Genomic DNA, 72,089 nt, shown 5'->3' with positions numbered 1-72,089 from the left:
TAATCACAGGATATCTTCTTGTATACCTACAATGAATCCTAACAAAAAAATGCTTCTGCATCACTACCAACCTCAAATTCTTTGCTTTTTTTTGTCAGTAGTATTTTTTAAATAGCACATGTTTTTAATCCCTCTGTTACAGATTGTGTGATCTGTTCCCCCTTGTCCTGCAGCACTAGGCATTTTGAGGACTGACCATTTATTGGAGAGACACCTTGTTTCAGTCAGTGATTTACCCTTCTATGATTTCGATTATGATATCTATGTTTAATTACGTAGAGTTTCTTTCTTCCTCTACTTGCATTTGTGAAGCATGGTTTTTGCTAGCCTTGGAGGTATTTGTCAAAATTTTGCAGAGCAAGCCTCTTTCTTCACACTAACTTGGTATGTGGCCTTTCATGTCATACTACATGTGATCAGTGACTGACTTCTGACTGGGATATTCAAATATGTATGACTTAGCTATATTGCAGGTTTATAGAAAGACAGGTCTGGAGTTTCACAGAGCATCTTGCATTTCCCTCCCAAAATAACATCTTATGCATGGGTTAAAGAATTATTTAAATTTTGAATGACTTAGTCTAGCATTTTTTCCCATTCCTGACGAACACTTCATTTGTTCCTGAGTCTTTAAATGTGTAGAATTTCACACATATGATTTCTTTACATTGTGATTTGCTTTAAGAAGAAGAAAAAAGCTTTACAGAGGCTCAGACATACAGAGGTGGGAGGGACTGTGAAGGCTTTATTTCACTTTTGCTAAGTGTTTGTTTTGTTTCTCAAACCATGTAATGGAAATGTGGCATAGTGATAGCAAGAGGAAAAATTATAATTTTCTGGGCTTGGTCAAATGTCTCATGGCATAGGGTGTTACCTTTGTTGCTGAAAACTGCTGAAGTAAACATCTACTTCTACAGATCTCTTTAGTTACATCATCCAGAAGCTTGGTGAGAAAATCATCCAAGAGGATGCATTGTTTTAACACTGAAGGAAATCACTAGGAATTGAAGCATATTTAAAAGAGCAACAGAGCTGAATTTTCTTTTCTACCTTTCATTTCTTTCTAGAAGAAGGAAGAAAAAGCCCAGATATTCACTTTAGCTGCTGCTGAGAGTCCTGCCCTCCTGCTTCAACCTCATTTAAACAGTTTAGAAGATCGAACACAAGAAGAACTGCTTCAATCGGAGTCTGTTTTTAAATCGCTTCACTTCTCAGATACAGAAAGTCTAAGAAAGGATATCATCAACACACAAGACAAGTCACACACACACAAGTGACTGTCAGTGTCACTCTTACATGAGAAAGGGCAGAGAAGACTTGGACTGCCTGCCCACAGAAGAGCATTCCCACAGGACACATAGAAATGCAGTGGCTAGAAGAAGAGGACAGGTAAGAGCTCCAGCAGACCTAAAATGTGGTAATTGTAAGGTGCTGACTGAAGTAGTGGCTTCAGTTAATATTCACTTGAGACCTGAGACAGAAATCGAAGGTCTGCTTTACTTAAAATGAAAGGGGAAAATACTGAAGTAATAGTTTTTAATTGAAAAGTAAAACTAAATGACTAAATAGTAAGTCTTACAGTCTTAATTGATTAAAATAATCTTTCTTGAGAGAGATGACAGCAGTTGGAGTATGGAGCAGCCCACTAAACAAAGAGATAGATAAAACCTAATAAAACTCACTGGACCAAGAAGAAACTTGGAGATAAGAATTAACAGTACTTTGATACAACGACTGTGAGTTCAAGTTGGCTTAAACCAAAAAAGTTCTGACCTTGAATTGTAAATATCAAAATCAAGTAAATGAAGATATACAGCCTGTGACAGACCACAAGCCAGGGCATTAGATGGCACATGGAAATAAAGATGCAAGACATATGTCAGAGTTTGCATGGGTTGGTCAGTACCTACGGACAAAGAGGACTGCTGCGGAGTGTGCTGGAATGTAGCATTTTCACTTCTACTTTCATCTCTCTGGTGGAATACAAGAATGAGATATGCTTAAATACAGAACTCTACTGTTAAGGATTATTATTCAGCTTGGTTAGAAAAGTTTCACCTTACAAAATGCTACTTTCACTTGAATGGTAAAGGATCAAATTCATTTTACCAGAGTTCAAATACATTTCCCAGCCTTTAGGAAGTAATCACTAAGCCAAATATAAAGATGATACCGAGCAAATTATACACAATTCAATCAGACAAAAAAACTCCCTATGCTGTATAGCAGACAAGGCAAAACAAAAAAGCAATGCAGTGGTAATTGACTAGATTTGAGGAGTCAGGACAAAGGACAAAACCCATTCTATATACAAACGCCAAGAAGTGCTAGCCTGCCAGAAAAGATGTATCTATCGTGGACAAAAAAAAAGGGAGCATTTGTATGGTATAGGATTGGTCAGTGGAGAAAGAGGTCTGTGAACACACAACAATGTTTCATCTGGAGAAAGTTCATTTCATCAAATCGCTTTTTGGGTTGCCCTATAGAAAGAATTTCACTGTGGAAGAGCACAAAATAGTACAGCTGGGATAAAAGTTAACCTAGCAAAGAATGAGGATTTTTTGCAGCCAGCTTGAGCTCATTCATCACTTACTTGTTTACTTCCTCAGACTGCAAAAATACTAGATTCTCTCCAAATAATCAAGTTTTTCTTGAAAATCATTAGCCTGAATTCTAGAACCATTAAAAATGATGCTTTGCAAGATGCACAGTTCAAATCTTTATAATCTGAGATGCTGACAGAAATGCTTCTGGTGTGAGACATGTCCAGCTTTAACTTGTCCAGCCCAAGATTCAGAGAAAGGTGATGCTAAATACCATTTGTAATGGTAGAGTTAAAACGGGCTAACACATCGGTGCTTATGAAAGTTGAGTGTCAATGCACTTTTACTAAGAGATACTCCCATAATATACTATAAAATCCTAAAACCATTGATTTTGGGGAAAAAAACGGAACTCATCATAAATATTATATTTTTGTTGACAAAAGGGCTTCCTAAGCTCTTCCTTATTCTGAGAGTACAGGATGTTTTAGTGCTCTGTACCAGAGCTTGGGCTGGTTGGACTTACCTCACTACAAAGCAATTTCCAGTTACTGCCAAGGAGGACTGACATATTACACTACATCTCTCTTCTGTCTCCTCTTCCTTCTACTCGGCATTCTTTTATTTTGAGGAAAGGACACGGGCATGAAGTACAGAACTAGATGTGGCAACACCTGTGTTTTGCATTGTGGAAATTCTCCTTTGACAGCACACAACCAGACTACAGCATTCTGCAGCAGCTGAGAAAAATAATTTCAAATTACTTGTTTCTGGGCACAAATCTCGATTAATCATACACCTGTCTCTAGCCTAAGATCAACACAAATTTTCACACTCTCCCGTCAGAAAAAATTGATATGTGAAAATAAGTTCTAAAAATTCTGCCCAGGTAAGTAGCAATTTCCTATTCAAGCATTTCAGACTCAGATTTGTCTCTTCTGCTGTAATTCTGTAATTAGAGAAAATTCACATCTTGTGATTAACAGCACTTCACAGTGTGTGTCTATACATATACAATTTTTTTTCCCTTCACACATGGCTTTATTCGGTCAGGGTAGAAACAATGACTTCAAAAACAAATATTCCTTTAGCTTTAATATTAAAGTTTGCAGTCTGTCATAAGCTTGGTAAATCAAATTTACTATCCATAGCTTTTCTCTGAACTATAAAACCAGTTATGCTATTTGTTTCTATAAAAAATAGCTATTTTTGATTTTGTGACATAATTTCCTTTAAAGAGCACTAAAAAATAAAATTGTCTAAGCAAAAGCAAAAAGTTCTCTGCCTTTTATTTAATGCAAATCATATTTTTAACACTCAAAAGAATAAGTCTCTGAAATTGATACAGTGTTTATATTTCTTCAAATTAAAAAGTCTTAACACTGAAAAGCTTCTAAAGGACTTCTATAACTGTGACGGGTTAAGATTTTGTATGCTTTTCCTGAGTCATCAAATATGGTAAAAAATTATTTCCCTCAATACCATCTTTGAGAAATCACAATTAATAGGATTATATTTTTACTGCAATTTCTACAGGACACATTTTCATTATTTGTAATTTTTTAAACTTTTTAGTCTAAGAGATTTAAAGAAATATACTAAGTAAAATTCAGAAATATCTTTCTTGATATGTCTATTACATTTAAGGTCTGCCTATCTCGAGTATAGGACTGGAAGTTACGTGACCTGAAGCGATAACCCAACCCTGCTAAGTCAATCAAAATTTAACACCACCTTCAGCAGAGTCAGAAACTCAACCTTAGATCTGCTTCATATGTCTGCCCACTGACCTGGGTGACACTTGGGAAATGTAATTTCCTTGTGGGTTTTTCTTCCCCTGGTTGGTGTTTTCTGTGTGGATTGCAGTTTTTGAGGCAGGCTTTCCCATGGTAATTTAAATACCTAGGACCCTGATCATCTGTGACTGGAATCCTACACCACAGTTTTCAGAGAAATAAAAGAAAAAATATATGAACATTACTGCATTTTAGAGATGACTTGTCCTGAAGAGGCTACTACTTACAGGCCTTCTTGGAATGTGGTAGATGGGGGGGCTTCTGTTTTAAGTGCTAGACCATATTGTAAACCACTTTGTCTTACTTATACTGTAAAACTGCCATTGAAAGCAGTCATTAAAAATGAACTTGATCATATCAATGCAGGCTGATAATATGGGTTCACAAATAATTTACCACAAAAGAGGGTATTCTGTGAACTAAGCATCTGTTAGTTGTTAGGTAGTAAGAGTTTGCATGCAAGCTTTTGTCTGCAGCAAATATGAGATTATGTTAAGGTATCTTTGCTGTCAACAAACAGGGCTTGCTTGTTCATCTGCCCATACAAGGTCTGTAAGTTGCTATAAAGACAGCCATAAATCCTTTCTTCAACAGGGATTTGAGTCCAAATCCTTTGTATGCCAGGTGAGTGCAGAACAGGCTAAATTACTGGTAGCTCTGACTTTTCCCAATTACTAGAAATTCAGTTTTGGGCATGGAGAAGATTTCTTTTTGTTGAAACTTATAAAGATACTATAAAAGTGATGTTGAATTATGCTATTCCATTTAGGGGGAAAAAAAAAAAAAAAAAGAGGAAAAAAAATTCTGAACAAGATGTGGCCACACTCAGCAAATACTTCCAAGTGTAACTGTCAAGGAGATATGTCAGACAATACAGCTGAAGGCATATGTGAACCCCCTTTGTAAGACTTTATCAAAAACAAAGCAATAAAAGCCAGGCAATTCTGTAGTGTCTAACTATACAGTTCAACCACCATTAAATTAAGCAAAATTAAAAACAGCAATAATAAAAATGGGAATTAGTTCCCAAAGACTGAGTGGTTCCTGCTGTGGTTTGAATTCAGACAAAAAGCTTCTTTCCCCATCTTCAAATCTATACAGTCTAAGTGGGTATCCTGCTGGAAACTTTTAGTAAAATTATGGTTCTCACTGGGAGGCCATTCACTGTTATTAAAATATAATAAAACCTCACAATCCACCATTTAGCTCCTCAGAAAATCTCCTTCCAGTTCTCAGACATGGAAAATTCATGAAGTAATCTCTAATAATTTCACTACAACGTGTTTAGGAAATACATTTTCTCTGCATGCAGTAATGAGTTACAAAGTGTTATAAATAGATGAAACTAAAACATAGCCTCCAAATAAAAGAAATAGTCATTTAATGTTGTCTCTCCCTTGTTTTTACAACCACAGTTACTCACTTGGAAAAAAAAAAACCAACCAACATGCAAGCTCTACATTAATAGATAAAAAGCAAGTATTATTATGACTTCGAGATACTTCCTTAAACTTAACTTCTGCAGTAACAACTGAAGAGCAGACTGGTAGCAGGTGTGCTGACAACATGTCTTAGCTACAATTAATCACACAGTTCCCTGTTCTGTTTGCCTACTGCCTCTTAACAGAAAGCAGTGCTTAAAATTTCAGGCAGACTCAGCCAACATTGCCTCTGAGTAGGTACTGTGGTGCTGTATTTTGTGCATGAGTCTGGGCTGTGTGGAAACCTAAGTCCCAGGTCTTTAAGCTCTAGAAGCTTGCCTAAAGTAGAGAAGAAAAAAAACAAACCTGGACTTTTTGTGCTATGTTAAATGAATTTGCAAGAATAGAATTATGTGCTTAAGTCTGGTCTCCCTAGCTCAGGAGGGGTATTGAAAACACCATGGCACCAATACAGGGTGCCATGGTTTAAACCCAGGCAGCCACCAAGGCCCACATAGCCGCTCCCTCTTCTGTCGGACATGGGAGAGAATTGGAAGGGTAAAAGCTGGAAAACTCACGGTTTGAGATAAAGACAGTTTAACAAGTAAAGCAAATGCCATGTGCACAAGCAAAGTGAAAGAAGGCATTAATTCACAGCTTCCCAAGGACAGGCAGGTGTTCAGACATCTCCAAGGGAGCAGAGCCTCATCACATGTAACAATTACTTGGGATGACAAACACCATCACTCCAAACATTCCCCCCCCCCCCCTTTCTCTCACTTTATATACTTGGCATGATGTCAGATATGGTCTGTAATATTCCTGTCTGTGTCCCCTTCCATCTTCCCACACACTCCCAACTTCCTTGCCAGTGTGGCAGTATGCAATGCAGAAAACACTTGGCACTGCTTGGCAATAACAAAAACATCTTCTATTATCATCACTGTGTTCAGCACAAATCCTAAACACAGCTCCATATCAGCCACTGTGAAGAAAATTATCTCTACCCCAATCAAAACCAGTATCACGGCTGGGCTTCGCGAACGAAGATTTGGGAAGGGCTCTACCCACGTTTGTTACAAGTGCGTTGGTGGCTGAAAAGGCCAATACGAGATAGACACGTCCGGTTGCAAAAGGCACAGCAGAAAGCCTCCTTAGGTGGTATATTCTGCAAGACATGATTCTTTCTGCGTTGTCTTTTCTCCTCAAGAGTGATTTCTCCTCAAGAGTGATAAACCAGTATACAGGACAAACAATTTGGGGTCTTTCTGATGTCCCATGGAGTAAGGAACTCTACTGGATCACTGATCTGAGGCCACCTGAAAACAACAGATTTGATGCAGCTGAGTTAAACCTCATCTGAAACACAACTCCTACTCCCAACTTCAACCCACAACCCTGAGGCCCTAACACTGAACCCTACCACCATAACTCTAAACTGTAATGGCCATAACCCTAATCCTAATGACCCTAACTTTAACTCTAAACACAGCCCTAACCTCTCACCCCAAACCTAACCCCCAACCTTAAAACCTAAGAGGAGCCACTTTGGACCAAGATTTCACTGCAGGCATGAGCAAGCACGAAAAAATTAGAACTAACCCCACTACCCACTGCCTGTTCAAGTAACATCACAAGAAGGTGTTCACAGTTCTTTAAAACTCTCAGTCATATCCTATGACTCATAAGAAATACCTGGGTGGGGCTGGACAGTAGTGCAGGTTTTCTTGATTCATTCCCAACAGTGTTACCAGGGTACACTTAAACAATGAGGGCTAATTTCAAAGTCTTGTTGCCTAATGAAGGGGAGGTTTGGAGGTTTAGTGTAGGAGGAGGATTGCTTTTTGGGGTTGCAATCATCTATCCATCTATGTTTTAGATGTGTTTACAACTTACAAATCATTAAACTGCAAGGATGGACATAGGGCGAGAAATTGACTGGACTTTCTTTCATTTGACCTAAAAGAAACATCTAAGTAAAAAGCAGTCTCCTAGCTGAGCCATGTTTTATGTTCTAGAAAGATGGGTTATTCATTCAGACTCCAAACCAGAATTGTATCTGAACAATGAAGTGAATTTAGAACTTGAACATAGGTTCAGGTTCATTTACGTAAGGAAGACAAGGACTTCATTCTTGCAGGATGGACAAATCGAGACAAAAAGGAGAGACAGTGGCATGCATTTCTTACCTCAGGCTATTCAGGCATGTTTCTCCATTTAAGTAGTTTCTTATACCTTTTCTGGACTCTCAACTTTTTCTCCCTTTTTTTTAATTGGACTAGGTATAGTTGTTTCCATCTCTCCCAGCTGCCAATCCCTTAATCATTTCACCCTCATCCTTCTTCTATATCTACTTTTTCTTCTTTCTTTTTCTTCTGTTAGTTTTCCAGTGTTTTCTAACCCTTATTTCTGTTCCCTATTTTTTCTGTTCATCCCAATTGCAAAATATATAGGTTGGCTATTTTTCCTAAGGGCAAATTGTCTTGAGACTGAATGAAAAGGGAAACAGTGCAGCTCATCATTACCAAATTTCACACATACTGTCCCTAGGAAGGAAGACAGTAGCCATTTTGATTTAAAGTAGTGAGGTTCTAGCCCTCCTGAAAGGCATAGTAGCTGAGAGCCATCCTGTATTAGCATAATATTAGCATTTTTATAATGAATGTTTGTGGCACTTTTGAAATATCCTATGTCACAAAAGGAAGGAGAAGATCATGACAACTGACAATGTCTTCTTTTAGATTGGCCCCTACTTGCACGATTAGTCTGCTTGAAATGTGGACATAGTTTATATTTTACTAGAATATAAAAGTGTGCATGGATCAGAGAAATTTGCAATGCAATAAACGCAATGGTGTATGTGCCGAAATTAACATTTTTCCTTGCTGTTACACTGCAACTATATCTGGGCACCTGTGCACTGAGTAAATACACTACTGCACAAAAGAATATAAAACAGAGAATTTTATTTCATTGGGATTTAGCTCTAACACTTTCTTTGGAATTGCCATAAAACTTCTTCTGGAGAAAAATATGCTCTCTTCCTGACACAGGCACACAAGAAATTGACGCAGCCCGGGAAATAAGGGTTCTACCACTCTACCACTCTGGAGTTAGAGGCTGAAATGGCCCTTTATTGAAAGGCAGCGCCGGCTTATATAAGGGAAGGATGGAAGGTGCTGGAAGGGTAGGTGGAGCTAGGGAGAAGCATGCTAATAGGATACATATTAGGAAAGTAGGGGTTGGACATAACGATAAATGGAAAGGAATAATCATCAATTACCTAGATAGCCTCATCTCCTCGGATGGTAAGATTGACGGGGAGATAGACAACAGGTTAGCAAATGGAAAAGAATAGCCATTTAAGGAAAGGCTGCAACACAGCACTGAACAGCCAATAAGGAAAAAGGGGAATAACAGGGAATACAGAACAATGGGGATTTTTATGAAAATTGGAAAATAGGGTAAAACGGGGGGGTAGAAATACAATGTGCTTAAAACATAAACTTGGGTATAGAATCACAGCAGTCCAAGCAGTCATTTAAATGTGCTAAAGGCATTGGTTTTGGGAGTCCCGCAGATCTCCTTGCAGACATCTATTTCTTTTTTCCACATTTCATAATTGAACTTCTCTTGGTCTCCCACAAGAAATGGCTGAGAAATTCAGGTAAGCTTATCTTCACTGTCTCTGTACTATTCATCCTGTGGTTGTTCTGCAAGGCAATTGCAAACACGAAGTCATCATTGGATGTTAGTCACAAAAATGAAAGGGGAGGTGAAATCTGAATATGGATTCTGACATGCATTTTGTGTCCCTGAACATCAAGAGAAATTTAATTACCACCAACCTCCACCTATATGGTGGAGTAACTATGTGCAGCTCAGTGCACAATCTTTAATTCTGTTGCCTATAAAGGTGAAGTATTTGAAATGCTGCTATTTGGAATGCCAGTATTGCTAAAAATGTAATATTTGACTTAGATAATATTTCAAAGAGGAATACATTTTAATGAAAGTATGTATAGATTATGATAAACAGAAGCATAGAATATATTCAAATTTGGGCTATAAGAGCAATTCTGCAAAGTTTTAGTGTTCTGTGCACGTTAACACAGTAACAATGGGGATGTCCGGTGCCTTTTCTTGAGCCATCAGTGAAAATACTGGAGGATATTGATCTCTGCATGACAACAGATCTGAGTAGCAGTAGTACTTAAAAATTTGACAAAGTATTATTGATTTTTTTAAGTAGGTTTTTTTAACAAAAAATTCAAATAGTTAATACTATTAAATACAGAATTGAAATTGTTAAGCAAATGCAAGAAGGGGGTATCAACCAAGCCTATTCCTGAAACAAAAGCATGTATAAACTTATGACCATTCCACAATGTTGATTCAGTATTTTGTTAAAAAATACTATATAGGAATCAGCTATATTTGCTGTGATTTGAGCAGATTTGCATTAAAATTATACATTAAGAAAATAGTTGGAAGGGAGATGAAAAATTTATTTCATCCATCCTTCCTCCTTTAGTTAAAAATCCAGAGATCTGTGCAACTTATTCCTAAAGACTACTAGTGATGCAAATGCTACAGCCTCCCCAGCAAACCTCTTCTAGAGTTTCTCTATCCTCAGTGATAAAAAAAGACTGAAGTAATTCAGAAGATATTTCTGGGCACCCATAAACAACATGAAATAATCTTAATGCAAAAAGGACTTTATATGGAAATATGCACTAACAAATGTAAATGTTTCAAGTTTCTAGGTAGTTTCTTCAGCATGAAATGCAGCCTTTCAAGAACTCTTTGCCGTAGGAACTAATTAGCACTCTGAAATTTGAAATGCTTAAATGCATGATTATTTCTATTATTCACATTTTTGCTCCTCCAGTAGTCTTCATGAAAGAAATTTTACTGTCATCACCAGCTGCCATGAAATAGTATTTACTGAACATGTTTCTGGGTTCACAGAGCTAAACCATTCCTCCAATTTATGTGAAATAAGCCATACTATTTGATATAAATGCCATTCATTATTTAAATATCATTAGACCATATGAGAGGAAATAATTTCAAGGCATAATTTAGATAGCCTGTTATAGAGTTATGAAGTGCTGTTGATGATGCATTAAAGAAAGATAATTAAAGGAATTGGTGAAGTACTAGATGAATGTTTGAACTCCCTGTACAGTAAACTCATTTTGTGTAATAATAAATTTAATCATTACAAATGAAATGTACCAAATGAAATGTATACACCTATACACTATATGTGTCTGCCTGTTACTTGAGTACATTACAGACATTATATGTAAAACTATATCAGGAATAATGCCCTAAGAGAGGACAGAGCAGCTAAGCGAGGGATCTTCCTCACTGCAGTAACAGTTGTAAGGTTATTCCTGAATTAAAACTTGGTACTGATTTTGGAGAGCAATGAAGAAATTAGGAACTTGCCCTGGATCCACTTTTAAGCAACTCCTGTGACTCTGGGACCCTGCTATGCAGATAACCTCAGAGCTTAGATTAGCACGCACAGAAGGTGAAGACGCTGAATCACTGCAGTGGATGATCTGGGTTCCCTCCGGATCCCACACCTGCTTTTGACCCAGAAGTCTGTTTTCATGATAGTAGAAGGACAGGCATGGGAACAGCACGAATTTTCAGGAAAATGCCACAGGCTATTGAGTACATTGTGCTTTTGGAGAAGTGCTTTTCTCCATATTTTAATCAAGTGTAGACAGTTTTGCTTTCCAGTAACTGAATAAAAGTTTTAGAGTCTTGATGGTTTGGAGCTTGAAGTCAACTTTTTTGGCCCCTATGGGTGATGATTCAGTCAGACTGGTTGCAACCAGAGTGAGCAGAGAGAGAAAAGTGCACTGCTGGGCAAGGCACCTCTTGACCACCATCGCCATCAGTTCTCAAGTCCCTTGGATGCAGGCAGCGATTCCTTGTGTGGGAAGAGGATTAGCTCCTAGGAAGCAACAGGGGAGCTGGGTTTTAATCTTCAGGGAGGAGGAAGTGCAGCAGAAGGTGGAGAAGAAGGAGGTGAAGGCACACTGCTTTCTGAATGTGCACATGGCCTGGCAAAGGGCTGCTGTAGCTGACAGTGTAAGCTGCCATTGGCAGCTGTGGGTGGAACCCAGCAAAATCACCTCTGAAGGAAGGTGAATTTGGGATCCTCTGTATCCCAAATGATCCTCATTTTCAACACCTACTGATGATGAGTCCATCTAACTAAAAAAATAATCTAATATATAAAAATTATTTAATGTATAAAAAAGAGTATTGCAGATGCTTAACAGGGTTAACAATACTGATGGAATCCTAAGTGTTCAGCTGAACATGTGATGCATTTTTACAGTAGTATTAAACAGAGTTTTGCATTGAATCATTTTTTTTCTAGAAAAGAATGTATGTCAGCAATTATAGTATAATTATATTATAATTTGAATTTCACTCTCACAGAAAAAATGGGCTCTTCTCCTTTTGATGCTAATGCCTTTTAGAGTCACTTTCTGACACTAGGTCATCAGAGCCATAGCAGAGAAAAGCATAGAAAGACCAGCTTGATCTGGTTTGTGTGGAAGGAAATTGCAGTTTCCATTCCATTCCACTGAAGCTCAATTAAACCCTTCCTACTACACAAAACTGATTTTCAGAACATAACAACTATTAGCAGCAACTTCTCTAACCTTTCTTCCCTTCCAATGCCTGTGAGGGAATACTCTCTTGGGATGGAAAAATCTGCACATCACCAAATTTGCTTGCATCTTTCTGTGAAATGTCTGTTACTGAACAGTTCTGGACACAAGATATCAGAGCAAATAGAGCCAGGGAAGGTTGTGTCATCCCATGAGCTCCCGCTCTTAACCTAAGCCAAGAAAAGGAAGTCACACTAGATTTGTCACAAACCCCTCCTGGATGCCCGTGGGAGAAAGTGATGTTGGTCTTGCCTTCTACACAAATGCAAACTTGAGAGCTGTGGGCAGCTCCCTGTCACAGAGCACAAGCATAGTTCCAGGGCAGCCTAGTCACTTTGAAGAGAGCAAAACAATACTGAGAAAAGCGGATATGGCTAATAATTTATTTTTTCAGGTTGCATTATGCTTTTTAAAGATTATTTTGTTTCGTTTCGGTTTGGGGTTCGGGGTTCTTTTTGTGAGTTCCAGAGAAACCGCCCCAGCAGAAGCTGGGAAAATAATGGATATGTTGAGTCCGCGTGGGTGAAACAGGACGCCGGGGAACGGGGCGCGGGCGGCGGATTTGGCTCCGGAACTCCCGACAGGGAGTGTGCGGGGGCCACGTGGCTGCCCTCCCGCATGCCCACCTTCTCCAGTCGCGGCTGGGGCAGCTGCCAAGGCGGGCTCCCTCCAGTGCCCTTTTCAACCTCCAACCGTCCATTGGGGCAGAGAGGGGAAAAAAATTAAAAATTAACAAAAACCGTTCCTTTCCATCGGCACCGCGTTGGCGCTCCTCCGCTCGAACTTTCTGACGCCCAGCAGGCCATCGGCGTACTCCCGCCATGTGCCAGGGTCGGAAGCCGCGCCTCCCCCAAACACCGCTACCCGGTTGTACTCACCATCGCTCCCCGACCGCGCGTTGCCGCCCGTTCGCCGCCCAAGGAACCGCCCCCGCCGGCGCGCATTGGCCGCGCTCCGCCCGCGCCCGCCCGCCGAGCCGGGGGGCACCGGCCGCGCCCCGGGGCGAGCGGCGCGCAGCGGAGCAGGACGCGGAGCGGGTGCCGGGGCTTTCTTCTCGGCTCGGCGGGCCAGCAGCGCGACGGCGCGGGCTCGTCTCCCCGGCTCAAGGCGAGCGAGCCGCCGCCTGCACGCCCGGCTGCTGGACTGGGCGAAAGAGAGACAAACTAAACGCCGAACAGCCCCCCAGGCTCTGCGCCCGCCTGGTTTGGTTTTAATTTTTTTTTCTGCTGTAATTATTTCCAGGGGAAAAAAACCCCCAGGCATCGCCGTGTTTTTGGCAATTCTTGCTGCATGAGGAGTTGTTTCCCCGCACACCCCTGACAAACAAAGGAAAAGGGGGAGGGGGCCCACGTTTCGCAGAAGACATGCGTTCCGTCAGGAAGAGGTGGACTGTGTGCACCATAAGTCTCCTCCTCATCTTCTATAAGACGAAGGAAATAGCGCGGACCGAGGAGCGCCAAGAGGCACCTCTCGCCGGGTAATTGCGGGGCGCCGCGCCGGGAGGGCTCCCCGAGTGGGCAGCGGGGCCGTGTCGCTGCCCGCGGTCCCCTCCGCGTCCCCGCCGGGGTCAGTAGATGCCCCGGCGTCCTCCGGTCCGGAGCGCCTTGTGCCTCGTTTCCTGCCTTGGGAACCTGTCGGGGAGGTGCGAGTTTGCCGGGGTGCAGGTGACTCCTGCCTCCGTCCTTGGAGTTCTGCCTGGGAGCTCGGCATAACTTCAGTGCTCCTCAGGGATGCTTGCGCAGGGAGGGTGTGGGTCATTCCACTTGGCTCCGGAGGTTCCTCCGCTGGAAACTCTGGTCCCTCGCTGAAACCGTCCGTTACATGCTTTCCCCCTCCTGCCTGTCTTCGGCTGAAAACAAAAGGCGAAGAGTCCTTTGCCATTTTTCTCTTTGCACCTCAGGTTTCTCTTTGTCGGTCGTTGTGTTTATGTATGTGAATGCCAGTATTCGTCATTTTTCTCCCAACTTGCAGCTATCCTATGGAGACCTTGGTTTTTCAGCCAAGCTGGGTTTCTCCTTGGAGGAGTATAGGATTTTGTTTTCACTGGAGTGTTGCATAAATGTCTTGATCGCTTAATGAAATCAGCAAAAGCTGAGTAGGGGCTCACGCTTTCTGTTTGCTTTTGCAAGTCGACTAGGGGGGAGAATGCCATTCACAGCAGATTTTCATCTTGTAAACCCTTGCCTTAATTCGAGGAGTAGGCATAAGGAGGTTCTAAGTACCCGTACAGACCTGGAGGAAGCTGCGGCAACTATAGCCTACTTAGTCCCCGCTTGGCCCCAGAGTTAAAGACAGAAAGTGCATCCCTCCTCCCTTTTCAGGCAGTCTAGTGCGACAGCGGGGCACAGGCAGCTGGGCACAGCTGGGCAGCAGTGGCCCCGGATTTCCCGGGAGCAGGGGCTTGCCTCACTTGTGTGTGTGCATTGTTTGCTTCCCACGTTATTCAAGATTTTCACAACTTGCTGGTGTCTTTCCCTGTTGTTCAGCCTGGGTGTAACCCCGGCTTCTGCCACAAAGCTATCTGTAGACTTAGGAGATGTACAGAAGTTTAAAATTTTGGGGTTATAGGTGTGTGAAAACACACGTGAAAATCAGTGTGTGAGGCAGAATTGTCATTAAAGATACCCATGTTTCTTAGTATGTACTCCTTCCTGTTGGACTAGAGGTAGCTGTTAAAATTATTCAGAAATTACCATATATAAGTTTGCAAAGAAAAAACCCCCTCCAGCTTACTGCACGTGATTTGACACAATTGAAAAGGTAATAAAATGAACTGATGTTTTAATATTAAATAAAAGAAAATAAGTGTAATTTGTCATAGTATGTGTGTTCTTAACAAACACTTTAAAATGTAATGTAATGTACTTCTGCCAGATGATTTAGTGATATATTTATTTCTTTGTTATCAGTGAGACTTCTTGTACAGCATGATGCTAGTCACTTTCGCTGTTGAAATATCATTTCTCTTCACAGCCTGTCATCCCATTCGTTACTGTCCGAAGCAGAAAAAACTCCTAAGTGTATTGCTACTATCTGCTGCCAATATTGGTGTTGCACTTGCCTTTCCCCAGAACTAGGGGTTCATGACATTTGGTTATTTTTGACTGGCCGTGTGGGCGAGCAAAGTCACTTTTCTGCGGGATGCTTTACTTTCAGAAGTACCAGTAATACAGAACTATGAATGCTCAGGATGGTGCGTTTTATGGTTATCAGTGAAACCTCAGGTAAACTCCAGATATTCCAAAATGGACTATATGCAATTCCAAATTATATGATAAACCTTAAACCTGTGCTTCCGTAGCAAAGTTTGCTAGGAAAATAATTGCAAAGCACCCCCTGATTCAAATAGACAGTAATGTCCCTTTAAAGGTTAAGCAAGTAATGAAACACGGACGTAGCGTGCAATGCAGTGTTTCTTAAACAGTGTCATCTTCCACTGATATGGAATATGCTTGAAGGAAGTTACTTTATTTAATGAGCTATCTTCAGGAGAAGAGATTGTCTCATGATATTGGTCTGATTGGTCGCCAAGGCAAGGAAGTTCAGAGTGAAGGCTGACACTGTAAGTTGCTGTCACATTATGGCAGCTGTTTCATTTACATGACAGGATTTGCAGTGATTCTAGAAGATACAAAGTAACTTAGCTTTATTTCACAGTTATTTACACAATGAAGAGTTACCTGGAGAAATTTTTTTCTTTTTATGTGTTAGTTTATTTAATATTACTTTAAGTGAAAATTAAATAGAACAATGCCAATAAAAGGGAGAGGAGGATTTAAGTGAGCACATTTGCGTTCGTAGTAGTACTTTAACACAAAGTGCCTGGGACCTTCTTTTAGCTCATAAGAACATACTTTAACACTGTTTTAATGTACAAGCTATATAGCTCACTACTGATGTAAATTGTGAATATGGAAGAAAACGACATTTCAAATGCTATGGCGCTTTAAGTGTTGGCAATGTGTTTTGTTGTTGTCAACTATCTCATGTTCAAGTGTCTGCTAAATAATATTTAACCCAGAATAAACTAAAGATATCTCTGAAGTACCTTTAGACTGAGAACTTTACTTGGATGTATTTTGGTAATCTTCTTTTAGATGCGTGCACTCAATGCATCTAGAAAATATATGCAGGAGTATAGATGTAATAAATATTATTACAACCATTATGGAAAAATTTTAGGGAATAAAAAAATTTAATATAGCAAAAAGTATAAATTGCATTCTCCTTAATAATTTAGGGACTTGCGCAGCATCCTCCCGTGCTCTCAAGTTAGTGGTATTTAGATAATTTGCCGCAGGTCTTGTTCCTAAAGTTGCAGGTTTTCGATAGGTGGCAGCCTTACATCTGCATCGGAGTGATTTCAGGGCTGCGGGGTGTTGGTGGAGGGGATGGTGAGGGAGAAAGAGCCGTGAGTAATGCAGGGCTGGTTTTGGTGAAGTGTATAACACCGGTTTGTTACTTATAGAGGCTTTCGCAATGATGGATCTTTTTAGAAATTACTGCATGTTACCAGTTTTCTGAATTTAGCCTAATTATTGTCCCATTGCAGGTTAGCTTGAGTTTAGCCTGCTATATAGTTTACCAGCTATTACTGCTTTATATATCCTGCAGTAATGTTACTTTAGTTCTTATTGAGGGCTGGGATCCAATTGTTTTAAGAAGTTACAGCCACCGGAAAACAAGAGTCAGCAATTCCCTGAAAACCTTACAGTCTCACATCTTTTCCATTTCATTGTTTGAAGGGCTGTGGTCAGAAGTTCTGTTTGCAAGTTATGGTTATTGGCAGTATTTCAGAGCATGCTGATTTAACAGAGAAGGAGATTTCTGTACGTTACTGTTCTGTATGCTCCTGTGTTACAAGACATTCTACAAGGTAGAATGTTATATTCAACAACTTTGATATATTTATGATTAATAGCTGTGTTTGAACTCAGCTGAACATTGCTCTGGCACCTAAAAGAGAGTGGTATGGAAGACAATGGAAACATATGGAGATAAAAATGGATTTTATTGCTAACACCTTAAGTCGTTCTTGCAGTGTTTTGGATTCTCTATCCCATTTGTGTGGCCCTACTGGCTAATATTTCAACTGATAACATTATGATAGCTCATCAGGTGTTCAGTGGTTCACCGACTACTTATTGTAGTTTTTTATTTTTTAAGGTTACCTTGCCGAAAGTTATGAATATTACAAGACTGATGGACATGATAAGACAATTTGGGTGGTTTGGATGTGTGCATACAAATTTCAGGAAGTGATGGGGAAATTTTGTGGTTTGTTTACCATTAAATTCCAGAATTTTGTCCATAAAAGTCTTTAAGTATCAACAGGAGGCAAAAGAAATCTATTAGGCCAGTATTGCAGATTTGCAGCAATTACTGGGCAAAGGCTTGAAAGTTAGCACTTAATTGTTAGTTTAGTACTAGAAATTTGGAACCTAAAAGTGCAGAATCTGCCTCACAAACATGATAAAGTTTCATCCAGGTTCACAGTTTGTAGCTTATTGTAGTTTTTCTTATGTCTGTTTTATTACATATATAAACATATTTAGGCTCTTAAATTGCATATTCAGCTCTTAGATATAGCTGTCCCATAGATTTTTTCACAGTTACAGTTCATTTGCTTTAGAAAGCAGAGAGAGAATTGCTTATTTTTGTGGTGAATAAAAGGATATATTGCTGGTGCTTGGGATGTAAATTACTTAAAACTGGAGTTAGCCTTGGGTGTAACTGTGTCTTTTATATATTGCATTGCAGAGATGGTGAACTGAGTTTGAGCAGATCAATGATCAATAGCTCTGATAAGATAATTCGAAAGGGTGGCTCCTCAATCTTCCAGCATGCTGTAGAAGGTTGGAAAATCAATTCTTCTTTAGTAATGGAAATCAGGTGAGTGTCTTAAATGAAAAGCAGTTCGTTTCATATTTTCATTCATGTTACTTATAATTTCTGTGGTCTGGAAACAGTAATTTGATTTACAGTTGCAGGTGGATGGTTTATAACTGTATATATTTAGGTTCAGTGTTAAATGCAGTTGCATTGCATTAGACTTGAAATCATGTCATCCTTCGTAAGAATTAATAAAATGTTTTCATCTGGCTGTGGCAGTCAGACCTGTGCAATCAGCATCTACATTATGTATGTCCACATTTAAGCTGCTTGTTTAGAACTCTTCCACAGTCAGTGGTGAGAATCTGGCACTTTTAGGACATGATTTCCTCTTATCCTAAAGGTTTGAAATAGAACAGCTGAAAGTATCCTGAACATAGCAGTTTTCCTCCCTTGGCTACAGAGGGAGCTTAGACAGACAGCTTAGGTGCAGGAGTCAAGAGCCAGGGCATCAAGTACTGTGAATCCAACACTAGCCATGATTGGTCCACATGGCAGGGCAGGCACTGACAGTATCCATGTCCTAGGCAGTTTTCTGTCTTGAAGTCAGAAAGGCCAAAAAGAGCTTTAGGCTGCTGCTGCTGGGGCAACTCAGTAGCAGAGTTAGAGTGAGTGGATAGTTCTGATATGTGTTAGTATTCATAGTGTGTCTGTGCACCCTGAGAGAAGAACAAGCAGATGCCTCTTAATGTTGTTCTGTCATACCTTCCCCATCTTCATCAAGAAGGTGGCCAGTGAAAGAAGCATGTGGAGCGTGACTTGGCAGTGTGGAGGACTAGGAATGTTGCATTCTGTGAAAAATGAGAGAAAATAACTATTTTTAGCAACAATCACACAGCAGACTAGACTTGATTTTCTGAATGTTAAGATTTTGAATAGACATTTGGTCTAATTAAAATGTGGTTTCTGTGTGATTTCCCTTTCTACTTATTTTTAAGTTTTGTAATTGTTTTTTTGTAAATTAAGGGACTTTTTCCAAACTCCTTAAACAGGCATTGTTTCCGTGTACGAAAGCATGGCTTCTCTGAATGAGGAACTTGAGGGTTTTTTTAATGACTGCTATTTTATGTCCCCAATCCTAAAACACACGGAAGATAAAGGTAGCTCAGAAATGTATGGAGTTGTAGTAAAGGACTGATGTTCTGGAAGCCTTGTGGTATGATGGACAATGCAGCCCCATTGCAAAAAGCCAAGGAGCAGCATAAAGGATGGAAAGCATAGCAGGATTTGGGTAGGCAGAAAATTAATGAAATGCAGCTGAGGTGCATTTTAAGAATGGAGTTTGATCCAGAACCATCCTTCAGCCTGTTTGACCAGTGTATGGTTGTTCCATAAAGGCTGATTTCTGCTCCAGGACAGTCTAGGAAAGCAGATTGTCGGCATCAGTGATGGTATTTAAAATTTGTATGCATATAACTGACAATTTATGTTGGAGAAATATTAAGTAACTTTAGAGGAATACTGTTGAAACTTTGTTTCATAGGCTATGGGTCTGACAATTGGAAGAAAACAACTGTTTTTTATTTGTGAAGTGAACTGATTTGGAAGTCGTTGAGTGACTATAAGTAGAAACAGATAACTATTCTCAGTCATTTTGTTGAAAAGTTGAGTATCATATTTCAGAGCCATGTAAATCCAATATGCCTTGCTGGTCAAGCCAAACAACAAAGTAAAAATATGACAATAACTTTTTTTATGAAAATTAAGACATAAAATGGAGCTTGGGTTATGCTAATTTTCCACCTATTTCAGATGCAAAATCCATCCTTCAGACAAAGAGGTAAAATAATAGAGAATGGTTTAGATTTTTTTTCCAGCCTGTTAGTACATGTGTATCATCTCAATGTACTAAAATCACAAGTTACACAATAATTTTTTTCTTTACTGTTGGCTGAAGGGGAACATTCATTTAGTAAATTACTGTTGTGCACTTAAGAAGCATCATGACATGATAATATGTTTTTTTTTAAATATTGTGCAGGAAAGGATTTAATTTTTTGGGAGGGGTCTCATAAATACAGTGAAGAAAAAAGCGTATCTTGTACACTAACTTAAGCAGTAGAGGTTCTACTGTATCTTAACATTTTCTATATAGTAGAGAGCATCAAGCTGAGGTTATGTCCACACTGCCAGTCCTGTTTCAAGATGAAATAGCTACCATCATGAACACTGAGGCGGAGAGCAGGTGTTTTAACTGAACCAGTAAAAGAATTTAAATTATTGTGACATAGGGCCAAAAGTTGACATGAACCATATGAAAGGAACCAGTGCCACCAGCCAGTCACAGTCTTTCCAGAAATCCTCTTTGCTAACATAGCATGGCATATTCAGTTATGAGCATATTCAGCAGTGAGGGAAGGACATTTGGCAAGCTTTTCACTAAGGAAGCCACATGCAGCCCCTTGTGAGATGTGTTTCAATCTGATGCTGACTAAATGATCTGCTTTCTCTCACTTTTACAGGTGGTTTGCTATACACCTTTCTTCCCTGTTAAAGCAGTAAGAAGCATTTTGGCTGTATTTTTACACTTACACACCTACCAGGACTAACTTCAAATGTGTCTAGTGAAGTCCTAGAGTGTTTTTGTGGTTTAACTAACTGTTTAGCCCTCCAAAGTACATTATGTGCACTGTGTAGACCATGAAGATGATTCAAGCTTTATTATTGCAACTATTAACATGAACAGTGGTTGGTGGTCTTGTGGTGTGAGGTTGACCGTAGGAAGTAATGGTAAGAGAGAAACAAAAAACAAGCTAGTGCCTGTTGAATTATACATAAAACATTTTCAGTTCTTAGGAGTGGGGAAATAATTTGTAAAACCATTAGTGTACAGCATAAAGATATTTCATAAAACTTACAATCACCCATAAATGACAGCTACTTTTATGTATTATATCAGCTTTACACCTGCATTAACAATTTTAGAATGAAGAAAATATTTGATAGTGAGCCTTGCTTTGTGCAAGGACTATTGGTCAATAGTATGTTGAACCTAGTTGGCTGGCATCTAGAATATTATACTTTGCTATTTGCTTTGTTGACTGTGGGCATCACCTCCGTCCACTTATTTTTGCTTAGCATGGTGACCAGTCTATCAGCCTCAAAGGTGAATTCTTGGCAAGGCCAGGCTCAGATAGGAGTCAATGAATGAAAATGCTCCTTTATCAGGACCCTATGGAAGGATGGGAAGCTTTCACTTGGTTTCTGGTGCTCTGGGACTTTGCAGCCAGAAAAGGCAGTCTGAGGAGTGTAGCAGCTCTCCTGGGAGGGCAGCAGTCCTTCGGAGATGTTAAGCAGACATAAGAAGAAAGAGCTAGACTTTCTGTGATTGAAGAGGACGTTATTGGTATTATTAATTACTTGAGACTGTGGGAAATTTGATGCCTTGCCAATCATGATTGGTCTGGTGGGGGAGTGATTTTTCCAACTGATGTTACCTTCTGATTGCTTACAACTTCTTTGAAGAATAATAGATAATTCTTGTGTCTAGGGAAGGAAGATTGCTTTCTTGGTTCCCTTTCTGTCTGAATGATTTCAGTCATGAGGAAGAGAATCCATCATGTGCTAAGGTTTTATGTCTTAAGTCCTTTCTACTCTCTGTAGCAATGTGAAGGTTTTCCTTATGGTTGTGGAAATAAGGAAACTTCAGTTGTACTGGAAGCCATAGTTTCAGAAAGGAGGGATGTGTCTAAGATGGTGCAAACCTATCTGGGGAAGAATTCCACACAGGGCTGATGCCAGCACATCTGTGACCTATATGAAATGAACTACAGTCTGATGTCTCAGTGTGTGATTTTCTTACACTTATTTTTGATTAAATATGGGCACTTCTCTTGGAAGGAACAGAAGGTTTTGAATTGCAGGAAGGCAAAATTTAAAAAAAAGTACATTGAGGATGTATTTATCTCTGCAATGTAACAGAAAATTTCCTGTCAGAAAAGTGTGAGAACTTGTAAGATGTTAAAAGCATCTAAAGAAAAAAATAAGGGCAGCTTCCTCCTTAGAAAGGTTCAGATTGTTATCATTGTTTGTCTTTCAAATTTACATGAAGCAGCTACGATAAGTCCCTGAAGTGCAAGCAGTATGTACTGAACTGGCAGTGGAGCACTACAATTGCTCTGAAGCTTTTGGAGCAACATTTTGGGGCCATTTGCACTATTTCCTTCAGATCTTCTGTGTGCCAAAGATTCCATGTGAACTGGGGCTTTCTGGTCTGGTTTGGTCATAGTAAACCTCAGGGGATTTTTGCTTGCCTGTCTGTCTTACTCTACCTTGCTTATCCTCATGAAAAGCTGGCATATGGTAAGCCTAAGTTGAATCATGGTCTGTTTCAAAGTCCTCTTTTCCTTTTGCGTGCCCACTCTCCAGCATTACTGTTTGTGTGGCCTCTGTTGTCTGGGGGCTGCCAGGAATTGTCCCAAGGTTATTTGCAGTTAGGTGTGTTTTTAATGAATCCAAATCGGTGGTTGGACTAGATGACCTTTCAAGTCCCCTTCCATCCCAGACTATTCTATGATTCTAAATCTGCTTTCCTTGAAGAGGTTTTCTTTAAACTTACTTTTAGTCAGACTAAAGCGAAACCCAACAGGTGCAAACACCCACAGTCTCCACTGCGTCCTCAGGAAGCCAACAGGAGCTGGAACTGCAGCCATCTACAGGGGCAAACTGTGACATTTTGTGACCACAGAGTTTGTTCCTTTGTGGTTTTTTTTTTAAACTAATTTAGCTGACAAAAAGTATGCTTTATCTAGGCTGTAGTCCTTGGTGATTTCAAAGGCTGAGACCCACCTTCTGCCTTCCAGCTGGGGAGCATGAAGCAGTGTCAGGACTTGCTAGGGTTAGAAAATTGAGTTGTTTATTAGACTTGTGTGAATTAGTCAGAGAAAGTCTTCAGGAGAGCAAGAAGAGGAATCAGAAATCTACAGTGTGACCTGCACAGCTTAAAAAATAAAAATTTTAAAAAAAATTGGAGTGGCTTCTTATTCTCAAGTAAATAAAGGATTTTGCCAAGAGTGTAGTCTGCCATCCACAGGCAAGTTACTGTGGGAGAAGTGCTAGCATGAGAAGTATTGTGCTTCTGATAAGGCTAGGGAAGCACTGATACAGGCTGCATGGGGAGTTTGCCAAGTCCCCACCACAAGAGGTTATTAGGAACGTATTAGATAAACACAGTCTGGAAGACTTGTAGATAGAGGCACATCTTCAGTGCACACAGAGAGGATTAGGTAAACGCTTAGTTCCGTGATGTGGTTGCTGGTGATCTAGCCCAGCTTCCTGGGCACTGAGGATGCCCTTTAGAATAAAGGGCTTCCCCATAAAGGGCTTCATGGTTACTGTCCAGATGAGCCCAAATGCCCCAGCAGCAAGGGTTTCTGGCACTGCCTTCCTCTAAAGAAATGATTTTCCCTGAAAAAGCATTGGAGGTCATACATCAATCTTCTTGAGAATTTCTAAAAATATAAAATTATTTGTAATCTTAAAAGTCAAATGATTTAGTGGTTTATTTTCTTTCCTTAATCCACACAATTCTGCGGCAGATGAAGAATAGTTTGACATTACAACAATTTCGTAGTAGAAAGGCTACAGTACAAAATAAAACTAAAAAAAAAGGAAGAAAAGGAGAAAAATATCACCATATTGCCCCAGAGCAATACATAGCTATAACATTTGGAAAGCTGTGCAGAGACATTACTATCTGTTACATGAAGTTTATCAGATAACCGGGAGTTTAAATACATACTTAAATATTGTGAAAATTTGTTTCTGGTTGTCGAAATAAAACTTTAGGTCAACCACAGATTATGACACTGTGTTTTTGTATGTCAAGTAAAGATGTTGCAAACAACTGCTTGGCTTAAAATAAGAGCAAGCCACATCTGTCTCACCTGCCCACAAAAGGGTTCAGGCTACACCCATGATAGAGTTTTATTTGTCATAACAAAACTTGGAGACCTCAAATAAAACTGTTTGTTTATACATCGTAGCTTAAGGTTGCAGAACACCTTTGCTGCAAGGTTTGCTAAAAATCATGCTGTTTTTTTCCTTAGTGGAATTGAGGTTACTTTGAATTTTATATGCAGCTTGAAGTGGATTAGCACTTATTTGACATTATTTTGTCATGTCTGTTTAATAAGAATAACCTTGTTGTGCTATTTTTTATTCTGTGAGACAGAACAGACGTTTAAACAAGTTCTTTTTATTAATCAGCATCTAGACTGACTGAAACACTCATGTACGTGTGTTCAGGTTTTGTCACACCCCTTAGACTTTTTTTTCCTCTTAGCACTTATGTGAAAATGGGAAGTACTGCTATCCCCACGGTACAGATGAGTCAGTAGCACAGAGGAACTTAAAACAATAGCATGAACTCTGCATTCTTTATCATATTTCTTTCAGTATTAAAAGATGTCTGGATAGAGTCAGACAAATCAATAAAAATATTTTAATGTTAGCAAATCTCTTACATGAGGATTCTGTTGTGTACTCTAATACCTGTGTGTACTTTTAATTGAATATGCAAATGACAGCTTCAGATAAGAAAACATTTTTAAAAATATGAGAAGATACTAAGATTCAGTGATTTCTGCCCATCTCAAAATTTTTTTGTAAAATAAATTCCTTAGACATTTCAGAAATTTCAGCTGTTTTAAGTAAGTGGTTGATTATCTGATTTTAATTCAGGTCCACGTGAAACTCTTTTTGGAGGACTTCTGTAAGCATATAGATAAACAAGTTTTGAATGTAAATAACCAAATTAATAATGGAAACCAAGGTGCTTTTATTTTTTTGGCACTGTTTGCATAACTTCACTGCCTTCCTCTTTTTTAAATAATACATTGGATACTATATTCATGCACAAACATTGCTACTTGTTTGCTGTCAAGAAACAGTTTTAGGACCATTCATTCTGGGTGTCATGGATGAGTGCTTTAAATTACTAAAGCGAATCTTCTGGTGATCACATGTGACTTCTTATAGTCAGAACTCAAGGTTTCTTACACTTCACGTAATTTTTTTGCTTTTTGAGACTCATTTGTGGTCACCCCTTCTCAAGTCAGAGTGCATGTGAAATGAGTCTCTGGATAGCTTAGGTGATGCTACTCATAGCTTTTGATGCATTTGTCATATCCTTTACAGACCCAGCTATAGTAACTCTGCTCCTAGGTAATGAATACTTTTAGTAGATTTTAATACTTCTAGATTGGGCAGTTGCTTCTTTCTTGCTCTTTTTCATTGTGTAGCAATTCATGTATCTGTTGCAGAGTGCCCACTAAGTAAAGCTATCAAACCCATGGAGATCTTAAGCCCATTCAACTTAAAGGCTGAAGTTGAGTCATCTTCCTTTTACAGAAATACCTTGCCTGGTTTTACCAAAAGCAACACTTAGGATTTGCCTATCCTGCTCTGTTATTCTGAGCCTCAGTACAGACTGTCTTTGCTCTGATACTGTCATTCATACATGACAGCTGTAACTGATAGCCCAAGATATACCAGATATTCTTTCCCCTGTTTTTTTTCTGCCCTAGTTTAAGAAATGTGAAGAATCACTTGAAAAATATTTTTATCGTGTTTCACTTCCCCTGTGGCTTTTAAGATCTGTTGCATGGTGAGTATTTTGTGTCATTGCTTGCAAGATTCAGACATTCTTCCTTCTCGAGGCAGTGACACAAGACCTGGCTCGTGAGCATGGATGTTTCTATAGTTCATCCCTTTTAACTTGTGGGGGATTATTTCCCCTTTATGGCTGTAACTGAGTGTTGCAACTGCTAGAGTGGCATCTCTAGTTATGTTTTCCTGTTTTGATGTTCTCTAAGGAAGTTCTGCTCTAAAAACTTAATATGTAAAAATAACATTCTCTTAACAAAATGTCTGTTCTCTTTCGAATTCCACTTTACTTACTGAAAACAGTGGAAAATATAAAGTTTTTGTTGTTTTGTTGGATTTGCAGAGGCAAAAGTGTCTGTAAGACTTATCACATGCTGAACACCCTGCCCCAGCTCAGCACTGTTCAGTTCCTTGAGAGTATTGTACTTGTGTTCAAATGTGGTCTTATGTCTTTTCACACACATACATGCTTCACAGAGCAAGGATGGACACAAGTGTTTAAGGCTTTGCTTATTATTCCTGAGCTGCCAGTGGCTCTTGCAGCTCTGGCCTGGAGTCCTTCCCAGCTTTTTATGTCGAGTGTATACTGAAAACTGCTCAGTGCTGTCAGTGCAGGTATTAGTCATCTCATACATTAGAAATTCCATTACAGTTATTAAGTACCTGTTTTGAACTTATGTATGAAAAGTGTGCCAGTACCCACCTGTCATTGGCAGAATGGAAGCTTTGAATGGCTGGATTCAGTCTTAGCCCCAGACTTGGTCACCAGTTTATGTCTAAAGGATTGTATAGGTGCAATTGAACCTTTACCTAATTTTGGTCCGCAGGATTAAGGATGAGAACCCAAATATACTTACATTAATAAAATTAATTATTTATTGATGATCATAATGATAATTATTAGATTAAAAGATTTTGATCAGAATTATCTGTGACACAGTATATAGAGAATTATACCTACTAATATAGTGCACTATTTGTTGTTGAAGCCATATTGAAGCAATGATGCTAAAGCTAGCAAAACTATTGAGCAGAAATTGATGGTACTCAACGCATACCGGTGACTGTGGGCAAGTCTCTTTTGCTCAGTCTTGAGAAGTAACCTTGAGAGGGGTCCCCACTTGAAGGAGGAATTTCCACACACTTTCCAAGAAGGGCTGTGTTAGAAATCCCTACCATTAAAAAGAGGTGATGGGCTTTTGTAGTATTAGTGATTAACTGTCAGTCATACGTTTTCAGGCCAGGTGTGTCAACTCAGCAGCTTTAGGTGAGTTATCAGCTTGTTCATTCCTTTGTCAGTGGCTTTGTCTGCTGCATCCTCACCAGTGCCAGTTTCTGTCAGGAAGGATTATTCTTCACATCCCTGAAATGTTTAACTTTAGAATTGAGAAGTCAGAGCAGTCTCAGCATTCTTCAAAACCAAAAGTAGGGTCATCCACCCTTCTCCATCCACTACTGATAACTTTTGCAATTAGAGTCAAGTATGAGCTGTTTTACCCCCACTTAGGCAGAGCGTCCCGATGCACTAGCCCCATAAGCAGGTACAGTTACCATGACTTGACTTCTTCAGCTGACAAAAAAGCAACCATTCTTGACCTGTTACTTACTCTAGGCTGGTAGTATATAACGGTTTAATTGCCATAGTTCACTTGATCCATGGTAGCTTATTAAAACAACATGTTTTGGTCACATGTGTCTGAACCTGTCTAACAGTTGAAACAATTAGTTGCAGAGAAGCACAGTAAATGGTTCAAAGTGATGAAGAGTTTGTAAGTGATTTTGAGTTCATCTAACAGCTTGACTAGACCCTGAGCAGCAGTAGTTTAATTTGCAGTTTAAATTTTAGTTTAATTTTTGTTTAAATTGATACAAAAGACTGTGGGTGTTCTCATTTCAAGTTAATTAGGATAACTTTAACTGAACTTCAGTTAATTAGGAGGAAGTTTATGCTAACTGAGTATGTTCCTCTTATGGTGAAATAAGAATCCATAAGAGACACAACCATTTCTGAAACAAGCTGATTTCTAAGAGATAATATTTTTTAAATCATAAATACTTCATATATTCAACTGTGTTTCTGTGAAGACAAATGCCACAGTCCTTCTTAAAAATGTGTTTATTCCAGAATTTTGTAAAGATAGTCAAAAACCGTATGCCTTCTAATTTCCAAAGTTATCTTCCCTTGGTCTCTCGGTGCCTTTGTCTGTAGAAGTCATTAAGCTCTGTAGTATTTATGTGTTATATTGTAACCATGATCTGAACTCCCTCCTAACAGCTTTTCTCTAACTCCATCCTAGAGCATGGGAAATGACCTTAGTATGACTGACACTGCCTCCCCTCTGCTTTATGTCGTATGCCTTGTACAGTCTGTATTGCTGTTTAGATAAACTCAGTTCGAGCAGGGAGCGTCGGGTTTTATCTGTGCATTTTTCTGTCAACGCAGAAAGAACATTCTTCAGTTCTTGGATGCTGAAAGAGATGTCTCAGTGGTCAAAACCAGCTTCAAACCAGGAGATGTAATTCATTATGTACTGGACAGGCGTCGCACCCTAAACATTTCTCAGGATTTGCACAGCCTTCTCCCTGAAGTTTCCCCGATGAAGAATCGCCGATTTAAAACATGTGCAGTTGTTGGGAATTCTGGTATCCTTCTGAAGAGTGGCTGTGGAAAAGAGATTGATAGCCATGACTTTGTAATAAGGTAAGTTTTCATCTGCTGTTGAAGATGAAATACGTTTCTTGGCTAGTATGTTTCTTGGAGAAAAGCTAGGAGAAATGTTTTAATCACAGGTGTATACTGCAGGCATTATCTGAAATTAATCTGAAACAATACTCATCACTGTGTGATTCCTCGTGTTTAAATACATGCCCGTTTTATTGACAAGGTTTTTTTTACAGTGAAAATAAAACAAGGGCCGAAGAGAGAAGCTTGTGCTGCTTATTTTTGCTTTTTGCTGTTCTTATTCCAAACAAAATAAATATTCTTACAGACGCCTTGGTAGAATAAATGCAAAATGTTTTCTCTCTCAAAAAATACCCTTTCTTAGCTCTTAGTCAATACAGATCGCCTTTTGTAAATTACTTTATTACTTGTGTGCAGCATGGAGTAAAATTTTGATGTGATGTATTGATGCTGAACCAGGCTGCCATTAAGGTAGTTGGAAGTCACCCATCTCTATTCCTTCACATTGCTCTAATAACACATTTCTGCAGTTTGGACAAAAATGTTGATATGTATCACTTTTTATTCATACTTCAAACATGCACAGTAGAATGCCTTTGGATTTCATATATCAAAGGGGAAAACTGACCTCATTTGACAGCTTGGTGTTATATAGAGAATGTTGAGCAGGAGATAGGTCTTCTGCTTTTGAAGTAAAAGTTGCAATTGGTTTGGTTTGAGGAGGGTGAAAGGACAGAAAACAGGAGGGTAGTAACAGAAAACAATATAGAAATAGTTGTCATTGTAAGTTATTTGCTTTTTCTTTTCTCACCTTAAAGAAAGATGGTGGCAAAAAAATATCAAAAGGACATGGAAAAAGAAAAATTACAGGTTTTTAGTACATAAATCAAGCAGGATATACTTGAGACTTGTATTTCATTTGAAAGGTGTACCAGCAAGCTGCAACTGAAGCAGTAACACATTGTTCTTTCATTTTCCTTATTTGTTTTACTTGTACCACTAGGTATTCAAATTAGCATCCTTACTTCAGAAGGAATCCAAAAATAATTACCACATTTTTAAACCACATTTAGCGTATGGCATGCTTTTGTACTCTCTGTAAGATTAAATATGATTAATTTAACAGGACTATAGAAAAATTTAGATACTATATTTTCTAGATGAAAATTTTCTTTCAGAAGGCAGGGTACATACTTTTATATAAATCATGTGCTGAATTTCTTTGAAGTTGTCCCCATGGTCTTCCAGATGTTTTAACTAGCCGTGAAACTAGGTGATGATATCTGATAGGTTTTAACTTATTCAAGCTATGTGCAAGAATGATAATATTCCTAAATATTTGGTGAAGCTTAATAGGAATAGTAGGAGGTTACTGTTGCTAATCAGTTATACTGGAGAAACATATGGGTATTCTGTGAGGCTGGTGAGAAACTGGCATAGGTTGCCCAAAGAAATTGTGGATGCCCCATCCCTGGAAGTGTTAAAGGTCAGGTTGATTGGGGCTTTGAGCAACCTGTCCATGAAACATCTCTTATATGGTATATGACTAGTAAAGTGATTGAAATAACAATTAGTTAGTCTGACAGTATCATGGTTAATAATCTCTAAGGTTCTGGGAATAGCATGCTTGGCCCTGCTCCCTGTAGGGAATTTTAACACAGTTATTTTATTTTTTTTTCATTTGCAAATCAAAGTTAATATGTTTTTGAAATCATATATTTCATAAGTTAAACTGTATGATATTTATTTGTATAAGTCTCCATGCATGCATATGTGCATAACATCTGCTTAAATAGCAATAATTTGTTTGTAGTTCAAGTTAAAGAAAAAAAGCATTCTTCAGAATTACAGTTTTCCACATTCCTCATTCTCCATTTAGAGAAAGTTATATGCAAAGCAATATGTAATCATGTGGTGTAATTATGAAGTTCTGGTGTACTTCACAAGTACTCACCTCTATTACTGTTAGGATTCTGGTATTAAAACGTACCATGACACTTTGTTAATACTTTTGCTTTCAGCTTGTCTCTTTTGAAGTGAAATGCACTTACTCTATTTGCTGCCTGTTGCTGTTCTGAAAAGGAGTTACTGTATACATCCAGCTGTGTAGGCTGGTGAACATTTTTGTAGAATCTTCTGATGCCAAGTGCATTATGCTTATGTGCTGTGACAGTGTGTCATACTGTTTTGGTAAATGTATTATCCAGTCATTTTCATAGTATTCTTGGGGTTTTTTTTGAAATTTGAAGGGAAATTGTGTCTTTGTTTCTTAGAGCAGCAGTTCTAATGTTAGAGCTAAAACGAACAATACCATTGATTTAATGGTCAAACTGATAGTGAAGGTCTGTGAAAGTGAAGAGGACACAACAGATATCCAACAGTATTTGCAGTACAATAAACTCAATAGCCTGCAGAGGTAACATGAAGGTGTTAATAATAACAAACAAATGCACAGAAGTTACACAAGTTTAGTGAAGTCATCCTTATTTTGACAGTAGAAAATGCATTCGATCTAATTAAAATGCAAAACAAGGAGACTCTTTGCTATTAAAAAAATCCTGAACTGTGGCAACTATAAACTACTTCCTGTTTCCCATACTCTTTTCCTTTTTACCTCTCATGCTTTTATATCCTTTTAAGTAACTATTGAACTGTGTGCATATACTACTCTTGCAGTGAGCTAAAGCATCCTGCATTTTGAGACCCAGAGAGGGTCTCAAGCATTCCTAAATCCCTGGAAAGATGAATAAGTACATCTTGTTCCCCCATTGTCCCGAAATTCTCATGCCAGAGCTGAATTAGCTGTTGTATCTTACAGAGCAGATGAACTTGTTATAGAAAGTGGTATGTTTTGAAATGCAGGAGCTACATTGAACTTCCTGGAAAATGTAACTGTGTTTTAAGGTAAGTGTAAAGTAACAATGCTAAACCTTGCCAAGTAATAACTTGGAATTACTTTTAGCAGCTAATCAGTATCAAAAAGAATTTAGTTCAGCTGTGGGTTCAGAATTCAAGCAATGTCAAAGATGAGAGTAAATATTTTTTTTTTTTTTTAATTAATGTAATTCAACATTCCTGATGAGAAGTATTCAAAAGCAGAGGCCAATCTAATTTTGGATTTATTTGGTTAAAACCAACCAGACAAACAAACCAAGACCTAGTAGGTAATATTGTGTATTTTCCTGTGGTGACACCATGTCTGGAAAAGTCCCTTTCATTTTAGTTGGACTATGTGGAGAACAGGCCTGTTGAGTGAAGCTGTTTGAATAGTTTAGGGCTGCTCTGACAAGGAGCAGCCATGAGAGGCTATTAATTGCTTCGTTCTTTGAATTGAAGTGCCTAGTTTATGTGTTACAACTCTTCTTTTTTCACTGGAGTTTTCTCCTGCTAACTTGTATCAGCATTTAGGAATCAAATCGAATATTTTGATATCGCCATCAGTGGTGATAAAATTTTACTGTGCAAATGCAGCTCTTTATTTTTCCCAAGTAGTTTGACTTTCATTTTTTAACTTGACAATTCTTGTGGTTAGTGAAGTTGACATGGAAAAACTTGTAGTCTTTTTTTTTTTCTTTTAGAAAGGAAGAATATGTCCTTTAATAAATGTCTTGTTTTGCACAGAGGAGGATAGTCTGTTTTGACTCTTTCCATAGTGTATTGATTTTTGTGGACAATTGTGATATGCAGAAGTAAGCATGCTATGTGGTATGAGCAGAAGACAGCGTATATATGGTGAGGAAGAAGGACAGACCTAACCATACCATGGAGTTGTGGTTGCTTATTTCAGGAGAGCAATTTAAATTACTAAGAAGAGATTAGTAGTAGCTTCTTTAATCTGTGTTGTTCCTTCAGCTGATAGGAAAAAAGTAATCATACATTTGGCAGAATAAAGATATTTAGAATATTAATTTACTTATGTTCTGGAACTTTGTTTTTTAAATTTGTATCAGCTTTTATGTCCAAATGTTTTCTAGTACCCCTTGCTTGGACGATAGCCATGGTGCTGAGTAGAGCTGAATGCTTGGAGACAGCAGATCTGTAGAAAGCAAAGTTGCCAATTTAAAAGACGTGTTTTAAAACATGAGTCTTCCCTTAAAAATAACATATGAATACATCATGACTAGCTCATTAGACCTTTTTCAGATCTCAGATGTGGCAGCTCTATTTTTTGCCTTCTGTCTGTTCCCAAAAATTGTTACACTACATTGAAATGAAAGAAGAACAAAGCCGTTATCTTCCAGTGCTCTTGCTCGGTGATTTGGGTATCTGAGAAAGGGGAGCGGCAGTGTAGGTCTTCAGTGCCAATTGCTCAATTAGATGTGAGTGGTCTCCACGTCAGGGGAGCCTCTGAGAAGGCCTGAATTTTTGTGGCCACTCTTTTTCTTTTCTATAGGAAGTTGATTCCTATGGAGGATATTTAAGGACAGAAGTCTAGAAGGCTCAGGAAATATCAGTAAAAGTGACTTCCGTACGCCCTTATACAAATGATCAAGGATTCCAAAGAGTCTGCTTAAATAGTATCCTGTGAGCATGTAGGGCACACGGGGTTAGCCTGAATCTTTTTATAATATGATAATTTATCTATAAAAAGATAAAATTATTTTAAAGTTGCTTACTCCTGCTGTTGATAATACAGAGCTTTTAATTTAGTAGTTTTCTGAACAGCTGCAAACTCAGGAAAACTTTTTCTTTTTTTGTGCATTGACTGTTTTGAGAGGTGACAACATTCAGAACAATTTTAGCCTAAATGTTGCCTTTTTTGCTGTTCTCCATTTTGGAATATTCAAACTACTGCTTCTTTCTACATTCCATACTAAGAACTCAAAGTGCTTCTCCAAAACAATGAAAATTATAATTTGGTCTGAATTTATTGCAAGAGTAATAAAAGTTTTTCAACCCTTTCTGTCCTCACAATATTGCGGATTTTTCTAAAATTTTCTTTATCAGAATTACAACACTTTTACAGCATCTTGATAATTACCTTATAGAATATCCTCTTTATAGATAGTAATGTGTAAAGTATTTTCACATAAAAAGGCAAAGGTATTCAGGATACTACTAAGTTCCATTTCTTAGTTTTTCTTGCATTAAAATATCATTCTCAGTATTTCACCGCTGTAGTTTTTGTGGTTTCTTTTTTTTTTAATATATATGAACAAACTTTCAGTGATAGAAATTCCTTGCTTTATTTTACCATCAAAGGAATGCTGTTGGGAAGAACAGTAAAACTCTAATTCGTGTGCAGCAAGGACACGCAGTCAATAATGTGTTTTGCCACTATTTCTAAAATACCACTTAGGCGTTCTCTGGCAGTTCACTACGCTATATCAGTTGATAATAACTTGCCTTTCAGTCACTGGTGTTAAAGAAGATGCTAGGAAGAAAGAATTTCATGTTAACAGTATAGGTTCTAGTCTAGACAATAAGAATTAATGAAGTTTAGTAGCAGGCGATGTTACAAAAAACATCATACTGAAGTGAAATCAATCATAAATTCAGTATTCTTGTGGACTTCTGTTGTAAAAGGGGATATCAGGTCAATAATGTTATATTTTACATGACACATCTTAAAAAGCAACCATGATTGCTGTGTGTGAATAGAATCTATAATGCTGTACCTGAGCCTCTAGGCTTGCAGCTCTCACGAGACATTCTCTGTTGTGCCATGGATAAGGACTGGGATGAAGTGGAGTATGTTAGGGGATTCTCTGCTAATCCAGATCCCTGTGGTTAATTTGAAGCAACTTTAGCCTTTGCAGTAGCCAAACAAGTATGCAGAACATATGAGAACCGTACATTTTATTATTAGATTTTTCAGGGGATATAGGAAGTTGATGCATGGCTCTTTTTGTAAATCTCTCTTTTTTGGGTGTGTGTGAAAGTGATCACAGCACTGCTGCACACCTTTATTTGAAGAGCCACGTTAGAAGATGAGCTGCATACACACAGGAATTAGGGCAATGTGCTTCTTGCATGTAGGCTGAGTAGAGACTATGTATTATTGACAGTAGTCTAGATAATGCCTTATGTTTCAGGGAGGTTTAATATGTCTGCCAGCAACAGTCTGATTTTCATATTTTGACTTCTCAGACTGTATGTGGTTAATATTGTGTGACTGATATTTTTGGCTTTGTTCTACAAAAAGAGGATATTAATGAATGAATGGTTTTAAAGCACTTTTTTGCAGCCTTTCAGGGTGGTTTCTAAGTGTTTATTTCAACTTGTAATCCTCAAGTGTACCAATTCTTAGAGGATTAAGAAGTGTACAGATTCATGGCCAATTTTTGCATTGTTACTGTATGTAGAATATTATTTCAGTTCTCAATGTCAGGTCAAATGGAAATGGTAGTCACTTTTACTCAAGGAAATTTTCATGGCTTTTATTTAAAATTAACTTGAAAAGAACAACCTATGGTCTATGAATACTATGTATTGGACATTGGCATTCATATATGTGATCTGTATGTTTATTAGTGACAAAGCAAGTTGAACTGAATTTCTGTGGAATAACTGACTTTTAATTTGAGTTTATTTTTGTGACTATGTTTTCATTATTTTTTTATTAGGCTCTGCTCTCTAAAAGATTGTGTGTATTATGAATGTGCTTGGGCCATAAAGATGTCACAGCAAACCTAGGGCTGATTAGTTTGATGTAAGTGTGGTATAGGAGTGCTTACTCCATTCTTCAGTCTTTTCTCATGGCATACAACTCCAGCCATTGGCAGTTTGGTTTTTTTTTTTCCCCTACGCTTTTTCTGAAAATGTCTCAGTGTAACTAATATATGCAACAGATGGTTGTGGAGGAAGAGGGTTTTCAATCACTGAGACTTTTTGACCTGTGTATCTTAGCATCGCAGTTGTTCTACATGTGTCCAAAATACCACGTGATATTTCAGACATTATCTACTTTTTCCCTTTTGTCCCAGAGCTCTTTTTAGTGATAATATTGCAGTGCATCTTCCTGTTGCAAATCTTCCTGCTATTGCACTGAAAGCTCGCTTGTAGGAGCCCCTGCATTTTTACTATGAATATTTTATATATATATATATCTATGTGTGTGTGTGTGTGTACCTTTCACTATCACGGTTATACACAAATACTGTGTAAGTTAGGTGCCCCTTTAAACTTATCAATTACCAAAATCATATAATTGATGCCTAATACTAAGTTTAGACTAACTAACCTGTTTAAATGTCTGTGCTGAGGTTTTAGCTATGGTCTGGTCTGATGTCATGGGGAGAACAGGGACTGCGGCACTAGTTTGAGGCACCTTGCATATTATTACCTAAGATACTACCAATCACCAATTATGAATGTTTCCGCTTAGGTTTTTTTGTAACCCCCTCTCCCAAATGTGTAAATCTTTGTCTCATGACACCAGTTTCTGAACACTTCTGCTGTAGATAAGCAGTTAGAAGTAGAAGGGAGCAAACAATAACTCTAATTATTTGCTAGTTTCATGCAAGGGAAGGATGAAGTAGTAGAGCTTCTGATTAAGCACAATTATATAGGAAAAAAATAGCCATAAGATTTTTGTTTCAAATAACATACTTAAAGTGATTCTCTTATGGGAAAAAAATGACAAAGGAACTCATGAAAACCATTATTTAATAAAATTATTTTTGTGGGGCAAAATGCATTTTATCATTTTCTCTGGAAACAGTCAATAGGTTGATCTCAGGAGAAGGAGGTTTACAAACCTTTTTCTAATGTGGTATATTGTCAGTGCTCATATTTACAGTTATTTGCTTAATTGTTAAGTCAATCTTCAGTGCTATGTGTGACTGTTAATTACAATCTGTTCTCATATTCTCGGTGTCAGTAGCCTCACAGCAAGTTTATCTTGCTCACCTTCCACCTGCAGCCTGCTTACTTGCACATTAACGTGAAGACAACATTGGAGTTTTTAGAAGGAATGGCATTTGATGGTATGAAGCAGGAAGTTTGTGGTTTGGAATCAAATTTTAAGCAGGCATATAGTTTCAAGGTATCAATAATGTGGCATGTGAGGAAGGGGAAATTCAGTAAATTACAATCCTCTATTTATTCTTCCTGAAATAAACCCCCCAAAAATATGGTTTCATTTATGGTGTGTAAATCCCTAGATGCATAATGGTAAAGCTTTTGGTGTAGAATCCCTGTCACCTCCTCATCTCTGCTGTGAAAATATTTGGCATTCTGCACCTTATGCCAAATTAACTAGAATTAAAGATTGCAACAAGGTAATGGTATTACAATTACTATTTAGAAGTTGTTCAATTAATAGGCTTCTTAATTTCACTATAAAGAAAATTGTGTATGTTTATGTGTGTGTCTGAATGCAGAGTTTTCTTGAAAGAGTCATGGGAATTGATGAGAGATCATTGACATTTGCTCACTAAATAAACTTAAAAATTCTAACAACAGCATGAAACTGAGGCATAGCATAAAGATGCCTTAGAGTTTCAGTAAAAGCTTCAAAACAGGTAAAAGCTATTTAGGTATACTCAGGGCATATACAAATACACATAGCTAGTTTTATGAGCCTTGAAGCACATAAGAAACACAGGGATAAACTTTTTAGCAAGGTCTGTTGCAATAAGACAAGATGCAGTGGTTTTAAACTGAACGAGGGTAAATTCAGACTAGATTTAAGGAAGAAATTTTACAATGAGGGTGGTAAAACACTGTAACCCCGCAGTTACTGAGTGCATTTGGATTGCTCATTATTTTCGGAAGTTACACTAGAAAAATGTGAATATACAGTATGCTAAGTATTTGAACTGCTTACGCTCTATACCTTTCTAAAATACAGTATTTAAGTACGTTACTGATGTAGCAGTTAATGACATGTAAAGTAGGAGACTTTGTCTTTAGTATGCCTATGATGATTTTTTTCCAGGATTTAGGTGAAATTACATTTATGAGCTGGTTTAAAACCACGCTCTTGAGGTTAGGCACTGATGCTGTTGGCAGCTCAGAAAGGAGCTGTCAAAAGGCATAAAATCAAATTAGAACCATAAGACCTATGTTATGTGTGCACACTGTGCATATGGTGTACAGCTTTTTAAATGATGTGGTGTTGTTACATACATGGTCTGCTTCTCAGAGGAAGCAGGATTTGCAGTGTCAATATCTGTCTTACATTTTTGAGTGATAGATGTCATCATGTGCATATATGTGACTACCAAAAAAACCCTGCTTTGCAAGAGTCCTTCATTATGTTGTGCAGTCTGGCCTAAAAAGAAGTATTTTCAAGAGCAGCAGTAATTCAATGAATTTGTTTGGTTGATTTTAAGTACTTGGTTTGAATTTTTTATCGTTATTTTTAGATTTTAACAGACTTTTAATAATTACAGGTTACAGGTTCATGCATTAAACTTTTCAGAAACAATTTTCAAAGCCAGTATTGAATTCAGTGGAAGTTTTTTTTTGTGCCCTACCTGCCATTTATTTCTCTTAGCAGCCTGAAATGCATGCAGATTGTTTATGGAATAGATGTATGAAGATAATGAAGAATGTAAATCCATTTCCTAAGAAAGCCTACATCTGCCCACGTGTTATCAGAAAGTTGTACTTCTTTATCTCCTAGGAATAAACAGGCTTTACAGAACATTTCTTTCTGAAGAAGATAGGACCACTTCTTTAGCTGATAATTCCAGAATGAAAATGATATTCTGAGTAATTCATAGTATCAGTCAGGACTAGATCATCAATTGGTGTTAAGCAATGCTGACTTATTTTTATATGTCATTGGACATCTGACTGTTAGAAGAAGCTGGTGGATTAGCTTAAGTAAAAAGTTTACTGCACAAAAAAAAATAGAAATTGAAGAACTAATGGAGTACTGTTTATATTATTTATATTTATAGGAATGTGCAAATGTTTTGAAGGAGCTACTTCTGACATTGCTTCTTAGCGTCCTTTATCTTAACAGAGCAGTCTGTTAAATTATGAAAATACTGAGGTGTCAAGATACATATTTGGGACAAGCCAGCTACAGGCTAATTCACTGAGGATGTTGTGGAGACAATTTGTTTCAGTCAGATAATGCTGGGCACTGAAATCACAAATGATTTCTGAATCATATTTTATCACCTGTGTTCAACATGTCTGTGATTACATATATAAGTATTTATATAACTGAGGTAAAAATCTGCTGAGCAAAGGCCCTAAAAAAACCACAAAGGTACTGAAAAATTAAACAAGGTTTAAAAATGAGATATGAAGGAAAAATTGAAAATTTGATACATTTTCCCAAAAATTGCAGTTCTAAGTCAAATAAAAATACTAAATTTCAAAACGTCCAATCAACTGCAATGATAATACCAAAAAGCAAAGTACCAAAAACTCATTTAAACATGTGGTAATGTTAGTTTGTAAATGATGTTTAAATACTACATTGTAAAAAAAAAAAAAAAAGAAAAATGCATTGACTAATCCTGTATAAGTTATACCTTATTTGGCTACCGTGGCTTTCTTTGTGTGAACTCTTGGTAGCAAGTGAACATTAATGAGGGGTAATAGGTTTAAGAAAGTGTATCCTTATTCACAAATGCTGCTTCAGCTGTCGATGCATTCTAGAGCATGATGACATGGTTTTCTAATGTACAAAGAGGGTTTTTTTTACTCATAGCATTATGTACACTTAATGTCTTTAAAAATTTGTCTGATGAGTGTCCAAGTTGAGTAAAATGCTATGTGTTATCACATCTATTATTTCTGGTATTTTTTTCTCACACTAAATTGAATTGGACTTGCATGTTTATTTTCAGCTTTCCCTTCATGCACATGTTTCTCTGAGTTAATGTTTCATATTTATTTTCATTTTTCCATTAATTTTTTCCTCTTCAGGTGCAATCTAGCTCCTGTGGTGGAGTTTGCTGCCGATGTGGGAACTAAATCTGATTTTATTACCATGAACCCATCAGTTGTACAAAGAGCATTTGGAGGCTTTCGGAATGAGAGTGACAGAGAAAAATTTGTCCATAGACTATCCATGCTGAATGACAGTGTCCTTTGGATCCCAGCTTTCATGGTCAAAGGCGGAGAGAAGCATGTGGAGTGGGTTAATGCATTAATCCTTAAGAATAAATTGAAAGTGCGAACTGCCTATCCATCACTGAGACTTATTCATGCTGTCAGAGGGTAAGTGTATGGAAAAGACTGGTTTGTCCTTAGCACAATGAAACTCATAACTAGAATTCCTAGCAGGCAGAAAAAAAAAGATCAATGTTAAAAGGAATTTGGTATTTCCCTTATTGATGTAATGGATTGCACTTATGATAAGTTTGTTCAGTAATAAATGTCATCACTCATTTAGCCACTCTAATGCAAATAACTGAAACTTGGGCAATTAAGCTAAAAACAATTGAATCAGAATCACTGAAAACATTAATGTAACCACTTGTTAAAAAAAAAACGCATCCGTGCTTTGTTGCAGAGATTTTTATTTTTAACCCCAGAATTAAACAAGACTGTCAGAAGGCTCCAATATCTTTGTCACTACAAGTAAGAGTATATGCCTGTGCCTGAGAAAGATTCAGAAGAAGATGGTGGTGCAATATGTTTGTGCAGCAAATTATGACAATATGGTAGTATTCAGCTTGAGTTCCTTGAACTGTACTGTCTGAGATAAGTTTAGAAGGGATGTTTAAAATGTTACCTCAATCTAGTATGAGAATAAAGCTTAAAAATAAGTTGTCCTTCAGGATATTAGGACTTTGAATATGCTTTTCTCCTTTTGCCATGTCTCAAATAGACAAACTGCTGCATTCCCCATGTGGTGCACTTCTGGCACTGGAAAAATTTGAAAATCATTTGGAAATCCTTTAATTTTTTACCAAGTTCCTCAGTTTTGTTACAGAGTTACACTTTAGCTATTTTATAGGCCTCGATTGTTTTGACTTTTCACATATTCAACATGCCCATAGCACTTGGGTAGGTGTAATGGTTTGTGTGTGTGTGTGTGTGTGTGTATAAATCTGAATAAATAAAATTGCTTCCAGTTCACGAACAGCTGCTCTAATTTCCGTCTGCTAAATCTGGGAAAAAATATCAAATGTGGATGGTAATTCAGAATGTGCAGTCTTTAAATTGGCCAACTTGTAGGTCCTTTAGGGGGCTTTGTCTTAGGAAAAGAATTAGCACCTGCATTGTCTCTCTGAAAGAGGCAACAAAAACTCTGCCATCAGAATTGAATTAGACAGTGCTGTACTTTACATTATACTTAGCAGTGTCATCTGATATGACTGCAGAAATTTGTCCAGTTGTTGAATCTGTGCTCTAAATGTTGGACTCTCCACTTCAAACCTTGTTGTTTAATCAACTTGCATTCCCATTTTTGTTCTTTCAGAAAGTAACCTAATATCTTTGTTGCTGATCTTTTTTGGTAATTTGAATAAAAACAAAACAAGAAGTCCAGTTTAGCTTTGGTCTAACTCTTGACTTTATAAAGATGGGGCAGGTATGTCTTGGTGAGTCTGATTTGGAAGTGATACAGTTAGCAGTAATACATTTGAAACAAATATTGCTTAGATGTCTTACATGGCAGTCTTAAAGATACCAGCCCATTATAATGAACTTTGTATTACAGTAAAGTAAAAAACATCTTGGGGAAGAATACTATCTCTACAGGTAGGATTACATCTTCCTAGAATCTGTTAAGTTTGTACATCAAATGGAATACTATGGTAGTAGGAGAATCCAGTAAGCAAAAATTGTTCTTAAAGAAAAGTGTGCCTGAGATAAAAATTAATATTTTCTACAAAAAAGAAAAATATCTTAGAAAATAAAGTTAAATGTGAAGCTGCATACCCTGGTTATGAAATCAGTCCATTTTGGATTGTAAGATTGTGAAGGTTTAAGCAAGTTACAGCTGCTAACTTCAATTTGAAAGTAATGGAAGCTAAGTCTGCTGCCATTTAGAACTGTATGCAACTTACATACTTAGTTTTAAGGAAAATCTTCATTATACTGTATTCTATCTATTATGCTTATGTTTATTTCGAATTCAATTTGACGATGTATGAGTCTCTGGAGAAATAAGGAATTCTTACAAAACTCTCCTTGTTTTATGAATCTGAGCAACTGTTGTGTATTTTTTTATATATATATTTGATATATTTGTTTGTATGTTTGATGCCTTTGCGAGCTCTCCACTCACAAGTGGAAGCCTTTGTGGCAGTTAACAGTGATGACCCAGCTGAGGCCTGTGATGCTGCAAAATGGAAAGGATAAAATAAACAGAATGTGAAGATTGCTGTTAATTGAATGAGGAGCAAAAGCAGGAAATCTACCCACAAAACCTGCGTGTTAAAACACGCAGTAAGACCTGTGCAGAGCATCTAGTCTCCTTGACAGGATGCCTAAAACGTGCTAGACTGAGATTGCAAGGCTTATGCTGTCTTGCAACTTCTTAAGCATCTAAGGGAGATGGAGTTTGGTTGTTGAGGAAAGCATGATAAGGAAAGGTGAACTACAGGAAGTGGGTTTTTTAAACTGTCCTTAGTTTACACAGGAGACTTACTTGCATCTGCAACCTTTGTTTTGTAGATTGTGAGTGTTCTCAGGTAGTTATGGAGGTGAATACAAGGTGCAATTTTCTGTTTAATAGGCTAAAATATGCCTTTAACCTGTTTCATAAGACTTACACACCCAGGTTGTTTTTCTTTTACCACGGATATACTTACTGATGTGGTACACCACAGGGCTGTATCATACCCGTATAATTCAGCTGGTTGAAATGAGGCTTTTATTTGAAACTTTAATGTATTGTATCTTCTTAATTTAAAAGTATAAAACACTTGGCTAATGAAAACTGCCTAAAAGAGAAGATGACCATCCTAAAAAAGTTACAATTATAAAGTCATCTTTTTTTTTGTTTGTTTTTGGAAACACAAATTCCCAGAGTAAATTGAAATTGGTATCAAGAGTTTTTTCATTTAATGCATCTAAAATTTATTAAAATATGGAAAGATAGTGTGTTGTGGGACAAATCATTTAGTATCGAATCATCAGTAAAGTTCATAATTCCAACCTGACATATTAAATACAAATAAAGAATATTTAATGCTGAAGGGTGCAGGCTGACATCTTCAAGGTTTGGAAAGTATTGTCTCTATTCCTTGCTGTGTATATCACACTGCCAAATTTTTCCGTCATTAGTCTTTAAAGCATACAGTGTAGGCAGTTCCTAATGGCAGAACATGAAGTTTCTTTGACTTCTGATCTACCTGAGGCCAAATTCTATATTTCTAATATACATAATTTAGAATTTGTTTTATCTAATAATGGGCAGTTTTGCTGCAATCACATACAGTACTTAAATTTTCACTCATATTTTCCCTTCTCTTTTAATGAAAGAAACCTTATGAGCAGTATGTAGTATTTCAGAGTTGCAGTTGATCAGAGAGTAGAATAATGACTGCATTGTGAGGTAATTTTTTAAAACTTTTTATTAGTACACTTTTGGGGTAAAAAAAAAGGTAATGTGGTATTGGAAAAAGAAACTACTTTTTTGCAGATTTCATGCCTTAAACTTCTGTAAGTCATGGCCACTCCTCTAAAATCTCAGAAGGATTTTAGGTTTTAAAACCAGAGTCTAATATGATAACTACTTTTTTAATCAGTAGCATAAAATAAATGGCCATTGGATTCAGATTTTTTTCTTCATTAGATTTAGATCAAGTGGCTTCATGTGCTAATATTTGTCTGTATTTTACTTTTTCACTTTTTGATCAACAAGTTTTGAAAAGTAGATTTGAGAAGTGATTTGGGAGCTGTTGCATGATTTTTTCAGAAAGCATCTCTAATTTACAGAACTTTTAATGTAATTGTGCACTTATTGACAAAATAGTTGAGGTAATCAATACCTAACAGAGTTCAAGGTGGAACTAGGATCTATAAATTAAAATCTTAAATGATTAAAAGGATTTACTTGCTCTCTAATGTCACTGCCAAGAAGATTAATTATAAAGTGATTATAATGAGCAAACAACACAACTTGAGCCTGAGATTTAATGCTGAACTGTTTCATTAGGATTATTTGTAATAATATTTTTCAAATGAAGTGATACTTTCTGAGGTGTGGACAGTGTCTGTACAGAGTCATGTCTCAGTAGCAGAACTGTGATGGAATATGGATTAAACAGCAGACAAACAGGAACTGAGCCTGATGAGATTAGAGTCCAGATCATGTTGTTTACTTCCAGTGGTGGCAGACAACCAAACTTAAAAGTAGGATCTGCAGACACATTCTGCTGTGGATCCCCCTTGCGGTTCTGTGGAGGAATTAAAGAGGGTTCCTAAGACTAACCATGTTGTTGGTGCATTAGGTGGAGGTCAGAGTTAACTCCCAGAGGCTTGCACAGCTCTTTTTTTTTTGTGCGTCTGCTAATGAATATCTGAAGGCATCCTCTGAAGGGGCTGTACACCACCACCTCCTTACCCTGCCAAGCAATACAGTCTTACAGTAAACTAATTTTTTCTCCTATTTCCTTTTCTAACTCCGCAAAACGAAGTTCTCACGCTCATCTGTATGTGTGAGAATGTTTTCTTGGCTTTTTTTCCTGCTGGAACCATCCTGTGGACTATTAGTCACTCACCAGCAATATCACTGAGATTGCTCAACGTAAGATTCCTTATCATCTTTTGGGTATTGAACAATTGCGTGGACATCCTGTGGGATTTGCTTGTGCTCCACTTATTTCCTCCTTGATACTGCCTGTAAAAGAGCAGTATTATCCTGCATTAGACGTGGCAGAACTCCCACTGAAATCTCCATGTTTTGCCTATGTAAGGAGTATGCTGTGCCTATTTATGGTCACTTTTCAGTGCAGGGTCTTTTTTTTCTATATTAGTAAGAGCAAACAGCTGTTCTTTGAATGTAGTGACCTTTTGCACAACTTTACCACGAGTCCAGAGTCCTTTACTCTGGGAATTACAGAGAAAATACTTCCAGAAACTCAGACATGCAGAAATCAAGTAGTTCTCCAGCGGCTCTGTTCTAAGAAAACAACTACCGTGAGCAATCTATATTGTAAACACTTCTGTTTCTTTTCTTACTGCTAAGAGATTTTACTTAACAGACTCTCCTTTTTTCTTTACTGCTAAAATGTATTTCTGAAGAAAAGACATTTTGCAATACATGGATGAATAAATAATCACCTCAAAAAATAAAAGGTTACAAAAATGGCAATTAACCTAAAAATAGAATTCTAAATATGAAATGACTATGCCTCTTGCATCACATATTAAAATATTCAAAATATTGGGAAAAAGTTTGCACTAGTTTCCCATCTTTTCAGTGGAGTACAATCCTTTTACATATATGAATTTTAAAAATAGAAGTTCTACATTATAGTACCCTAACATATCCTTGGATTGTTTTGGTAAGTTATGTAAGCAAATTGGATACCACTTAGTTTGGACTTTAAGAATTTAATCTTTTGTGTGAAGTTGTTCTTCCAATGCCAGGATTCTGTCCTAAGAGGAGAGCAGGAAGTGATGCTCCCATTCCTGAAGTGGAGACACTCCAGGGTTGATCTTTCAGTCCAGCAGCTAATTACCAGGGCTGCAGCACCCCTACACCTCCTGAGAGTGCCCCTTCATCTCGTTCAAAGTTTCTCAGGATAAGCTTTTATCTTCTTTGCACAAGCTTTCCTATTTTATTCTGTTTCTGAAAGATTTAGCGAGGTCTGTCAAGAGAATATCTCACTATTTGGGAGTGAATTTTCAATGGAGGCAAATACAGTTGAAGTAGAGGAGGACATGAGGGGAAACTGAATGTGCACTAAACTGACTGCTTTTTATATTTTTCATTGCCTGGTCCATTCTGTCAGGTAGACCATGAAAAGCCTAATCATGATAGTAGAAAGAGAACCGTTATGCTTATTTTTATTTTCTTTTATCATTCTTATTTTTATTTACCTTTTAACAATAAAATTTGGTGAGTTTTTGTTTGAGGAGAGATTTTTCAACTCTTTTGCTGTGGCAACTGTTTTGTTCCTTATTATCAGCAATGTATATACTTTAGACTACTAAGTAAAGTCTTCTAAGGTTGAATTTCAGGTTTCAACTAGCAGAGAGCAACAGGATTAGTCATAAGAAAAAATAGTCATGAAATTTCCCATTTTCAAGTTTTGCTGCTTAGTTTAACTACGAGCAACAGCACTGTACTTAATGCTAATGACTGCTACCAGCTATGCAGGGAATAAGTAACATAGTTTATTCATGCCATGTATTTGCAGATTTGTATTTATTATGAAAACTATTTTGCTACTTATTATTTTTCAGTTTTGGGTGGTTTTTTTTTCTTTTTAATTTATCATCCCTTACATAAAATCTGTATTTCTGAAAACTATAAAAATATGTTTATTAACTCTTATTTAAACATATCAGTAGCTGTGCAACTGAGAAGTAAACTAGAAACAGTTTTTGTAGTCTGTCTTTGAGGAACAAATAACAGAGAGGACTGGAGTCCATAGGGAATCATGTTGGCCAGATAGTATTAATAGAATCGAGAGTAGCTTCTTGGGGTTTTTTTTTTGGATGTGTGAGATGAATTATTTGTTGATTCTGGATGGTGCATGTGTACATGAGAAAATTCTATTAGGTTTCCTTCCTGTTTTTAAAGTGATATTTCTAAGGTAAGACAATAATAGAAATTCTACGGTTTTTTGTTTTGATTGTAATGCTTACCAAGAGTTTTCAAAGATAGGTGCATTTAGTTTTGATCTTACTGAGCTTTTGTGATGAGGAGCAGTTGTATTAAGCATCCAGCTGGTAGTGGATTTCATCAAATGCTTAGTTACTGAGGTAACATGGAAATAAGTAAACAAAGCTGTAGGTTTATGCACTGTATGGTTTGGCATTTCCCCTTGGTCAGTTCAAGTTATTGGGTTGTTAAAATGAATAGTGCCTTGGTGAAATAATATGCTAGCACAGTCCTTACAGTGGTGTCAGTATAGGGAGGAGCAGTTTGGCTTAGAATCTTCTGTAGCCTTTCTTTTTAATGCATATGAGTTTCTTCAAGAATGCTTTAATGGATTTGTTTGAAGTCTCCAAATTCTTGTTGGTATACATAGAGAGACTTAAGTGTTTCAGAAGCACTGAGTAGCATTTGAGCATTTTTTGTCTGGAGTTACCAAATGCCAAGGTTATGGCTACTTTCCTCCCAAACACTTGTGCCGAAATGTAAGGTGGTGTGTTTTGTGTTTGTGGGTAATACAGTGTTAGTAACACACTAGTGTTTTGGCTGTGCCTGAAGGGGCTTGCACAGCTTCAAAACTTCCCTCACTCTCCCTGAAACCAGAGAGCAGGCTGGTAGTGGGCAAAATCTGGGAAGGGACACAGCTGATCTGAACTGAACTGTGCCATGCCATGCCATCATTCACCTAGGTAGTCTATCTCTTTATCTTGATCCTCAAGTTTACTTGGTTTTGCCCTTCCTGTTCTCTCCCCGTCCCACTGAGGTGGGGAATGGGAAAGCATCTGCGCACTGTCAGACCACCATGTGAGGGAAGGAATGTGTTTATTTGCTGCATCAGCCATGTATAAGCTTTTCAGAGACTAAGGGAAGCCTGTTAGCCTGTTTCGGTTTGCATCAGAGAATTAAAAAGTGAGAAAAAGGGTGAACATTGCTGTATTTCAGACCTGTGGGAGGGTTAGGTCAGTGCTGGGATACCTGGTGATGTTTTAAACATAGAATGTGTTTTGAAAGAAAATAACTGATTATTCAGGTAACAGGTCTGGATTCTACTTCTTTTGTGTTGGGAAGGCACACTGTGGTTGAGTTAGATGCTAGTGTCTGTGTTTTGGGTGGAATGAGATTTAAGTCTCTCACCAGTACTCATTTCTGTCCCGTTGGCAACTGAAGTCTCTATCCCTCTACATTCTGTTTTACACATTGCTTCCAGCAGAGGTTGTTCCAGTGAATCCTGTTTTAGGTGTCCTGCTGTGCTTATGCTCATTGGTAGACATATGGACATACCTGTACATGTATGGGAGGTTAGTGTGGTTTGTGGATTCACATTATGGGTTCAATACTGTAAGGTTGCTGTATTGAAATCCTTTTTTGAGGTTTGGCCTTCAGTCTTCAACAAGTGAATTAGTAGGCCACAGGAAAAATTAAGAGAATAACAACTACTTATATATATATATATATATATGTAAACCTTTGTTTCTACTTTTTTTTTATTTTCAAACAATATTCTGTATACAGTTGATATACCTAATAAGCATTGTAGAAACAGCTTCTTGATGTTTTCTATTCTGTATTTAGTGGGAGAAAGTGTCATAATTTGCATTTTTGAAGCATATATTTAGTGAAGTAGACAAAGAAAATTGACTTAGAGAAAGTTATTTCTAGATTTGCTTTTTCATTTTACACTGAGTTGTACTTTATTGTCTAGCTTTGGGATACAGGGTACTCTCCAAAGTAAATGAGTAATCAAGAAGACCTATAAAAGGATGTGAGAGAGGAGCCTACTGAGAACAAGTGCAGCTCCTGGTTTCGGAACATTCTGGAGGCTCACAGGGGGGATTTTATTTGTTGGTTTGTGGGGGTTTTTCCATTTCAGTACAAGTGTGGACACACTTACTAGAAGAGTTGGCAGAGAGGAAGTAGTAGTGGGTGTTTCATAGTCATACTGAAACCAGCAGGTGGTACATCTTCTGATTGTATCAAATTCTTTAGCCTTAGATGAAATGGAACATACGTTAAAAGGACTGAGAGGGCAGTTGTCTTTGAAAGAGTCATGTGTGGCATGAACTTTATGGGTGAGGCCTTACCTTTTTCACCTTCTAGTCTTTAAGGGTCAGAACACAGCAAATAGAATAAGAAGAAGGTAGTCTACAGAACATAGCTCTCAATGACAAGGAGCTTTCAGAAAATAATCTCAATAAATCAATCACTAAAGAGAAACCCCAAGGTCTGATAGAGAGAAGGTCAAGGGGGAAAGTAGTCCCTCCATGCTATAGTGCGTTCCCTCTAAACAGCGAGGTGTGCACTCCTGATGAGGACCTGTGTGGCTGCATGAGACCTCATGAGTACAGCTGTGAGCCCTGCTGGGGAGACTGTGTGCCCAGGAGATGGGCAGCATGGCCTGCTCTAGGAGGAGACCTGTAAGCTGGCACTGGAAGCAAAATGCAGGGCTTGACCCATAGATCCCTGATGGCAATTAGGATTTCTGCTGCCTGCAAGCAGTTTGTCATGGGTGTGCATAGAGGAGTTGATTTGCTGTAGTTAGTGGGTTTCCCCCAGGGATGTTTCATGGTGGGAGCAGATCCAGAGAGGTGATGTTCACTGGCTCTGGAGTTCAGTAGAAGGTGAACTGGATGAATTCAGGAGAGAGAGAAGAACAGGTTTGAGAGGATGTCAGTAGAGGAGGATTTGACTCATACATTTGTGAATGTCTGCTCTCTGATGTTGTTAGTAGCAAACTGACTTTTCCAACTGAATCTGTTTAGAGAACATTCTCACCAATGGAGATAATGCTTAAAGACTGTGGAAGAGCACAACATTTGCATCAAATCTCCTTGCTTTAACTCATGAGATTGCTGAGACATCATTGCTATTTTGGTGTATGATCATCCTCTAAAGCAGAGGTGAAAGAGAAGAGGAAATCTGTCTTTCTGAGTTCATTTTCAAATCCTATAAACTTGTTTGTGTTATGCAAAGCAAGTTCCGGGCACAAAATATCTGGAAAATGTGCCAATGTGTAAATACACTTTATTTCTTTACCATTGATGACTTGAAGTTGAGTAGCTTGAATTCAGACTGAAGATCTCACTTCAAATTACTGTTAATTATATGGTTGATGGTAACTTAGTAAAGCCACTGGCAAAATACTGTGGTATCATAATAGTAAATAACAGTAAGACGGTTGAGATTTTTTTTAAAGGCTTTACTTCAGAAAGTGACAACTATTTCCTTTCCTTTTAAAATAATTTTTAAATGCATTTGCAAGGTCTTTTTTTTGCTTTTTCTTTTCTTTTTTAAGATTTCATTTTATTGTAATCTTACAGTCTAGTGAACTAAGTAACTGATTGTGTTAGGGATTATCATAATCATAATTCCTTTTTTTCTGTTAGGGATTATCATAATCATAATTCCTTTTTTTCTGTATTTGATTTATAACAGCAATAATAAAGTAAACAAATAGTACACACCCACCTGCTACATGCCCCTATTGATAAATTTTAAATTTCATGAAACCCACAAAAAGAAAATAAAGCAAGTTGTACAATGGAGAGGACACATTTCTAAATTTTTGGCAAATACTAGCCAATAATGACAGTCTTTTGTCATATTTCTCCATACTCCTCTCTGACATACATAGTAAAAAGAAAAATTGATGCACAGGCCGTCATCAGCAAATCTCGGAGGAAAGCAAGCTAAAGACAGAAAATCGTTTTGGAGTAAAAACATCCATTAATCTTCCTACTAAAAAACCACAGAAATTTCTCTCGGGAAGTTATTGCTTGTAAAATCAGTAGTGAGATATGCAGCCTTTCACATAGATATCATATATTTGTTTCTGACTGAGTGTAGCCATGACTGAAAACAGTTTTTTCCTTGGTGTATTGCATATCCTTGTGAAACCAGCTGGTGGGCTTGGCAGAACTCCAGTCACATCTCATTGCTACTTAAATGGCATTTTGGTTGGCATTGTTTGCAGTGGAGCTAGAGCTTAATAGGATGTGAAAAGTGAGCAATATTCATTCTTTGAAGATGCTGGTCCTTTGACATGGCAATGTGTGGACTCCAGTGTGTTGTTTAAGTGTGCTTTTCATACTTAATGGATTTTCTGAGGCAATCTCTCACTTTTGAGCTCTACATTAAGTTGTAATGAAGCAAATTGTTTCTCTTCAAACACGTTCTTCAACACATGCTTGCACATGCTTCAGTGAATGCTTTTTGACTGATTAAAGGTTTTGTGTATAATCTTGATCCTGAGGAGTAACTTCTGCCTCCATAATTTACTGAAGTAGTTTACATTTATTTGCTTGAAGACTCTCTTCTGGTTGAGTAGTTCAGTGACAACAGTGGGATTTATTAAGGTATAATCAATAGCTTTTATATCTGATTAATCTGCTCTGGTTCATTACACTGATCAAATTTAAGGACATATAATGCATATTTTCTATAATAATCTCTAAAAAGGAAACTTCAGATTGTATTGATTAAATCAAAAGAAGTCCAGTTTTCTTCTATATTATTGAATTTAGTCTAACAAGTAACATAGCACTGAACATGTTGTTATACTGTATCTATCCAGAGCTGATGTTAGGCATTTTGACTTCAGATATCAGGGGAAGTCGGGCACAAGCTGAAAGCAGTTTTAACGTGCTTATCGTCCAATAAGCAAGGAGCATCCTGAACATATGCTCAAATTCACAGGTTGCACTTTTCAACATCAGCTTCAGTATCAGTGCCATTAATAAAATGCTTTCATAGTAGAGGGCATAGTCCTCATCCTGGAATCATCTTTATAAATTTCCCCCCTTGCACATACACAGCATATAATATATAGCAGGGAACAGAATTTCCCATAGTTTTGTGGGGTTTTTTTGTCCTTTTAGGGCAGGTTTAAGATTTGTAAGTTGTTAGAAAATGGTCTCTGAAGAATACAGACCTATGGAATAGATGTTCTGGGCAACAAATGAATTATTATAGGGTTTTTTGAAGTGACAAAAGCAGAATTTGCAATTTGGGTAGATCCTTCCATTATTGTGTCCCTAATTCCTTAATATGCATAGTGGACACACTGCATTTTATTCTTATTCCTCATATATTTGATTTTTCTTGTTTTGTTTTCTGAACATGACTTCACTTGCATTGTTTTGAAAAGAGACAAAATTAGATAGAGGTTTTTTGTTACAGAAATACATCTACTGGGCATTAGCATAAGAACAGATATTCACATCAGTAGGAAAGACTAGATCGGCAAAAGCTAGAATTAGGGCAAGTTACTAATTTTAATTATACCTCTCCAGTAATATTCTAATGAAATTTTCATGGTAAAAATGCTAATCAATTGTAAATTATAGTAATGCTTTCATAAAATATTAAGAATTCTGTAGGTTTTTGAAAGGTGTATCTTATAAATTTAATCCAAAGTTACCTGTGTGTTTCAAAGCACTTAGTAATGTCCCCAGTTTGATGCATCTTACTATTACAACTTTGTAGTAAGACTACACAGTTCTTTTTTTAGCTTACTGTCCTTCAACTGAATTGTTTATTCCAACAGAAGATTTTTTCCTGTTCCTAATTTAACAGGGCTTTCCCAGAGAAACCTTGGTTGATGTAGTTGAAGAGCGTTATCCAATCAGACCCACTCTTTTTACAAACCAAATTCCTTTTTCACTTCATTTGCCCATTTTTTACATGGGAGACAGCTTTGCATGTGGTAATCTTTAATGAACATTTTTTCATGCCCTCACTAATTCCCAGAAAAAAGTCAGAACCCCATGGCACAGTTTACAAAGCACAGAACTTCAAGATTAACATGAATATTGGGTACGTATAACTAAATTATTGGCTGAACATGGGTCAACTTCATTTCTTGCCTGCAGTACCTTTGCTGACTCAAGCCATTGTCAAATTTCCTACAAAGCGACTCCTTCAGTAGTCTTTCTGGGGCCTAAATAGCTACTCTGAGAAATATAAATGAAATCTCTTTCAGGAACGGAGTATGGCTGGTAGAAAGCAAGGAACCTATTTATCACCCTGCCTGATCTCTGCCTGTTAAAATTACCCCTATGGGCCATGTGAAATTGGTACATTCTTGGGTTCTGATTTCTCAGTTTAGCTCCAGTAGTGGGGGGGGGGGGGGGTGTCCCAGAGTGAGCTTGTGTTTCTGTCCTTCAGCTGGAGATTTACCTCTGACCAGCCCTCCTGGTGCCACAGACCAGACTTCTGCCCAGGAAGCCAGCCAGCCATCACAGTTAGTCTGGATCTACCCATAGGTCCATGAAATGTTCCAGCAGTAGGGAACAGTGATGCTGTCTCTTTTGCCACTCCTGAATGGAAAGGGAGCCTCTAGAAGATGAGTGAAGAGGAAAAGAACTTTCCAGCCATGGTTACCACTCAGGGCAAAGCTTCTTTTTCAGTGGAGGAGTCTGCTTCAGAAACAGACAGAGCATGGTCATGAGTCAAAATATAAGCTTAGGCTATAAATGTCCTAAAAACTGAAAAATCTCAGTGAAGTAAAATATCTATCTCCTATGACTACCTTCTTATGTTGCTGTTAGAAAATGCTGGTTTTTTTCTGTACGGTACACATTTTCTGTGTGTGTGTGTGTGTGTGTGTGACACTTTTTCCTACTTCCAATCTTATTTCCCCCACCTTTACATATGATTCTGTGTGTGCAAGAGTGGTAGTAGTCTTATTTTACTGAGTAGAAAATTTAGTCTTTAAAACCAATAAAGTATTCTTGTGCCATCTTCAGTGTGTTCATGATTCATCCCTTTGCTTCATTGCTTCTGTTTAATCCAAACTAATACCAGTATCCTTTTTTTAGAGAAGAAAATAAGTACTATTTACAACATACACTAGAGGAGAAAAAGCAATTGACTCCCTCTAAAACATGCTTCATTTGTAGTCCTGTGTTCTTAAAATGCAATTGCTTTCTTTTGCCTGCATTTATAACTGTTTTGTTAGGATTGGGGTCAGTGTGCTTTCCAGAATGGAAATCCAATACAACTTTTCCTACCAAAGTTTTTTTCTTAGCTTATTTTATATTATAGCTATACTTTATATCTATAGACATAGATATATAGTTTATCTTCTGAGATTTTATGCAGAAAGAATGAAACAAAGGAAAAAGGAGGACTACAAAATTACGGCAAATAGTTGCATGGGTTGGTATTCCACTTGGTTCTGTTTCTTCCTAGTTAATCAAATACTTTCTCTTATGTTTTGTTATAATTGCTACTGTACTTTGCTACAGCCATTTGTTTCATATTAGCACAGATTTAACTGTTTATGTGCCATCTAAACACATCTCCCATCTTACATTTCAGATTCTCATAAATTCACATGCATGCTTCCTGATCACAATTCATACACCTACAGGTGACACTGTTCAAGTGTTCTCCACTGTTTTTTAAGGTTTTATCTTAACCCTTAAAAGTTTTTAAACTTTTCCGTGAAGCAAGACAAAAATATATGAAACAATAGTCATTTAACTGTTGGAAGTGTAAAGAGACTGTCTGAAGTGTAAAAAAAAAAAAAAGACCAGTAATGCTAGCAGCTTTTAACAAATGTGTAACAAAAAAAATAACTTATTTGATTCAGGTTCAGTGTATATAAATCAAAAATAGATTGATTTGAACTTACAGGCTGTCTTTTATAAGTGTGAAAGTAGTTCATTAATTTATAATGGGGGAGAGTAGAAGAAAAATAAATTGATGCAATTTTATTATTTATCACTGATGGGTTCTAGTTTATGGCCACAAATTGATTAACAAAAAAGGGTTTTTTGAGCAGGTCAGAATTTTTTAACCTGAATGAAACATTAACATATCTTCATGTGTGTATGAGCCAGCAATATATGTTCACAGACCAGAAGCCCAAGTGTATCCTGGCCTGCATCCAAAGCAATGTGGGCAGCAGGTGATTCTGCCCCTCTGCTCTGCTCTGCTCTGCTCTGCTCTGCTCTGCTCTGGTGAGACCTCATCTGCAGTGCTGCATCCAGCTCTGGGATCCATAGCACTGGAAAGAAATCTACCTGTTGGACTGAGCCCAGAGACGGGTCACAGAAATTATCAGAGGGATGGAACACCTCTCCTGTGCGGAAAGGCTGAGACAGTCAGGGCTATTTGCTGTGGAGGAGAAAGCCCCAGCAAGACCTCGTTCTTGCCTTCCAGTACCTGAAGGGACCCTACAAGAAAGCTGGAGAGGAAAAGACTTTTTTTACCAGGGTCTGTAGAAACAGGACAAAGGAAAGGAGTTTTGTACTGAAAGAAGGTAGGTTTGGATTAGACAGAATGAAGAAATGTTTTATGATGAGGATAGTGAGACACTGGAACAGGTTGCTCCAGCCCCCTGGCTGGAATTGCTCAGGGCCAGGTTGGATGGGGCTCTGAGCAACTTAGTCTAGTGAAATATGTCCATGCCCATGACAGGGGGACGTGGACTAATTGATCTTTATAGAATTAGTTGGATTGTGTTGTTTTGAATAGGAATAAATGTATATTGTTTATTGCTTAAACTTTATTTCATTTTCATTTCTTTTTTGTTTTGTAAGGTTTGCAACTCCTGATGCTTAAAGTCTCTTCTGCTGGTCTTTACTAGATGCTTCTGGGACAAACCAAGCAAGGCTTAAACTTCTTAAACAGTTGGGGTGCTTCTAGTAAAAATCTTAACATTTATTTGAAATTTCAGTGCATCATTTAGAATTTTTTTCCTTTTTGACTGAGTCACCACTCTGCTTATTTTAGTTAGTTTTGAATGGCTTTATATCCCTTCAGGTACATGGGCATTAGCCGATTTCACAGATATAGTGTACCTCATAAGAGTGTGCAAATAAAAGAGCATTTACCGGTGTTTAATGGCTGAGTGAAGACAGTGATCTGGCCTCAGCTGAAATACATTATGCACAAGTTGGTTTACATACGGCCATATGTGTTCAGGGAAACAGCTTGAATTTTGCTAAAATTTGGAATTCTGGTCACATGGTTTAACTCTTATGGAATGCCCAGTTCTTCTGCAATACCTAGGTCATGGTGGCAGTGAGCAGGATGCCAGGCACCCCATTGCTAGCAAAGCTTTGTAGAGGTGTGGACAGCTTGAGAGAAGAGCTTGGTCTTGTAGGTGTGCTCTGTAGGAGGCCCTGTGCCCATTACCAGTCAGTGTTCACACAGTTGCACTACTGTTTTCTTTCAGCAGATGGAAGATGATGATACTCATTCTACTTTTGCACTGCAGCACAGAGTCCACAGCACCTGCTTAAACTTGTACAGTACAGTCTTAAACTTGTCCTCTTCCCTACCTGAGCAGATCAAACCCCGCATTTCCCGCCTTAATATTGTGCCTCGTATCTGCTGGGGGCCTTTCTGGGGAAAGGGAAGCCATCTGTCTGTCCTGCTGGGATGCTTCTACTTTAAAATAAAAAAATAAAAAAAATATGTGGACAGTTTTGAAAGTGTGTTTATGAAGGAAGGATCTAGGACTGGATCATGGTTATCTTATGCTTTGAAATTAATGATGGTTTAACATAAAAAACTGTTGCCATTGGTTTATCAAGGATTGAAGCATAGGTCGTTTCCTTTCGGTGAATGCTTTTATCAAATACTTAAAGAGACTTACTCATCCTGTTATCTCCTTCTAAATCTAGGTCAATAATTTCTGTTTGTTTAGATGAAAACAGAAGGAGCTGGTGTGGGTTCAAATAAAAGTACTCTGATAGTTTGGAAATATTGCAGAAGTGGGACAGAAATTGAGACTTGTTCCCAGACTTAAACATATCTTGTTACTTAGCTCTGAACGCTTTCTCTTTCATATATAGTCCTCACTCTACCATTCCTTTTAAATGTTATGTAGGGCATGAGGATGTGGAGGATTACAGTTATTAGACTAAAGCCTTTTTATGTATTAGAAGAGTTCATGAGCTTAATTAGTTTAAACTTTAGCAAGTGTTTCTTAAGAGCAATATTTGTTTATTTTGATACTTTTTTGTATTTAGTGGATTATTTTCCTATAGAGGTGATTTTCCAAAAGTTGACTAAAGCACCTTTGGAAGCAGATCATGCCAGGACAATGGTGCAAAGCAGAGTAGTCTCCTACAACAGGGAAGCTAAACAATTTTAAGACAGGTGAAAGTGAACTTTAATATATTCTTAATTATTTTTCCACAGCCAGGAAAGGCTATGCTCACAGTGGTTAAAATTATCTGCCAGGGCAGTGACAGTGTAGAGCAGCCTACTGGCCATGTTCTCACTTAGCTGTGGCACTGGAAAATATGTAACATGACTGCATCTACCACTGATATCACTAGTCTTTTCTTTCTCTTGAAGAAAGATTGCCAGATGGAGACCAATTTTTCAAGTGGTACTTGAAATCTTCTTTATAAGTAAGAATTTTAATTCACTTGACAGTATAGGTGAAGAGGTAAAGGAAAAATGAACAAACAAAAACCAACACTTAACATGAAAGTAGTGAATTAAGTTTGATAAAAAGTAAATGACAATTTTTGAGAGTGGTTCAGCTCTTCATAAAGGACATTATTCCTTTAAAGAAAAGAGGTTTTTGTATATGCTCTTTCAAAATATTGTGTGTTGAAAACTGTCAAGTAGATCTTGCGTAAACACTTACTGGTGTTTCTGTGCTGGCCATCACATTCTCAGTATTGTTTTTCACACTTTAATTCTTTCACACTCTAGATTCCTTGTGCAGCATTCTGCCCAAAGCATGTCTCAGTAAGAAAAGGGCAAATAGTGCATTTTTAATTAAAATATTGACATAAATTTAGAGTGTCAGTTGAAGAGTTTTTCATATCATTGGTGTTTTTAGTCCCATTGAAGACAAGCAAGCACAAGGAAAGGCTTTATTCTACCTGAGTTTGAAGAAGATATTTGCGCTAGCACCTTCAAGAGAAAGCAGATGCTGAGTCCTAGTACATAAAAGTGACTGTTTAAGAGATCCCTTTTTAGCCTGTGGTCTTACTAGTGCTGGGTGCCAACACAGAGGCTTAGAAGAAAAGTTAGAAACAGAGAAATTCTCAAGAGCTTACCTTCTGATATATGCACTCATGGCCAGCAGTTTAGCAAACCACTGAGAAGGAGGTTCACTAGCGCTGGGTGTTTGTGAACGTTAAGGATTTTTATCTTTTTAGTCAGTTCGCTGTTGGCATCCAAAACATCCTGTTGCAGTGAATTCCCAGTTGTGTTGTATAAAAATTGCTTTCATCTGTTTATTTCAGACCTACCACTGAATGACTCCACTGGGTCAATGGTTTGTTGTGTTACAGTGCTTGTGTTAAAGTAGTAATTAAATCCCTATTTCCTGTCTTTACACACTACATTGTTTTAGAGCCTTCTACCATCTCCCCACCTAGTTGTATCTTTTTCAAGCTACTCTATTTAATCTCTCCTCATACAGAAGTCACTTTATTCTTCTGATAACCTGTATTGCTTTACTCCGTGCCTTGTCCTGTTCTTAAGTAACTTTTGAGAAAGTGTAATTAAGAGAGTATATATCATCTATCTTCTTACACTTCCACATATGCTCAAGTAACACTGAAATGTTTTGTCTTCTTTCTCAAAATCTTTTTTCCCTTACCTTCTTATTAATGCTAATATTTTAACTTTTCAAATATCATGTAAGATTTCTCAGAAAGCTCTTTTAAAAATATTTGCTTTGTGTAATGGCTGTAAAAGGAACAAAATTTGAGTGACAAGTAAGTGTGTTGAGAGGGTTTACTTGGAGATCAGCTTACCAGTCAAGGAACAGAGCTTGGTATATAATCTTTTGAACCTATTCAGGGTTATATATTTTTCCTCAGATTCAGCCTTGTCCAGAGAAAGGAGTTAAAAATCCATTGAAATATACACAACCAGATTCTGTCTGTTTATGCATAAACATCTTATGGAATTTGTAGATATGGCAAATAAAGATGTTGAGTGTGCTAAAATATCTGATATTTGAATGTAACCCATCATATCTGGTTTTCCTTGTCTGAGATGACACTTTGAGTACAGAAACGGGAGAGCACATCTCATGTTTTAATCTAGCCTGAAGTCATCTATTCCGGTAGCAGGGTAAACAATTATAATTTGAATTCCCCAGTATCCAGTTGGGTATGATGATTGCCATAAATTGTTGTGTGTATTTGTCATTGTATTAGAGTTTTCTCAGAAGACCATTTTAACATTAACTATTTTTAAAACAGATGTCTGCTTTTTATTTTTTTATTTGAATTTAATTTTTGTCAATAACTACAGGAAGTCATTATCAGGTAGCAACATGCTATTCATTTAACATTTCTTCTGCAGTCATGCTGACAGTAGAACATTCCATTTCCGTAAATGTAAAGTTATCTAGCTAGATACAGGTGAAATTAGGGTGCATTTGACTGAGTATTAAACCACAGGTGATATATTGATCTGGCAGAAGCAGGTTCAGTGCCTTTATAGGCCAGAATATTGAAATTCTGTAAACACTAAGACAAATTTAAGTGTCAAAGCAATCTTTTAACAGTGCTTATGGCTGTAAAAAATGTATCTCATATTTATCAGGGCAGATTTTGACATCTTTAATTGCTTATTTTCAGGTGTGGAAGGAGTTTTCCCCTAAGGCTCTGTCCCTTTGTGGTTCCTCTTATTTTTCCAGGTCGTTACAAAACATAGGACTTTACTGCTGACACAAGGCTTAAGAGCAGTGCATAGTACACCTGATCTGTAAACCTGTAACTGTTTTGAACCCCAGTGGCAAAGAGTTGGTTACAAGTATTGAGGTCTTGTACTAGTGATGGGGACAATCATTTTGCCAGAAGATTACTGCTGACCAGAGAAGGATGTTTTCTATTATATACTGTTAACACTCTGTTTTTCATTTGGTTTCACTTTATTCAAAATTTCTTTCATGCAAGGTTGAGTTAAATAGTGTGAGGTCAGCTGAAGTTAAGAAAAGATGAATGTTTGTGAGTTTTGGAAAACACAGAAAAATGTAAAAAAAAAAAACCAACCTCAAATGTATATTTAGAAGTCCAAAGCTCAAGTAGACTGAGAATTTGTAGACATCAACGGAAACAAATTCTTACGTTCTTACTTTCCAATGTAATCCCATTGGTTCTGATGGAGGTACAGCAAATACAGGAGTTGATGTTCATGACAGAGAGAATTTTTATGCTTTCTGCTTCTTTACTTGAAAGGGAAAACCTTCTTAAAGCTCTGGGAGAGCAGGAATTGGCATGCAAATACCTGAAACTGCCAGCGTTAACCTCCATATGCGTCTCTGAACAAGTACCACTTTAAAAGTTTTTACCAACTTTGACAGGCTCTTCTCTTCATAACTTAGATTTTCTATTTGTTAAATTGTGTCCATTTTTTTGTGCGTAGGAGAGTATAATGGATTGTCATATGTCTCAGTGGTATCAAGGCTTTTGGCACTGTTTGCCACAGTATTCTTTCATCCAAATTAGGATGTTGTGGTCTGGATGACTGGACAATTAGATGTCAAAGTCCAGCTGGATAATGGGGCAGGACACATAGGCTAACAGGAGAAAACTCAGCAAGGACAAATGTGGAGTTCTGCACCTGGGAGGGAGTAGTCCATGCGGACTTACAGAGGGGGGCTGACTGAGTGGCTGAAGTCATCTCTGCTGGAAGAAACCTGAACATCTTGGCAGGCAGCAAGAACATGAGCCATCAGTGGTCCTTGTCAGCAAAGGGACAAAACCATCTGGAGCTGTATTGGCAGGACTGTAGCTGGTCAAGCAAGGAAAGTGATTATCCCCCTTTTACTCTGCACTTTTTAGACCACACGTGGAGAAATTTGCTCTATTTTGGGCCCCCCTAAGCAGGAAAGATATTGCCCAACTGAAGCAAGTTGAGCTGGGAACTACAAAGGAGGTTGGGCTGGAGCACAGACCCAGTCAGCAGGGGCTGAGGGACAGTACTCTGAGAAAGAAGTTGGGCTAGAGATCTGCTGATGTCCCTTCCAATAGGAATGATCTCATGATTTTCGTAAAAGTCATTATTACTGAGATGTTTCGTTTTGGTACCCATGTCTCCATTTAAAATCAATTTTTTTGTTATATAGCTTTTATAGATTTTGGTATTATCTTGGTAGAGACAAAGAAGTCTTTCATAAAAAATTACATTTTTACACAAAGAATTTTAAAATGTCTAAGTCTTTTATTCATGGTGTGGAACTGTATGTAAGAGCTAGGCTTCATTAAGATGATAGCATTAAAAGGGAAGGAAAAAAAATTATTTCTGAAGCACCAGAAGGTGTTAAAATAATGCTGGTGCAAATCCATTATTGACAGTACTTATCTCCAGTCTTACCAGAAATACCAACATTGTCTTTGGATTATTTCCCTTTTGTCTGTAACATAGAGTGAAACATGCAAGAGATCACTGTTCAGATTTTAAAATCATGTGAAATGTATTTGAAGGGTGTATACCCCGTAAAAGAAAAGATTGCAGAAAGGAGATCCGTGTTGTACTGGATCAAAGAGAAGGTCTCACCTGTGTACCATGGTCTAATATGTCTGAGGCAAGTAAAACGTTTTGGAGATACAAGATGCTTCGGTTTGGGATGAGGAGCTGAGGTGAAAATAGACAGAATGATATTAAAAAAAACAACAAACAGAGTAGAAGCAGAAGGACACTGTTAGAAGAACCAGTACCTGTTTGAATATACCTTCTTTTCATGAGAGAGAGAATTTTAGGAGTCCCCTGCTGTCAGCAGGGTGAGCTTTAATCTTACAGTGTGGGTTTCTTTAGTCACCTGTTCCAAACATGATATATATAAAGTCTAGTTTTATAAAAAACCAATACATGGACCTGTTTAAGTACTGATCTGACCTTCCTTTCATTGCAGATAGTTCAACATACTCTCTATTCTTGCATGGGCTTTTTTATGTGTTTGGGGATGCTGTGTTTTTCCCTTACTCCTGGAGGTTTGTTTTTAACTTTTTACTACTAAGCTGAAAGTCATGACACATTGCCAGTGTTTCTACTACATTACCATCAGCCATGTATTTAAAATTAATTTGAAGTGAAATCTCTTTGATTTCAAGCTATTCAACCTCAAGTCACCAATATTATAGAATTGAAGTGTATTTTTGTGCTGGCACATTTTGATAAATTCGGAAATCTTCAATAAATTCAGCCTTCAGGCCCCACAAATTAGTTGTTTTAGCACAAAGTGTCGAGAACAAGTGAGCACTTGTAGTGGTGGACTATGTGGCTGCAGCTTTCCAGTTATAGTCTTCACAGTGATGCCCATTTTCTAATATGGTAAGATGCACCTACTCCTTTTTCAATTAAGCTTATTTCTTTATGCAGCTGGAAAACAACAAATTGGTCAAAAGAGAGATTCTCATGTGGTTCCATGGTAAATTGCTTCCTTCATGTTGTAATCTTAGTTATACAGAAAATGAGCTCATCCCAGAAAAATAAGTCAGAAGAGTACCTTTAGGCTTTAAGCTGAAGTTATAATAAGACTCCAGAAACTGAAAACAGGTACAAAAGTGCTCATTAGTTAAAGCAGCTACAACCATTAGCTTTCACTTTTAATCTGTTTTGCTTTTTCTGTGATATGAAGTGCTAAAAGTGTTCAGATTTCTTCAATAACTTTTCCATAAGTAAAAGTTTATTTTCTGGGGTTGGAGTCTCTTCTTTGGCTTGTTTTACAGTGTTGCAGTTTATCAGAGTAAGAAGCAAACTACCTAGCATCCTGTGTCTGAAAACTTGTCTTTTTTAAGACAATGACAAATGTTCCATTTCCTAACCATTTCCAATTGCATTTGTTCCTTAAATATGCTTTTTACCATTCATGTTTTTTACAGCCGAGCAAAATTCTGAGTCATTCCTTATCTTCACTTTGGAGAAGCAATCACTCAACCTAGAACTGCTGTTTGCTTGCAGAGGCCCTTAGCTTTCAAAAATAAATTAGCTTTCACATACATAGGTATCTGTGGTTCAAGGCTATGGTTTTGGCAAACAGTGAGACTAAAAAGGCCAGTTCCAATGGGATGGTTAATTTAACTGTTGCACATTATCTGATGCTTTTAGGACACTTTAAAATTTGATTAAAGACATAGTTTTGCTATCCTGTCTCATGGAGGGGGGGGAGGTGTTCCTCTTGCTACACTGCTAAATTCCTTTACATCAATCTTAAAGTTTGTATACTTTAAGTTCCAACCTATTGTAACCCTGTTTAAGCAAGGCTAACTCTGGTCTGATGAGGTTTATCTGCCTTGACCCCCTTTCTAGACTATGGTAGAAGCCATTCACAGCCCACAACTAAGAGTGTGGTGACACATTGCAATAATTTTACATTTGTGTGGTAACACTGTGTAATGCTTACCTCCCTTACTTGGCTTTGTACATTCCCACAGTTTGACCTGTTCAACCATGTGCATGGCTGCTGTTTGTCTGAACCAACAGAACGACCATGTTTAAGAATCTAAATACCCTTTTTTATTTCTATAAAAATGCTAAACAAACTTTATATTGAATCAGTCAGAGAAGTGTTTTACCAATAATAGGCTGACACTATTTTAATGTAATTCTATTTTTGAAGGTTAGGGATGTAGAACAGTATTGGTGGCAGATTTTGAAGGTACCAATATGAGCTACATGATGCAATCCAGATAAGTTCCCATTTTCTTCTTTGAAAACATTCTGCTGCTTCTCAGCCCATAACCAGACATGTTGTTACTGGCTCAGGGAAACTGCCCTGAAGCTTCAGTCAGACCTGTTAAGTGCAAAACAAAGACTTTTAAAAATCATTAGCGTAAGATTTTGCTTTTTTGAAGACTGCTGGTAGCAACCAGGAAGCTTTATGTGCTTAATCACAAGCAAGTAGTTAAAACTTCTCTTCTGTTTACTTGTGGAAGTTACATTCTTAAAGTGTTATGTTTATTATTTCCATTTGCTTTTTACTTAGACAGGCAATCTGTGAAATAATCACTAGGCTGATTAAATATTCAGTGGGAGGCTGACTTGATCAGGTGAATTGGATATCGCAAGGGATTGGAGTTTGTAGCAAGAGATTGTTCCCTGGTCTGACTGAGGAGGTTAACTACAGCTTTCTAGCGTCTGCAGACATCATGACTTCTGTTTAGGGTCAAAAGTGAACTTAAAACCCTTAGTTTGCCAGCTTTTCTTCAGCACTATGTTAAATAAGGCCTCGCTTATCCTCTTCTAAGAGGAATAAAGGTGCACCAGGACAGTGTCATCATTTACGATCTTGTTTTAGAGAAAAGAATGAAAATTTCATCTTTTCATAGTGTGAAATCAATGCATAGTAGATAAAATAAGTTCACAGGATTTATTCATGTGAGGTTTTATGATAGTTTCTTAATGTACTTTTTCTTTCTTTGCAGCTATTGGCTGACAAACAAGGTCCACATTAAACGACCCAGCACTGGTCTCCTCATGTATACGCTTGCCACCAGATTTTGTGACGAAATTCACCTATATGGATTTTGGCCATTCCCAAAGGATTTACGTGGAAAACCAGTCAAATATCACTATTACGATGACCTGAAGTATCGGTATTTTTCTAATGCCAGTCCTCATAGGATGCCACTAGAGTTTAAAACATTGTATGTATTACATAATAGAGGAGCACTTAAATTAACAACAGGGAAATGCATACAGCAATAAAGCACATGTAAAGTACAATAAATACAGAATACACACTTCATCATATAGATGTTGTGAAATGGCAATGGGACCACAGTGGGGATTTGTTTCAATACCCACTAAGCCATTGGAAAAAGGAATTTTATCAGAAGTACATAACCAGCTATTATACCTGTAAAGTGCTATATAACTAAGCTATCTTGACTGCAAGGGTTCAAGTAAGTGCCACTTTCACTAAGAACAAAGCTTGAATGTATATTCAGTAGTGTTTACAGGATTCAGTGACATATTCATCATGAATTGAAGAAATGAGCCTGCTGATTTGCAACTGTGGTCAGACAGCTCACAGAAGAAATACCCAGTGGATGGAACATTTTCTTGAGCAGATAAACCAGGCTTTGGCAGAAAAGATCATGGTGGATTTGAGTAGAGAAAGTGAAGTCTGGAAGATCAAGCAAATCAGTAAATGCCTTCAGTCAGAGAACTGTTTCTGATCTTGTATTATAACCTCAACTTTTGTTGCTGTTTTTCTTACTGCTGTTGGTTGGGGTTTTTTCCTTTTAAGTATTGGAGCCCTTACAGGATGTTAAAGATGTTATGAGTAACTAAAGTATATCTGTTTGGAATTGTCTTAAGAAAAAAAGATTCATAAGCATGAGAGGGTAGAGGGGAACATCAAATATTTTATCTAGTGCTATTGTGTTGTATCCTGCTGTCACACAACCCTTAACATCCCAAGTGTTCTTCTAGCTACCGCTGTCAGTACCCACTACACTGAACCACTCAGAGATCATTTTGATCCATTTTTAAAGAGGAATTTTTCTCTCGTGTACAGATTTGAAGACATACAAGAAGGTGCCCTTATTTTTGGTGCCAAAGATTACTCTTATACACATTTTTTCCTTACCTTGAAGAAATTGTGTAGATCATAGAACCATAGAATTAGATTTAGTCTTATGTTTCTTTGCTGCTCAAGGGAACATAGTCTTATTTACATTTTTAAGCATCTCAAAGAAAAGCCTCTTTACTGACTTCTCATATAGAATTCTTCAGAAAAATCTGCAGAAGTAAAGAAGTTATTTCATACATTCAAATATATATGTGTAAATACACACGATTTTATTCCTAGTAGAAAAGAAAACACAGTCTAAAGAAACTCAGGTGACAGGGGAACAAATCTAAAGAAAAAAAACCAGCCAATTAAATGGAAAATAAAAGGACTGCAGATAACACAGTTCTTTTAAAACCTAAATTTCTAATGCTGTTGGATGCTCTCTTTATCTAATATACCTCTTTTGTATCAGCTTGATGTTCTGATATGTAATCGACTGAAATAACACAGAGCTGCATTATCTCACAGTCTTCTTTTTATAATCATTGTTTATCCACAAAACCAAGAGTTCTTTCACTTCCTTCACTTTTACTTCCTTTTCTTCAGAAAAAGGAGAACAAGAAATTAGAGGAGTGTAGGAGAGGGTGTAGTGCCAGTACAACATACACCAAGAAACAAAACCTGTCTGCCTGTGGTATGTCTTAGTGCTAAAGGAGCACATAAATGAATAACACCATGGTTCCATGTCTTTCATGTCATGCTTTGCTAAAGAGGAGGCATGCAGATACAATGTATGGGTATTTTCTTGTTATGCTTTCATCTCTATGTTAGGTCCTCAGCTCCAAATATGATATTCTACTGAATTTTGAATTAGCTTCAGCAATTTCATATGTATCACCACACTCACAAACACTTACTTGCTGAAAATGCCATTTATTACTCATTTTCTCCTCTTAAATTCACATGTATTTTATCATGCATGACTGGAGATCTGGGATTATGCAAATTTGGTAGCTAAATCACTGCCTGGCAGACAGTTTTGCCAGAAGTTATGGGGAATAGAGTCAGTTCTGCTATGTCTAAGACACAGTAGCATCTTTCCTTATTCACCAGGCTCTCCTACCCAGGACAGTTTACTTTGGCCATATGCTAATATGTTGGATATGGTCCTAACATGAAACTCACTGAAATCAAGGTATCACAAGGAACTAAACAGCCATACAGAGAGGAATGTTTGTAATTTGTTGTTGATAAGCCAGAGGTTGTTATTTGTTCACTATGTACACTTGCATTTTAAGACAAGATTATTTCCTTGATGAAAGGTGGGCATATTCCTGTTCTTGTTGTTAGGGTTTTGCTGCTTTTGATCTTCTAAAACATATTTCATATACATTGACAGAATTTCTATTAAATAAAGAATTCACAGTTGCCAGTCTCTCAGAAGCTCAGAGGAACATCTGCTTAGATTTATTTTCTCTTCCGGGAATGTCTTCTCTGTAGTGTCAGGCCATCAACAAAAAGCAGGTTCAAGGAGACTACTGTATTAACTGACACGTGATTCTGTTCGCCTCAGGGAAGGTTTGAATATGCCAATTGATTATGTTTCTGTTAGCGAAGTAGGTGGGGACACAATTCCTGTGGCAGTAAAAAAAACTTATTTGTGTAATTGAAGAAATGAAAAGAATGACGCACAGTTAGAAAGCTTGGTGAGAAAATTTGTCTTTAGAAGTCAGCAGACAAAAACTTGACGTGAGTTGTTTTGCAAGCTTCACATTTGATTCGCTGTGAGTAAAGTTAACTTCAATACACAAGCCATGGAGGCCAGATTTTTACCATTAAGTTTCTCTGACTTGGTGTTGCTTAAGATGTGACAATAGCACCTACTTCCAAGACAACAGTGTTTGCTTATACCTTCTCAAAACTGGGCCTTAAACTCATCTCCTGCAGGCTTTCCACCTTCAGTACTGCGCACTTTTGGCACCATGAGCCATGGTCTCACAGCTCTGTACTGTCATCCACACTCATCCTCATAGCCCTCTCCCCTCAAACAGGCACCCACATGTGTCTCCCTGCCAAAACCATTGGACTCCTCATCAACACACCTCTTGTCTCACTCTGTCCTGAGCTGAGGTGTGATGTAGTGAGCGGTGGGTTTCAGACCATTCTCTGAGGTAAGTAGCAGTTGTGGTCTCTGACTGTGCAGGTTTTCACAAATACTGACTAGTAGTCATTTTACTCTACTGTTCTTGCATAAGAACTCCATGTGGAGCCCAAACACTCTTGGGAGGCTCCCTGGTAGGTGTTGTGCTAACAAATTGTCTGTTTTGAGGTCGTTTGTGATCACCAACTACAGGTTAGTCTAGGGTGACCTGAGGTGGGAATGCCCAGGACTTTCCCTGTTAGGTTACATGGCCTTGGTTGGTAGCCCTTGCCCTCTTGGGAAGCTGTAGCAGTGGAGTCATTGCAGACACCCTTTCCTACCTTTCCCTTATACCTCCTGGGGCTCCTGGCGCATTTCTGTTGAGGCACCTCAGGTCCTGAATGGTCATGCACTTCCACTGTGTGACTTCTTCCCTAAAGGTGACCCAGAGCATAGCAGCAAAGGCTTAGCTGCTGTGTAGAAACTTCAGAGTGGAATAGATTTCACCTTGTGGTCCTTCAGCAGTCAATAAACAGCTTAAGCCTCCATAGTTGCCTTGGATGATTTCTGTTGATTTATGTTCATTCAACAACTAATACAAAGTAGGTAAAATAAGTATCCCTAATATTGTAATAGCTGCCCTGGTGAGGAACAACTGAGAGGTACCAATCAGTTTTGTTCAGAGTGTTCCTTGGATTTATCCTCTCATCAGCCGTATTGATTGACACCTATAGTTCCTAAATGTATGTTAGAAATAAGGACTGGGAGCTACGTCAATACAGCAGAACATGTATATTTTTCCAAATGTTATGGCAGCTTTGCATTAAACAACTTGATTTCATTCAGATAAATTTATGTAAATTGTTTATTAAGATACATGTTAATGTTTCCGTGACAGAGTCTTTCATATTTCATTAAAAAAATAGATAAATGTTTGATTGTTAACTTTTCAGCTTTGGGACAGTTCTCTCCCACAGCTCTGAGCCACTCTCCAGTTATAACATCTACTGAACCTTTCAGATCTTGTCTGGTTTAGAGTCTGATGTGTAATAAAGACTGTATCATTCTCTTGTTTAACGGTATAAGCAACATGTGCTTGAGGTCAGTACCTTTTCTCTAATTGACTGCAATTTGGAGCAAATCAGGCGTAGGTTCAGTACTTTTTTTTTTAGTGTTTGGTCTAGCAAAGTGCTGAGCACTTTTTGCAGTGATTTTCCTGGGAGAGACATGTCCAGGATTTAGATGGGGATCTAGATTAGCATATTTCAGAGTATAACTCTGAAATTGCACATTATTTATTTTTAAGAGCACTGTTACTTTGTGTAGGGAAAAGCACAATTGTTATAAACGTAGATAAAATAAAGGAAGAGCGTTTACAGAGAGCTTCATTCCTGCACAGTACTATTGCTACTGAGTGTATGTAATACAATTTGTGTAGTTTAAAGTATTGATATGTATTCTGTCAGAATTGTCATGTTTGACACTGTTAATATTATTTCAAGTACGGCTATGGGGATTGTTTTTTATTTGTATAACTGTAAAATAAAGAAGTTTTTTCATTTTTTTCTGCTATATTCTGTTCAATATTCCTTTGTAACATAGTTTTGGTTAATTTTTTCAATCATGTGCTACTTGTAAGGTTATGTGGAAGGAGAGTGTCTACTCCTTTAAGGTGTCTGATTAAGGACTTTCTCAACACAAAAGGGGATATTAAGAAAAGAAGGAAGCCATAAAAATGAACAGAAGAACACAAACCTGTCTGACCAATGATAAGGGAGGCAGAGAAGAGAACCAAAACTGACCAGTCACATAAATTGGTAAGGGTATGTGCAATGTAGGATTTTTTATTCCAGTAAGATTTTCTGATCAAGGACCTTGTCAAATGGGATACTAAGGAAAAGGGGGAAACCATGTATGTGGAGACCCAAACCTGACAAGCAAATCATAATGGAGACAAGGACAAGAAGCCAACCTCATCAGTCACACTGAACAGCTACCAAGAAACTGTGGACAAACAGAACTCTGCGACTGATAAGGATGCAGACTGGGGGTCTGGAATGTTGGAGGGGAGGCAGTGGGACTTTGCAAAGTGATGGGGCAAAGCATAGGGGAGGAAAAGAAGAGGAATAGACAGAAAAGGGGCCGGTTGTGTGTAAACCGTGGCAGCTCAGTATGCTTGTCTGGTAGAGTCCTGAGACTGATTGCTGCAGTCTGTCCTAACTCCCTATTAAATCTTCTCTTACTACCTCCTCTGTGTAATCTCACTGTCTGTCCCATGCATGTGCATCCTGCAAGGACTCAGTACCAGACAGTGGGTGACTGCTGGGAGAAGAGTGGGTGCCAACTGTGCTGGTCAGATGAGGGATGTGGATACCACTGGCTTGTGGTGTTGGCTGCTGGACTCAAGTGGTGGAGGTCTCAGTCACCCTCTACAACTCCCCTCTGAAAGGGGGGGGGTTGCAATGTGGATTTTGGCCTCCTTTCCCAATAACAAGGGACAGGACAAGAGGAAATGGCCTCAGGTAGTGCCAGTGGAGGTTTATATTGGATATTAGGGAAAATTTCTTCATTGAAAAGGTCATTAGGCATTGGAACAGCCTGCTTAGGAAAGTGATGGAGTCACCATCCTTTGAAATATTTGAAAGATGTGTGTATATGATGCTAACAGAAATGGTTCAGTGATGGACTTGGCAGTGCTGGTTTAACAGTTGTTCTTAGTAATCTTAAATGTCTTTTCCAACCTTATGATTCAGTGCCAGCAGCTGGAGCAAATGGCAGTCTTTAACGTCCTGTCATGGGAGGGGAATGCTGTGTGCTCCCAAAACCAGCTGCTGGGTAGCACCAGCATAAGGGAGGGAGTCAAGGGCTCAGTACAGATGGCTGCAGCAGGACCACGGGTCACAGCCCATGTGTGTGGTGCTGGTTGCTGGGGGGAGAGTGTTTGTGTTCCCCCCACTCCAAACTGGTTGTGCTTGGAATGTGTGTGTGTGTCTTCGCCAGCAAACTTCTCGTCAGGGACCCTGCATCGGGGCAGGGTCTCAGACGGGGAAAGGGTCTGTGCTGGTGTGCCCAGGGGGACCTGGAGAGTGTTCCATGAGTGCCATACTGGGGGCCTTCCGCCTGCCAGCGCAGGAGGAGGAAGGGGCTGGGCTGTCTGCCCCGGTGGTTGTGAGTTCTCTATGGGGTGATCCCAGAGGCAGAGCTTCCTCAGTGCCAGCGTGAGTGTCCAGCTGTGTTGGTGTCCTCTCTGTGTGTGTCTCTGTGTGTCACAGGGACACATGCTCAGCTTCATCTCTGGGTGCACCTGAAAATTGCTTGAAAGAACGTAGAAATCATACATAATACTGCAAATACTGTACAGTATATTTAAAGCCTATTTAAATATATTTAAATCCAGTGGTATCATGATTTTATCAATAATAGATTTCTAAACCTTTACCAGCCATGGTGCAAGAGTAAATACACACTGGTTATAGAAACTAGAAACTCCACTTTGGTTATAGAAACTAGAAAACATCATCCCCAACCTTTTCTATAATGATATTTTTAATCTATACTTGCAATTTCTGTCTTCACACACTGTTGGAGTTTGTGTGTCTTTGAAAATTCTATGACAGTCAATATTTTGCTGAGCTGTGTTCTTTTTCATGGCACAGACATAAAAGATGCCAGATTTTGCTGAATTCTGCTTATAGCTCTGTAATATTAATTAGATTATTTTAAATTGCCATCCACTTTTATTGGAAAAGTGCAGTCTTTGATTGCTTACTACAGCAAAAATATAAACATATAATTGATGAGCAGTAATTGTGTTCATGAAAAATTGTTGCACTGTGATGAAGACCTGCTCACACTGGCAGTATTCAGCCATACTTTCTCCTGCTGCCTTTGACAGTGGCCTCTCCTTTCTGTATTCAGTTTATGCCTTTTTGTCTTCTACTGGTTCTTTATGTACCAAAATAAATGCAAATATAAATCAATGAGATGTTCTCAACATTTTCTTACTGCAAAACTTCAAAGATATTTAATGGGATTCAAGCACTGCCATAAGAAACCTGATTAACAAGCAAGAGTGCTTCTCAAAGGAGTACTGCCAAAAGGAGTACTGTCACTAAAGGCAGGTAATTTCCTCTTCCAGTTTAGTTGTCCCTTTACGGTACTCAGGTGGTAACAGAGCTTGCCAACTGCATAGGTAGTTAGTCAGCACAGTATCACAGAGTGGTTTGTTGGAAAGGACCACTGGAGATCCTCTAGTCAAGCCCCCTTGCTAAAGCAGGTTTATCCCAAGCAGGTTGCACAGCATTGTATCCAGGCAACTTTGGAATCTCTCCAGAGATGGAGTCTCTGCAACCTCTCTGTGCAGCCTCTTCCAGTGGTATGTCACCCTCAAAGTAAGGAAGTTTTTCTTCATATTCAAATGGAACTTTTGTGTTTCATTTTGTGCTGTTGCCCCTCAGAGAGGTGGAGGTCTCAAAAAAAAAGAATACTTCCTTCCTGGAAACTAAAATGTATTCCAAGGGAAGTGCAATGAGAAACATAAAATTACAAAGATGGAATTAGAAGAGTCTTTATAGAGGAGACATAGTTGCTTGAGTCTCAATACTCTTGTTTTAGAGCAAACAAGAAACTTTTCTCCTTGAAAGGAGTCTCTTAATTACAAATCAGCTTCTTAATCTCCTCACAAGTCACTCTATGTTCTCTAGGCTGTGCCCAAGAGCCACAGCAGTTCAGTGAGTATTGCCTGGCAGTTCCCCAGTGATGACAAGGTGTTCCTACAGGAAGGTAAACATGAGCCTCCTCCCCAGAGAAGTGAGCTTTAAAGGTTTGCTTTAGGGTCACGGGACTGTATTATTTGGAAATGTCTCCTAGCCCCTTTTACCTACCCTTCTTTGTTTTGTATTAAGCCAGTGGCTGTACGTTTATTAGGCAGGAAAATTAGCTTTTGAGCAACAGTAATTTTAGTTCACTTCTGGACAAGGGTGTACACACAACTGAAATTTAAGAAATAAAAACTCCTCTAAATTTAAGAAAGAAAAGCTCCTTTAAATTTAAGCATCATTGGCTTTGCCTCTGTTGTCTTCTCCCTTTCTCATGGTGTTTTTTGGAATATGACTGCTAAATACTGAAGCGTTATTGACCTCAGTGTGGGGGGAGATGGCAGGCCCTTG

General features: G+C 38.0%; 1 protein-coding gene across 1 annotated transcript; it reads left to right on the top strand.

Moving 5' to 3' along the window:
* Window positions 1–13,596: 13,596 nt before the first annotated feature.
* ST8SIA4 (ST8 alpha-N-acetyl-neuraminide alpha-2,8-sialyltransferase 4) lies at window positions 13,597–67,536 on the top strand. Its single transcript, XM_018072946.2, has 5 exons — window positions 13,597–13,941; window positions 18,225–18,356; window positions 28,405–28,662; window positions 39,478–39,771; window positions 63,688–67,536. Exons 1-5 carry the CDS (start codon window positions 13,829–13,831, stop codon window positions 63,968–63,970), a joined length of 1,080 nt encoding a protein of 359 aa, XP_017928435.1. The 5' UTR covers window positions 13,597–13,828; the 3' UTR covers window positions 63,971–67,536.
* Window positions 67,537–72,089: the final 4,553 nt, after the last annotated feature.

This window comes from Manacus vitellinus, unplaced genomic scaffold, assembly GCF_001715985.3.
Source record: "Manacus vitellinus isolate BGI_N305 unplaced genomic scaffold, ASM171598v3 scaffold_23_pilon, whole genome shotgun sequence".
In the NCBI taxonomy this organism is placed as follows: Eukaryota; Metazoa; Chordata; class Aves; order Passeriformes; family Pipridae; genus Manacus; species Manacus vitellinus.
The sequence above is the reverse complement of the archived record's forward strand: the minus strand, read 5'-3'. Positions and strand labels throughout refer to the sequence as shown.

Excerpts from the sequence above, each read along its gene's own strand:
- ST8SIA4 (XM_018072946.2), top strand. The coding sequence starts at position 13,829 with ATGCGTTCCGTCAGGAAGAGGTGGACTGTGTGCACCATAAGTCTCCTC. Across the intron at positions 13,942-18,224 it reads CAAGAGGCACCTCTCGCCGG|AGATGGTGAACTGAGTTTGA; the intron begins GTAATTGCGGGG and ends ATTGCATTGCAG. Across the intron at positions 18,357-28,404 it reads TCTTTAGTAATGGAAATCAG|AAAGAACATTCTTCAGTTCT; the intron begins GTGAGTGTCTTA and ends CTGTCAACGCAG.